We start from the raw sequence: 72,089 nt of genomic DNA on the forward strand, positions 1-72,089 counted from the left end.
TCTAGGTCCTTCTGTATCCTATCCCTCCCCTCCAGCGTATCTACCACTCCTCCCAGTTTAGTATCATCGGCAAATTTGCTGAGAGTGCAATCCACACCATCCTCCAGATCATTTATGAAGATATTGAACAAAACCGGCCCCAGGACCGACCCTTGGGGCACTCCACTTGATACCGGCTGCCAACTAGACATGGAGCCATTGATCACTACCCGTTGAGCCCGACAATCTAGCCAGCTTTCTACCCACCTTATAGTGCATTCATCCAGCCCATACTTCCTTAACTTGCTGACAAGAATACTGTGGGAGACCGTGTCAAAAGCTTTGCTAAAGTCAAGAAACAATACATCCATTGCTTTCCCTTCATCCACAGAACCAGTAATCTCATCATAAAAGGCGATTAGATTAGTCAGGCATGACCTTCCCTTGGTGAATCCATGCTGGCTGTTCCTGATCACTTTCCTCTCAGCAAAACCCACCCCAGGACCGACCCTTGGGGCATTCCACTTGATACCGGCTGCCAACTAGACATGGAGCCATTGATCACTACCCGTTGAGCCCGACAATCTAGCCAACTTTCTACCCACCTTATAGTGCACTGATGTACTAGCAGGGGCTGAGGGAGGGGAGGAGTCAGGACAGCAAAACAGGATGTGCTGCAGTCTGAACTAAGGGGCATGAGAGCAGGGTGAATAATTGATAATAAATCATTTATTCAGTTTATTTTGCCTGTTTTCTTGCTCACAGAATAGCAGGGAGCAAACTGCAATTTCCTTGAATTTATTCTTATCCCAATTTATTCAATGAATTTTTTTTCCAACTTTTGCTATGTTCACTTCTCTAAGTATTTGCTCTTCAAGGTGCACTGCGTGACTATGAATGGAAAGCACATGTTGCATTCACTTTCCATCAACACTGAATAGATCAATGTTACTTGCACAAATGTTCATTGAACATGAAACTCAAAGCCGGGTATTCATGGGGTTTGTAGAAACTGAATTTTGTCTTTAAATTAGTTAGTGGGAACAGCAACAATTCCATGTGACTCATCTGACCAATCACAACCAGGCAACCCAGCCTGACTCCCAGAGATGCATCCCCCTGTGAGTGTATGAGGGAGCTCTTGCTTGTCCCCAGCTGCCACCTTCTCTGCAGCTCCTGTCTGCATGTCTCTCTTTTCCTTTAAATTACTAATATCAGGGGAGAATACAAAGAAAATTATTTCCATTAACTTGTTGTCTGATAATCTGAGGTAAAGAAAACAAGCCACCCTGTCTCTGATCTTCACTCTCCTGCTATTGCAGGCAAAACATGCAGTCAAGTTCCAGTGAGGAGAACAAAGAAGGAATTGGCACTGATGCAGTAGCTTCTTAAATGAGTTTATCGTTAGCCAGAAGAGCTACAAATTGAAGCATAGATAAGCCCCTTAACATCTCCTTTCTTTAATCTGAGCCTCATAAAAGCTGAGATGTGTTCCTATTCAGTAGGCTTTATACATAGGCAGGTATTTCATTTACAAAAAACCTGGATCTGATAAATTATTAATGTTATTTATAAAGGCAATTCCTCCATTCAGCAACTTCTTTTGGATCCCTACACTTAATCTTACTGCTTAGCATAAAATACATTACAGTTAAAAGGAGAAATCACACGCCCCTTACAAGAACTGGGGAGTAACTGAGTGCTGGGGTGTTCTGTAGGAGTTTTGTAGTTTAAATTCCAGTTTAAAGACTAATACATTTATCAGCAGCAAACATAAGCTCTAACTCCAAAATTCCTGTATCCTCTCTGTGTGCTGGGGAGGAAGCATAGCCCTTGCTCACACATATCAAGAACCTGCCCAGCCAGCTAGCTGCCTTGAAGACTAGACAGTAAGAAAGGCTGATGAGTGGTGTGATATGCAAAGCAGCCTGGCTGCTACTCAGAACAGGCTGGGGAAGGCAAAGTTTGTGTGCTCTGTAAGAGAGGCAGTGGTGAGCTGGAGCCGGTTCGCACCGGTTCGCTAGAACTGGTTATTAAATTTAGAAGCCCTTTTAGAACCAGTTGTTCCGCGAGGGACAACCAGTTCTAAAAGGGCTTCTAAATTTAACCAGCCAAAAATGGTGCCTTAGGCACTGACTCCGTGGGTGCTCCAGCCCTGGAGCACCCATGGGGAAAATTTGGTGGGTGCAGAGCCCCCACCGGCAGCTCCCCGCCCCACCCCCGGCCCCAGCTCACCTCCTTTCCGCCTCTGCCTCCTGCCCTGAACGTGCCGCCCCGCCCTGCTTCTCGCCCCCCCCGCCCCCCAGGCTTCCTGAGAATCAGCGGGAAGCTGGGGCAGGCTGAGAAGCAAGCCGCGGCTTTCAGCTCAGGCCGAGGGAGGCGGAGGTGAGCTGGGGCGGGGGAGGCGCAAGGAGGGCCTCCCATGCCGCAGCAGGTAACCCGGGGGGCGCAGGGGAACCGCTCCCTGCCCCAGCTCACCTCCGTCACCCTCGGCCTGAGCAGGAAGCCGCAGCCTGCTTCTCTGCCCTCCCCGGCTTCCCGATGAACAGCTGATTCGTAGGAAGCTGGGGGGGGCGGGGCGGAGAAGCAGAGCGGGGCGGTGCCTTCAGGGGAGGAGGTAGAGGCGGAGTGGAGGTGAGCTGGGGCCGGGCATGGGGCAGGGATCTGCTGGTGGGGGCTCTGCACCCACCAAATTTTCCCCGTGGGTGCTCCAGCCCCAGAGCACCCAGGGAGTCGGCGCCTAAGGCACCACTTTTGATGTGATCAGTGTGGGGAGTGGCCGTTCCCCCTGCTCCCCCCCAGCTATGCTCCCCTGCCCCTAGGAGCCAGAGGGACCTGCCGGATGCTTCCTGGGAGCCGCCCCAGGTAAGCACCTCCGGGACTCCCCACCTCGCCCCCCAGCAGGTGCCTCTGGCTCTTAGGAGTGGGGTAGGCACGCACTACAGTGGCCCACGAGACCCTCCTGCCCAGTTCTGGGGACAGGGGAGGGGGCTGGATGGGGCAGGGGTCCTGGGGGGGGCACGTGGGGGGGGTGGATGCGGCAGGAATCCTGGGGGTCGGGGGTGGGCAATGACCCCCTCGTGGGGTGAGGAGGGAACCCGTTGTTAAGATTTTGGCAGCTCATCACTGAAGAGAGGCATGGTAAGATGGCAAGTATTGTACCACCTACAAAATTCATCAGTGCTTTAGGCCAATGCTATCACAATATCAGCTGTGAACTGAGCTGCTGAGGTCTCAGTTCTCAACTCCCATGAGGGTGTTTAATACCAATGGCAGTTACACTGCAAGAATGGTTATAAGATCATAACAATGGCCAGACTGGGTGAGACCAATGGTCCATCTATCCCAGTATCCTCTCTTCTGACAATGTCAGATGCTTCCGAGGGAATGAACAGAACAGTGTAATTATTGAGTGATCCATCCCCTATCATCCAGTCCCAGCGTCTGGTAGTCAGAGGCTTAGGGACAGCAAGGGCATGGGGCTGCATCTCTGATTTTCTTGGCTAACAGCCATTGATGGTCCTATCCTCCATTAATTCATTTAATTCCTTTTTTAACCCAGTTATATTTTTGGCCTTCACAACATCCCCTGGCAATGAGTTCTACAGATTGTGTGTTGAGGTACTTCCTCATGCTTGTTTTAAACCTGCCATGTATTAATTTCATTGGGTGACTCCTGGTTCTTGTGTTATGAGAAGGGGTAAATAACATTTCCTTATTCACTTTCTCCACACCATTTTATAGACCTCTGTCATATTTCCTGTAAGTAGAGAGAGAAAGCCTGAACCATGGGCCTGGTGCAAGGCTTGAGGCCTGAACCAAAGTCAGCAAAAGTTATGCTATGAGCAACAGCCAGGCCCTGTCAAAAGCAGATGCTTTTCTGCAAGTCAGTGACTGGTACAAAAACTCGGCACCAGTATTGCTAGCATTGCTAAAATACACTAAATATGTAAAGACATTCCAGAGAGACAGCACAAGAACACCCCAACCTAGCACACAATAAAATGGTTTGACAAAAGTGATGAATAAGGATAAGATTTTGTCCTGTCACAGACAGGTCATGGGCAATAAACAAAAATACAAGGAAGCCATGACCTGTCTGTGACTTTTGCTGCTGCAGTTTCATGGTTTCTCCTGCCACCATGGTTGCTGCGAGCTGCGGGGTTCTCTCCCCTCCCTCCATCCCTTCCCCGCCCACGCGAGACTGTCACCCATCCCTGGAATCCTGAGAAGGGCCCCTGAAGGAAGCTGTCACTTGTTGCTGGAACCCTGCAGGGGGACCTTGAGGAGGCTGTCACCTGTTGCTGGAACCCTGCCAGGGCCCAGCTGGCTGCCAGCTCCAGTCTCCCAGGGGCTGAAGCAGAAAATGTCATGGAGGTCTCTGGAAGTCATGGAATCTGTGACTTCCGTGATCTCCATGATATAAACATAGCCTTAGTGACTAATAGGGATATTTTGTCTGAAACATCAGGAGAGAAGTACAAGGGGAGGTAACAAACGTCATGAAACACATAAAGTGATATGTACATTGTTTCTCCCAGGTTGTTTCTCTCAGTTTATAAAGATTGGGCTACCTTGCCTTAACCCTTCGTCTGGCCAAGTGGGCAGTGGAAAGTCCCGCCACTGACTGAGTTGTCCATTGTCATGGGCATACGTTTGTTAGTGTACCTGTAACAACTAAGCTGGGGCATTAGCACCAGGCTTAGTTGGCAATAAAACTGGTCGGGTGCCTTTGCTACCTGTCTTGTGGTCTCACTGGGCAGTTTGATTGGACCACGCTGTACAGGCTAACTGGCCAGAGCCAGTGCGAGAAGTCCCCCAACCCTCCACTGGCTTCTGACCATTTGAGCTGTTTTATGGAAGGCAACCTCAAGGGATTTTAGACCTCATTCAAGAAATTTGGGAAGAACAACCATCTTGAGCCCGTAACGTAGTTCAATACATGTTGAACCTGTGGGAGAAGCTTGATGCTTGACACTCTATGCTCTTTTGCCAAGGAGAACCTCCTACGCTCCCAAAGCACCCAGGAAGCAGCCTATAACAAAAGGGCTTGCCTCCGCTAGTTCCAACCTGGTGATCAGTTTCTATTGTTATTACCCAGCTCTGAATCAAAGCTCCTAGCCCAATGAGTGGGACAGGTGAATTATGAAATCTGACAACCAGACAAGCAAAAGGTGCAACAAATCTACCATGTGAATCTTTTAAAACCATAGAAATCCCAAGAAAGTTTACTGATAGCTCCCTACCCACCAGAAGCCGAATTAGGCACTCAGGCTGCTGAGGCCTCAAAGCCAGGAAAGGTCAAGAGTGGAAACAACCTTACCCCAGAACAGGGAATCCAGGCTCAGCAACTGATCACTGCCTTCTCTTCAGTATCTTCTACCCAACTACCCTGGATGCACCCATTTAATAACCCATAATATTCAGACAGAACAAGGACTTAAATTCAGAAAAAACTCTTGACCCCTTCTCCAGAAGTTGAGGGAAACCATGAAGCAAGAACTTCAATTGAAGCTAGAGCTGGGAGTGATCATCAAAGAATCCTTTAGCAACTGGAAAAGCCTCATAATGCTGGTCTGTACACCCAATGGGACCATCCAGTTTTGTACTAATTTCCAAAAGGTCAACGCAGTGTCAAAATTTCATGTGTACCGAATGCCTTGCACTGATGAACAATTCGACCAGTTAAGGGAAGCAGAGTACATTACCACTCTGGATCTGACAAAGGGATATTACACCAGAATCCAGGAAAAAACAGCTTTTTCCACCCCCTTTGGGCTCTTCTAGTTCTGGACAATGTCCTTCAGATTGCATGGAGCCCTGGCCACATTCCAATGGCTAATGAACTGGGTCGTCCAACCCCCCGCATCCAATATGCTGCCACATACCTAGACAAGTTTGTGGTCTACAGGCAAGACTGGCAGGACCACCTAAGACATGTGATGGCTGTGTTACAAGGAAGCTGGCCTGACAGCAAACCCCACTAAATGTCACCTGGGCAATGATGAGACAACCTATCTCGGTTACACTTTAGGAAAAGGCACAGTGCAACCCTTTGTCAATAAAGTCCAGGCCCTCTAGACATACCCCACACCTTCCTTGAAGAAAACAGGTACGCTGTTTTTTAGAACAGTCCAAATAATACTGCTTATTTATTCTGGGGTTCTCAACCATCGTAGCCCCTCTTACTGATCTTCTCAAGAATGATAGCCCAAAAAAGATCCAGTGGATCAAAGCTTGTGAGGAGGCTTTTCAAACCCTGACAGCCCACCTCTACCAGAACCCATCTTGTACAGCCCTGACTTCACAAAGAAGTTTGTGCTACTGACTGATGCTTTGAATGTGGGCATAGGAGCTTTTTTTATCCCAGGTAGTGGAAGGTGACAAGCACCCCATCTTATACATTAGCCGGAAGCTGTTCCTAAGGAAAAGGGCCTAGTCTGTGATTCAAAAAGAGGATTTGGCAGTAAAATGGGCTACAGAATTGCTCTGCTACTACCTTCTGAGTGATCACTTCACATTAGAGTCACTGACCATGCCTCCTTATGATGGCTACATGCCATGAAGGATACTAAGGATATCACTTAATTAGCATTACAGAGACTTGGTGGCACAACTCCCATGATTGGGGGACCAGCACTGAGGGATATAGCTTGTTCCAAAAGAATAGGTATGGGAAAAAAGGCGGAGGAGTTATGCTGTACATCAAAAATGTATACACTTGCTCTGAGGTCTAAGAAGAAGAGAGTGACAGATCTACTGAGAGTCTGCGTGAGAATAAAAAAGGAAAAGAACAGTAGTGATGTTATGCTGAGGGTCTATTATAGACCATCAAATCAGGAGGAGAAAGTAGATGAGTCTACTAGCAGGTAACAAGATTAACTAACACACATGAGCTAGTATTAATGGGGGATTTTAACTTCCTGGTTGGAAGATTATTACAGCAAAACATAATATGTTCTGCAAGTTCTTCGTGTGTGTAGGGGACAAGTTTCTGCTGTCCATTTTGGATCTGGCTTTGACCAGCGGGAGTGAATTAGTTGTGAACGTGAAGGTGGTCAGGAACTTGGGAGGAACTGATCATGATCCAATAGAATTCAAGATCCTATGGAAAGGAAGACATAAAAACAACAAAACAAGAAAACTTATCTTCAGAAAGGTGGATTTCAACCCCAGCTCAGAGAAATAGTAGGCAAAGTCCCATTGAGAGATCAATTAGGGAGAAAAGGAATTGAAGGGGGCTGGCAGTTCCTTAAAGATGTAATACTGGAGGCTGAACATCAAGATATTCTGATGCAGAGGAAAGATAAGAAGAGCCACAGGAGGCCAATGTAGCTTCACAAGGAGCTTTTTAGCATCTAGAAATTAAAAGGCATACATAAAGGAAATGGAAGGAGGGGCATGTCACCAAGGAAGTATATATGGGAATAGCATGAGTGTGTTAGGACGAAATCAGGAAAGCCAAGGTAAATAATGAGTTACAGTTGGCAAGAAATGTTAAAGACAGTGTCATGGGGTAAGTACACCGCATCACAGAGTGTTGGGTCATTTGTGCTCAAAAGGAAGGGAAAAGGCTGTACCGCTGCTAGTTAGTTCTTATGCTGATGACCCTTACTATAAATGTGGCAGTATGGCCTAGTGGCCGGCATCAATAAGATCACCCTTCCACCCAGGGTTGCATGGCCCAATGGCCAGAGTTAATAAGGCGGCTCTTCCACTCAGAGTAGTGTAGCCTAGTGGCTAGAGTCAGTAGGGTGGCCCTTCCAGTCAGGGCAGCATGGCCTAATGGCCAGAGTCAATAAAGTCACCCCATTCTGTGGAATTGTGTGGTCTATTGGCCCATTGTGGAAGTAGGGTGTCACTCAGGGGTGTGTGGTGCCCAGGTTAGGGGGACTCTGGCCCTCCCTGCTCCTCCGAGTCCCAGCCCAGGGCCCTAGCACTGGCTGGGGTGTTCACCACTGAGTCAGCAGGGATCGTCCTGAAACACGCTGACTGGTTCCCTGGTTCACTCACTGGAGAAGAGTTCAAGTTCCCTGGGCTGCTTCCTACCTTTTCTCCCTCTGCAAAGCTCCACGGTTCCCCAGGGTCTCTGGGACCCTCAGGTGGCATAGCTCCTGACAGCATGGTCCCTTCTCTGGGCTCATCAGGCAGCCTGGAGTCCATCTGGAACTCTGCATGCTCTGGTTCTATAGTCAGAGCCAATAGCAGCTCCCTGGAAAGAGCCTGCAGGTCACTGAAGGAACTACAGTAGAACCTCAGAGTTATGCACACTAGAGTTCCGAACTGAACGGTCAACGACACACCTCATTTGGAACCAGAAGTAGGCAATCAGGCATCAGAGACCAAAAGAAAAGCAAACTCTGTACAGTTGTACTGTGTTAAATATAAACTGCCATCTTTTACTGTGTTAAATATAAACTGCCATCTTTTAAGATGGTTAAAAGTGCATAGTAAAGTTTCAAAGCTGTATTAAGTCAATGTTCAGTTGTAAACTTTTGAAAGAACCACAATGTTTTGTTCAGAGTTATGAATATTTCAGTTACAAACTCCATTCTGGAGGTGTTCGTAACTCTGAGGTTCTACTGCAGCTGAAGAAATCTCAGTGCCACTGGCAATAATATTTGCAAACTCATGGATAACAGGAGAGGTCCTAGAAGACTGGAGAAGGGCTAACATAGTGCCCATTTTTTACAAAGGGAGGAAAGGAGGAGACGGGGAACTATAGACCAGTCAGCCTTACTTCGATGCCTGGGAAGTTACTAGAGCAATTTATAAACATTCAATTTGCAAATACCTGCAGGATGAAGAGGTAATCACTAGCAGGCAGCATGGAGTTACTAAGAACAAATTTGGGTATATCTAAAACATCTTCCAGAAAGACAGCCAGTCTGGATCTGATGACATCAAGAGATGGAGAATCCACCACTTCCCTGGTATTTTGTTCCAACTTTCACTGTTGAAAATGTGTGCCTTATTTCCAATTTGAATGTCTAGCCTAGCCTGCATGAGAACGGGGAAAAACTTTATTGCTTAGAAAGAAAGCAATATAGTAAGCCCATTTGTAAGCCAGTAATAATCATTTTATGCTCAGTTGATGCATGGCCCCTGTTAAACCAAACTTGGAGGATTCACATAACAGGGTTGCAGTGATTTAACTGAACTGACCTGTTTAGAGGTCCTGTCATAAATATAAAGGAAAGGGTAACCACTTTAAAATCCCTCCTGGCCAGAGGCAAAATTCTTTCACCTGTAAAGGGTTAAGAAGCTAAGGTAACCCCACTGGCACCTGACCCAAAATGGCCAATGAGGGGACAAGATTCTTTCAAACCTGAAGGGGGGGGGGGAACAAAGGGTTTGGGCTGTCTGTGCGATGCTTTTGCCGGGAATTGATCAGGAATACAAGCCTTACAACTCCTATAAAGTTAGTAAGTAATCTAGCTAGAAAATGTGTTAGATTTTCTTTTGTTTAATGGCTTGTAAAATAAGCTGTGCTGGAGGGAATGTGTATTCCTGTTTTTGTGTCTTTTTGTAACTTAAGGTTTTGCCTAGAGGGATTCTCTATGTTTTGAATCTGATTACCCTGTAAAGTATTTACCATCCTGATTTTACAGAGGTGATTCTTTTACCTTTTCTTTAATTAAAATTCTTCTTTTAACAACCTGATTGATTTTTCATTGTTCTTAAGATCCAAGGGTTTGGGTCTGGGTTCATCTGTACCAGTTGGTGAGGATATTAATTATATAAGGGCACACTGTTAACTCATATCCAGTTTCTTGTCCACTGTAACCCCTAGGTCCTTTTCTGCAGAACTGCTGCCTAGCCATTCGGTCCCTAGTCTGCAGTGGTGCATTGGATTCTTCCGTCCTAAGTGCAGGACTCTGCACTTGTCCTTGTTGAACCTCATCAGATTTCTTTTGGCCCAATCCTCCAATTTGTCTAGGGCCCTCTGAATCCTATCCCTACCCTCCAGCATATCTACCACTCCTTCCAGTTTAGTGTCATCTGCAAACTTGCTGAGAGTGCAATCCACACCATTCTCCAGATCATTTATGAAGATATTGAACAAAACGGCCCCAGGACTGACCCTTGGGGCACTCCACTTGATACCAGCTGCCAACTAGACATGGAGCCATTGATCACTACCCGTTGAGCCCGACAATCTAGCCAGCTTTCTATCCACATTATAGTCCATTCATCCAGCCCATACTTCTTTAACTTGCTGGCTAGAATACTGTGGGAGACCGTGTCAAAAGCTTTGCTAAAGTCAAGGAACAACACGTCCACTGCTTTCCCTTCATCCACAGAACCAGTTATCTTGTCATAGAAAGCAATTAGATTAGTCAGGCATGACTTGCCCTTGGTGAATCCATGCTGACTGTTCCTGATCACTTTCCTCTTCTCTAAGTGCTTCTGAATTGATTCCTTGAGGACCTGCTCCATGATTTTTCCAGGGACTGAGGTGAGGCTGACTGGCCTGTAGTTCCCAGGATCCTCCTTCTTCCCTTTTTTAAAGATGGGCACTACATTAGCCTTTTTCCAGTCGTCTGGGACTTCCCCGGATCGCCATGAGTTTTCAAAGATAACGGCCAATGGCTCTGCAATCACATCCGCCAACTCCTTTAGCACTCTCGGATGCAACACATCCAGCCCCATGGACTTGTGCACGTCCAGCTTTTCTAAATAGTCCCGAACCACTTCTTTCTCCACAGAGGGCTGGTCACCTCCTCCCCATGCTGTGCTGCCCAGTGCAGCAGTCTGGGAGCTGACCTTGTTCGTGAAGACAGAGGCAAAAAAAGCATTGAGTACATTAGCTTTTTCCAATCCTCTGTCACTAGGTTGCCTCCCTCATTCAGTAAGGGGCCCACACTTTTCTTGACTTTCTTCTTGTTGCTAACATACCTGAAGAAACCCTTCTTGTTACTCTTAATATCTCTTGCTAGCTGCAACTCCAGGTGTGATTTGGCCTTCCTGATTTCACTGCTGCATCCCCGAGCAATATTTTTATACTCATCTCTGGTCATTTGTCCAATCTTCCACTTCTTGTAAGCTTCTTTTTGGTATTTAAGATCAGCAAGGATTTCACTGTTAAGCCAAGCTGGTCCTCTGCCATATTTACTATTCTTTCTACACATCGGGATGGTTTGTCCCTGTAACCTCAATAAGGATTCTTTAAAATACAGCCAGCTCTCCTGGACTCCTTTCCCCCTCATGTTATTCTCCCAGGGGATCTTGCCCATCAGTTCCAGGAGGGAGTCAACGTCTGCTTTTCTGAAGTCCAGGGTCCGTATTCTGCTGCTTTCCTTTCTTCCTTGTGTCAGGATCCTGAACTTGACCATCTCATGGTCACTGCCTCCCAGGTTCCCATCCACTTTTGCTTCCCCTACTAATTCTTCCTGGTTTGTGAGCAGCAGGTCAAGAAGAGCTCTGCCCCTAGTTGGTTCCTCCAGCACTTGCACCAGGAAATTGTCCCCTACCATCTTCATAGTCAATCTGCATGGTGCTTGATATGAAAGGAAGCAATGTCCTTTTGGGATATGCCATGACAATGATGATACAATGAACTGCTCTTGTCTCAGCATAGGCAAAAGATGGTTTCTTTCTAGCTAATAACTGCTATTTCATGAGAAGTGTCTTTAAAAAGGAAAAAACAGTAATGTTTTTTTCCCTTCCCAGATCAATGACCATTTTCAGCTTTGGTCCATTATCAGTCATGGGCTCTCTGACCTCCCATGTCACAAAGCAGATTGCTCTGTCCCTGAGTCAGTGTTATCATCCCCAATGCTCACACTCGCTTGCCCTCCTTATGTTAAGAATTTGAGTGTCCAATTTTTTTCATTATCTGCTTTCTTTCTACAACTCTAGCATAGTGCCCCACTTTCTTACAGTACAGACACTTCACAGCCTCTCCCCACATTCCCCAGTGAATGTTCAGAGAGTCCACAACGATAACAGATTCTTCTATCAGCTCGAGGTAGACTCTATGTTTTGTGCATATGTTGACACATCATATTTGTGACTGAAATCATTGTTAGCAATACGGTGAGACAGCATTCTGTTAGTGCTCCTGTCTGCAGGCACAGCAGAAAGAACACTAGATACAGGCTGTGCTGACTCATACAATGGTGCAATTGCAACTCCAATGACACTGGTTGAACATCAACTTCAAAGTAAGCAAGATCCCTGGCCTGCATCCTGAGGGTCCTGGTCCATGCCTGGCTTGCATCCTTATGGCCCCTGGCCCATGCCCAGCCTGTCTCTCGAAGGCCCCTGGGCCATGCCTGGCCTGTGTCCTGAGGGCCCTTGGTTCATGCCAAGCCTCCATCCTCAGTGCTGTCTGGCTTCATAGATTCATAGATTCCAAGGCCAGAAGGGACCCTTATGATCATCTAGTCTGATTTCCTGTACAGCACAGGCCAGAGACTTCCTCAAAACTTCACAGAACTCTGGGCCATTCTCTGTAATTGCTTTTAAAATGGAGACTCTGCTGCACCTTGAGACAGATAAATAACCGGTTTCCAGCATGTGGTGTACCAATGAACATCTCCTGGTGCTATTCTGTGAGAATGCCCAAGCACCTGCAACCTCAGGACAGGCAGTTCCATTGCCAATGTGCCTGCAATGTTGTATCCTCAGTAGGGGCAGATCATAAAGAATGCCATCCTCATTGAAATGTGTGGTCTTCTTTTTACATGGCTGGAACAGGATATAACATGTAGCACTGCCTGAGAATCCAGACACTGCTGGTAAAGTGAGTGAGGTTGCCTTTGGCTATCTGGATATGAGTCAGCAGTGTGCCCTTGTTGCCAAGAAGGCCAATGGCATTTTGGGATGTATAAGTAGGGGCATAGCGAGCAGATCGAGGGACGTGATCGTTCCCCTCTATTCGACATTGGTGAGGCCTCATCTGGAGTACTGTGTCCAGTTTTGGGCCCCACACTTCAAGAAGGATGTGGATAAATTGGAGAGAGTCCAGCGAAGGGCAACAAAAATGATTAGGGGACTGGAACACATGAGTTATGAGGAGAGGCTGAGGGAGCTGGGATTGTTTAGCCTGCAGAAGAGAAGAATGAGGGGGGATTTGATAGCTGCTTTCAACTACCTGAAAGGGGGTTCCAAAGAGGATGGCTCTAGACTGTTCTCAATGGTAGCAGATGACAGAATGAGGAGTAATGGTCTCAAGTTGCAGTGGGGGAGGTTTAGATTGGATATTAGGAAAAACTTTTTCACTAAGAGGGTGGTGAAACACTGGAATGCGTTACCTAGGGAGGTGGTAGAATCTCCTTCCTTAGAGGTTTTTAAGGTCAGGCTTGACAAAGCCCTGGCTGGGATGATTTAACTGGGAATTGGTCCTGCTTCGAGCAGGGGGTTGGACTAGATGACCTTCTGGGGTCCCTTCCAACCCTGATATTCTATGATTCTATGATTCTATCTGCCCCTGAGCTTTTCTCTACCCAATGAACAAAGAAGACATGATTCTAGCTGCTACAAGGGGGAATGCTAAATGTCCATGATTATTGCACTGATCATTAGAGAAATTGTATTTATAACCCCCAAATCATTCCGCGGTTGCAGCTGTGCTTTAATTCATAACTCACCCACTGGAATGCTGCCAGGGAGAGGGTAAGTGTGGTAATAAAAAGAATAGCATGAGAGGTAATTATGTCTCTTAAGATGTTAACAGGATTGGCCATTTGATAAATGAGGGGATTTGGGACTGTTTTGTCACTGACAAATTGTTGTAAGATCATAGTGGAAACTGAAGAGAGTTTATCTTCATTGTGCTACAGAGAGGAGAATTCTCAGTGGATTTTTACACCCTCTTCAATTTCATTTGATTTCTAAAGCTTAATGTGCAGATGGGAAATGAGCAGTGGGCTCAACCCAAAGGCATGTGAGCACAAGGGGGATCTCCTTAGGACTCGGGGAGGGAGGGAGCAGGAACCTTGCTTGCTATTACCAGGGCCAGATCTTAATAAGCCAAATAGCTTCTGTCTATACTCTACTGATCAATCTCAAAAAGACATTACAAATGGGGAGTCCTCATTTGGTGGAAGCATTTCTAATCAGGAACTGCAGGGCTCTGTGCTTGGCAAATGCTGTTCAGTGATGTGGAATCTTTAACAGTGTTTTAGAAGAAGACAAAACTATTGCTGGTATAGTGTGAAGATGACACAAAGGTTGGTGGAATGTTAAATAAGGGTATGTCAGTCATACAGAGAAGTCTGGATCACTTGGTAAGCAGGGCTTATTCAAACAACATGCATTTTAATACAGTCAATGCAATGTCCCCTATGAAGGAACAAAAAGCGTAGGTCACACTTACAGGATCCAGCCTTGTGACAATCAGGTCCAGACAACAGAGGGGCACAACAGAGTCTGAACCCCAAAGAATAAGAATAATTCAATCAACTGATTGTGTACAATATTATTATACTATGAAAGTGTATTGAGTAAGGTATCATATAAAAACTGGTGACACACTGCTTATGAATATTGGTACATGATGTATGTACAGGTGGTGTGTAAAGAGTTCTGTATGTGTGCTGGAAATATGTTCCTAAAGTACGTTTTTGGGGCAGACTTGATAAATCACCCTGTTTTTAGACAAACGAATGTGGATTTGTCTGTCTAGGTCAAGCATTGTAAGCCATAGACAATAAAACTACATTCACATGTATGGTAAACAAAGCAATCAAGCCAACAAGCAGTCGAGGAAACAACTTGGTGAGCACCTTGGAGGGAACACTAGAGTATGAACCCTCAAAGGATCTTCCTGGCTCTTGGGGCAAAGACAATGGATGTTGGGAAATGTAAGGGGAGCAAAAAGGCATTCTAGTTATCCATCATTTAGGGAACTAAAAGGACAGTAAATCTCTGAGTCTGAATATTGGATCGTTTTGCTGGAAGGACTGGAGATGCTGGTCACTTGATATAAGTGAGAAAGCTTTTTGGGCAAATTGTAGCTACTAAAGTTAGTTCTTGGACATTAAAAAGCATGTTTTATTTTGTTTCATTTGTAACCATATCTGTTTCTTTCTCTTGCTTAGTATCACTTAAATTGATGTTCCTTATTAATAAACTTATTCTTGGTTTTACTATAAACCATCTCAGTGCTGTTAGATTGAAGTAAAGAGTGACTTAACATGGAGACCTTAACATGGAGTCACAGACAGTTGCCTTGGGCATTCTAGGTCTATTTTGCCACCCAGGCAATACTGCCTTTGTGATAGATGGTCTCTTACATCAAAAATCACAAAAATATTCAGGTTACTTCCAGTCCCAAAGGGACAGTAACTTATCCTAGGTCAATTGTACCTTAGATATTTCACCAAAGACAGTGCTTGTAGCCAATCTTGTAATAAACTAACTAAAGATTTATTAACTAGGAACACGAAATAAATGAGATTTACAAGGTTAAAGCAGGTTAATGTACACATACAAATGAGTTACAGTCTTAGGTTTTAAAAGGTAGTAGATGCTGCTGTAATATGCAAGCTTTATATGTCCTTTGGGGAAAACCAAGCTCAGCAGTTTAGGGATCCCTTCCTTATGCTTAGAAATATTGCCTTAGAATCATAGAATATCAGGGTTGGAAGGGAGCTCAGGAGGTCATCCAGTCCAACCCCCTGCTCAAAGCATGACCAATCCCCAATTTTTGGCCCAGATCCCTAAATGGCCCCCTCAAGGATTGAGTTCACAACCCTTAGTTTAGCAGGCTAATGCTCAAACCATTGAGCTATTCCTCCTCCCCAATTCCTTCACCAGTTCCAAGCAGCATACTCATGATATCTTCTCCTCAACAGGAATTTTTATTCCCATTCCCAAGTTCAAACTGTGATGGATGAGGTCTTGTGCACATATCTTCTTCGTGTGTATGGGGAAGCAATCAACGAAGTATTTTATCCATTAATGTTCCACAGGGGCTTGTCTGTTGTGTATATAGGCCTTCTTTTGTTGGGGAGGAGATGGTGCCTCTTGTTGTAAATTAGTATTTCACACTTGGTAATGCTTCTCTCCTGACTGTACAGGCTTAAAGTCTTATCAAATATTTTATAGTTACAGAGCAAACACTTAAATATTACCCTATACCAGGGGTGGCCAACCTGAGCCTAAGAAGGAGCCAGAATTTACCAGTGTACATTGCCAAAGAGCCACAGTAATACGTCAGCAGCCCCCACATCAGCTTTCCGCACCCCTCGCCCTCCACTCCCAGCGCCTCCCACCCACCAGCAACCCTCGCGATCAGCTGTTTCGTGGCATGCAGGAGACTCTGGGGGAGAGGGGGAGGAGCGAGGGCATGGCAGGCTCAAGGGAGGGGGCGAGAAGGGGTGGAGTGGGGGCAGGGCCTGTAGCAGACCCAGGGGTTGAGCAGTGAGCACCCCCAGCCCATTGGAAAGTTTGTGCCTGTAGCTCCAGCCCCGGAGTCAGTGCTGTCAGGGGTCCTTCCCCACTCTGAACTCTGGGGTACAGATGTGGGGACCTGCATGAAAGACCCCCTGAGCTTATTCTTACCAGCTTAGGTTAAAACTTCCCCAAGGCACAGATTCCTTTCTTGCCTTGGGATTGCTGCCACCACCAAGTGATTTAACAAACAATCAGGGAAAGGACCACTTGGAGTCCTGTTCCCCCCAAATACTCCCCCAAGCCTACACCCCCTTTGCTGGAGAAGGCTTGAGGATATATCCTCACCAATTGGTTACAAAGGAACTACAGACCCAAACCCCTGTGTCTTAGAACAATGGAAAAATCAGTCAGGTTCTTAAAAAGAAGGATTTTATGTAAAGAGAAAAAGGTAAAAGAATCACTCTGTAAACTTAGGCTGGTAGTTAACCTTACAGAGTAGCAGAAAATTCAAAGAGCACAGAGGAAGCCCTCTAGCCTTAGTGTCAAAGTTACAACAAAACAGGGATAAACCTCCCTCTAGCAAAGGGAAAATTCACAAGTTGAGAAAACAAAGAAACTAATACGCCTTGCCTGGCTGTTACTTACAAGTTTGAAATATGAGAGACTTGTTTAGAAAGATTTGGATAACATGGATTGATGTCCGGTCCCTCTTAGTCCCAAGAGCGAACAGCCACAGAAACAAAGAACCCAAAACAAAACCTTTCTCCCCCACCAGATTTAAAAGTATCTTTTGTCCCCATTGCTTCCTTTGATCAAGTGTCATCCAGGTTACTTGAGCTTCTTAACCCCTTACAGGTAAGGGGAAATTTAGGCTACCCCTATGGTTATGACATGCCCCCCAAATCACAGACTGTGTCAGACAGCCTGTACCACACTGGCTGTGAATTCTTCCTGGAGCTCTAGGAGAAAACAGGGTTAATAAGACACGTGCACCTCCAGAGATACTACTAAAAACTAATGTGGAAGTATAACATTGTATAAGTATAGCGTTGTATAAGGGGACATGCTGGATACATTGTATATGAGAGGGCATGCCAAAACATGTTACAAAGTATCTGAGGGAGCACATGTAGGGACAGTTAGCTTTTGAATGGAGAAGCAATTAAGATAGAGCCAGCACGTCTAAGAAGCAGGCATCAGAATGGAAGGTGTGAAGGGCAATTAGTTAAGTTAACTGGAAGCTGTTAAAGGAGATTGTTAAGGGTGGCAGGTAATTGAAGATACGTGACTGGTCTCAGGGATCTCGAAGGGTGATGACTAAAATCTTTTTTCTTCTTTTGTCTGTAACTTCTCTGTAACTTGTTCTCCAAAAACTGTATAAATTAAGAGACACAAGCCCCACTTGGGGGGCTCACTTCTAAATGTATTAGCAGAGCAGCTTTGCTAATAAAACAGAGTGGTCTGGTAAATTGTGAGTTTGAGTCAAACTTTGACAATTGGAGGTTCTACCGAGATGGCAAGCGGCTTCACTGAGGCTGTGTGATCCCTGACTGCCTTGCAGGACGATCGTGGCAGCCAGCACCTGGACGCTTAGTTCAAGCGATCCTCCACAAGACAGAAAGGTATACAGCAGCAGCGCAGTCTACGCCATTGAACTTGTTGGTTCCCACTCTCTTCAGGTAGGGGTCCTTGGATCCAGCTTCTGGAATCAGACGTCTCAGGTAATTATTATTTTTGTGCTTTAACCGGTTTGAAGACTGTCTTGTCTTTGTGTCTATCCGTCTTCCCTGTGGTGTGTGTGTGAATCTGGGAGCCATCTCTGTCCGGAGACTGGCTGACCAAGGGATCCCCGTCCCTACGGTCTGAATAAGTGGAATCTGCACAGCTGCAGCTGCACCACGCCTTGGGTATAACCCCTGGTGTGAAAGCAAGGGCAGTTGAGGCAGTAGCCTGTGGGCTCCTTTCTGTGTGTTGCACCGGGTACCGCTCTGCTGAGCCCGAATTTCCTTCTTGTGTGAGTGCTGTGTGAAGTCCTCCTGGATGGGTAATCAGAAGTCTAAGGTAGAACAGTTCCCTAAGGGAACTCCAGCTTATTTTATGTATTTTAGGAGGGGTCCGGACTCTTGTAGGTTTCTTGAAAAATGGTCCAAATTAGCTCTAGAGAACCCCAAATTACAGTGCCACTGTTAGGTTCTTGGGACAAGGATCGAGTGGATGCTTTAAAAAGCAAACTCGTCCTCCCAAAACCCAAATTGGAGAGAGGAGAAGTAGACTGCTTCATGCAGTGGTGGGAAGAGGCAAATCGTAGATGGACTGAGTCAAAACTCACCTCTCTTAAAAATTCTATCAAAAAACTAACAGTTCAATTGGATGCAGTCTCTCCCACCACTAGTCCGAGCGCTCCCCTTTGCCCAGTCCTGTGCAATGATCCAGATCAAACCCGACCCCCACCATACTCCTGTGCAAATAAGAAATCAGAAAAGGAAAAATCTTCAGTGATTACAGATAATGAAAGTGAAGAAGATACCCTCATTGGCCTCACAGCTCTGCAAAATATTATGAAGAAGAAATCCAAAGCAGACTGCAAAGATTCTCTTGACATCTCTTCTTGGAAAAGAGAACCTGATGGGAGGTTAATGAGAGACTCTGATCAAACTGTTGTGGCACCCTTACGAGTCCTTAAGATGGGAGAAAGTGAGTCCATATGGGATTATAAACCCTGGACTCGTACGGAACTTTTATCTATAGTTAAAAGTTTTCCCAAACCACAGGAAAACTCTGTCAAATTTGCTGAGGAGTTTCTGTTAATCTGTGAAACCTATGAACCCTCTGAGACAGATCTCCTCCGACTGTGTAAATTGTTAGCTCCTGCCAGTTGTTATGAAAAATGGTTGGCTGCCGCAGACTGGCCAGCTGAGGCACGCCACTCAACCATAAAAAGTACTGGCCCAGATTCGGCATACAGAGACCGGTGTATGGCTCTTTGGAAGTGCCTGCATCAAGCCATTCCCAAAATGTGGTCTCCTAAAACAAACTGGACAGCAATACGTTGCTGTAAGCAAGGACAAGGAGAAAGCCCAGGCGACTATAGGTCCCGGCTAACTGATATTTTCCTACAACATTCAGGAATACAAGAGCCCAATGTAAATGGGCAGGGGGCCTTGGCACATGCATTTGTTGATGGTCTTCTCCCTGCCACAGGCAGCATGTTAAAACGAATAAGTGTGGGATGGGAGACTGAAACCATGGACAAATTGCTGGCAGTAGCAGAGCATTGCCACCGCACTTTAAAAAGAAAGGAGGAACAGTCCTCCCAAAAGTTAATGGCTCTGCAGATACAGCATTATTCAGGACTAAGCAGACCACACCGGGGACAGGGACAGGGTTGCGGAAGGGGGCCGGGGGCTGGATTAACTGGGGTTTGTAACTACTGTAAACAGCCTGGACACTGGAAAAAAGAGTGTCCAAGACGACCTAATAATTGTGTGGGAAATCAAGTGAACCCCCCGCTGGTTCCTCCACCTGATACCCAACCCTATTTTTCACCCCAACAATGACGGGATGCTGGGGAACCTCACAAAGTTTTAGCTCCCTTATTACCTCTGTCCCCTACCGGAGAATGTGTCCTGACTGTAAATGATCTCTCTCTCCCTTTCCTTGTTGATACTGGAGCTTCTCTTTCTACAATCCACACCACTGACTTGCCTGAGGTTCCCCGATCTGGAAAATCTGTGTCTGCTGTTGGCATTACAGGGATCCCTACCTCTTTTCCCCTCTCAAAACCTTTGTCTGTTCAGGTCGGTCCCCTCTCTGAGGAGCATGCATTCCTCCTCTCTGATTCCACCCCTGCAAACCTTCTGGGACGGGACTTGCTATGCAAACTTGGCTGTTCTATTTACTGCTCACCTCTCCTCTGCTCGCCTCACTAGGTATGAACTTTTGCTGCTTTCAGCCTCACATATCACTATTAAGCACTGCTCCCGGTTAAACCCTGCTACTCTCCTTCCTTTACCTAGTGATGGTGAACCCCATGACTGCCTTGCAATTGTCTCCGCTATCACTGTCCCGCGCCCCGACCTTTCAGATGTACCTCTCCCTAACTCTGACCTGGTATTATTCACTGATGGGTCCTGTTATAGAAATGACCAAGGCCACCTTCTTGCAGGGTACGCTGTGGTCTCTCTCTCTGAGACCATAGAAGCTGCTCCCTTACCCTCTGTGACCTCTGCCCAGGTGGCTGAACTGATTGCTCTAACCCGTGCCTGCTTTCTAGCTGAGGGGCTCTCTGCCACTATTTTTACTGATTCTCGGTATGCCTTTGGGGTTGTGCATGACTTTGGCACCCTCTGGCAGGCTCGAGGTTTTCTTACCTCTACTGGTACCCCTATCAAGAATGGCCCCTACATTGCCGCCCTCCTGTATGCAGTTTTACTACCGTCTGCCTTGGCAATTGTTAAGTGTACTGGCCACTCAGCGGCAGACACCGAGGTGGCAAAAGGTAATGCACTTGCTGATGCTGCTGCAAAACATGCCGCCACTATAAAACCTTCACCAGAAGCATTTCTTGGTCCCCTCTCTGTCTCTGTAACGCCACCATCCCTGTCTCATCTCGCTCAGCTCCAGGATTCTGCCCCAGAAACAGAGAAAGACTCCTGGAGTGCTTTGGGTTGCTCTTTGCATTCTGATTTCCTTTGGCGATCGCCCACCGGTACCTTTGTAGCCCCCCTCTCACTCTACCTGTCTCTAGCTGCCCTGCTACATGGTGTTTCGTATGTCGGCAAGGAGGGGATGGTCTCTGCTATGAGTAAGGCAGGGTGGTGGGCTCCCCATTTCAGCTCCTTTGCAACCCGCCACTGTGCCGCTTGTGTTACTTGTCAAAGCCACAATGTAGGCAAATCTGTAAAAGTAACACAAGGGTTCCGGGGTTTGCCTCAAGCACCTTTCCTACACTGGCAACTTGATTTTGTACAAATGCCAAAGTGTCAGAAATATGAATTCATTTTAGTTATAATATGTCTGTTTTCGGGTTGGATTGAAGCCTTTCCCTGTTGCAAAGCTGATTCATTGTCTGTTAAACCACATTATCCCTACCAAGGGAATTCCTGCCACTTTGTCTAGTGACTGGGGAACACATTTTACTGGAAAAATTGTTCAACATCTAAACCAGGTATTACATGTCACCCACTTGTTGCACTGCCCTTACCATCCACAGAGTGCAGGGGCAGTTGAAAGGCGAAATGGAGTGCTTAAAAATAAGCTGGCAAATATCTGTAGTTCCACAGGGTTAAACTGGCCAGCTGCTTTACCACTGGCCCTTATGGAAATTCGATCATCCCCATCCCAGAGACACAAATTGAGTCCATTAGAAATCATCATGGGACGCCCTATGCGAACAATGGCTACTATTACCCCAGCCCCAGACCTAAACCTAACTCACAGCATGCTCCTCCAGTACTGCAAAGGGTTAATGCAAGCTGTGAGCTCCTTCCATTCGCAGGTGCGAGCAGCTTGGCCGACGGAACCCACCTCTGCTGCCTGTCACACTCTTGAGCCTGGTGATTGGGTCTACCTGCGGCACCACCTTTGGAAGCACGCCTTGGAACCCTGGTGGAAGGGTCCATACCAGGTACTGCTCACCACCCAGGCAGCAGTGAAATTATCCGGCATCGCTGCATGGATCCACACCTCACAGTGTAAGCCAGCGCCACCTCAAGGGGACCAAGCACCTCTGCTTGACCACACAGAACCAGCTTCAACCCAGAAGACAAAGAGGAACAGCCTGCAATACCTTACAATCTGCGCTCTCATAAGGGTTGCCAGAAGCAGAGGGTAAGCAGACAGCAGGAACAAACAAGAAGCAGTAGTGAGCCTAGCGCCTGCTGCCTGGTGGACGTAAAACCGTGACTGCGGTTCCCTCAAAAGGGGTTGTCGGAACCAGAAAGGGTCCTGCTTCCAACATGTGTCCTTTGAGAAGCTTAATCCTCAGCTACTGTGTCCTGAGGGTCTGGGGAATCCAGAGTACTAATCTAATGTTGTTAAATGTCACCAGTGAAAGTAATGAAAAAGAACGATTGATGTATGGAATCCAGTAAGTCATTGGTCATGGGCGTAGCCTTGACCAAAAGGGGGGATTGTGGAAGTATAACATTGTATAAGTATAGTTGTATAAGGGGACATGCTGGATACATTGTATATGAGAGGGCATGCCAAAACATGTTACAAAGTATCTGAGGGAGCACATGTAGGGACAGTTAGCTTTTGAATGGAGAAGCAATTAAGATAGAGCCAGCACGTCTAAGAAGTAGGCATCAGAATGGAAGGTGTGAAGGGCAATTAGTTAAGTTAACTGGAAGCTGTTAAAGGAGATTGTTAAGGGTGGCAGGTAATTGAAGATACGTGACTGGTCTCAGGGATCTCGAAGGGTGGTGACTAAAATCTTTTTTCTTCTTTTGTCTGTAACTTCTCTGTAACTTGTTCTCCAAAAACTGTATAAATTAAGAGACACAAGCCCCACTTGGGGGGCTCACTTCTAAATGTATTAGCAGAGCAGCTTTGCTAATAAAACAGAGTGGTCTGATAAATTGTGAGTCTGAGTCAAACTTTGACACTAACAATATGTTCCACATTTCAAGAACCATTTTAACCAGTTGATTCTGGCAAACTTTCATGGGAGAGTGCATCAGCCACTTTGTTAGAAGCTCCCAAAATATGTTGTATTTCAAATTCAAACTCTTGGAGAGCTAAACTCCACAGAAGAATTTTTTTGTTATTGTCCTTGATGGTATGAAGCCACTTCAGTGCAGCATGATCGGGTTGCCTGTGGAAACGCCGTCCCCAAACATATGGGCGTAGCTTCTCCAGAGCATACACAATGGCGTATCATTCCTTTTCACTGATTGACCAGTGACTTTCCCTTTCAGACAGTTTCTTGCTGAGAAACACTACAGGATGGAATGCTTAATCTGGTCCTTCCTGCATTAAAACTGCTCCCACACCATGCTCAGATGCATCTGTGGTTACTAGGAACGGTTTGTCAAAGTCTGGGGCCCTTAGCCTACAAGGTCAAACATGAGTGTTGCTTTAAGCTGGTTAAAGGCCTTCTGACACTGAATGGCATTTGGCTGTTTCTTTTTGATTAGGTCTGTCAGTGGGGCGGCGATTTGGCTGTAGTGCTGTACAAATCACCTGTAATATCCAGCCAAGCCTAGAAAGGATTGGACCTGTTTCTTTGACTTTCAGACAGGCCACTTTTGGATAGCATTCACTTTGGGGGTTGATAGTTCCTTGATCCACCTGGTGTCCAAGGTAAGTCACTCGGTTCAGGTCTATTTGACACTTTTTAGCCTTAACAGTTAACCCTGCCTCCCTTATGTGCTCAAAGACTTTTTGCAGATGCTCCAGGTGTTCTGCCCATGAATCAGAAAAGATGGCCACATCATCAAGGTAGGCGACTGCAGAGTCTCCCAATACTGCTAGGAGACTATCTACATGTTTTTGAAAAAGTGACGGGTGCATTTTGCAGCCCAAAAGGGAGCACATTAAATTCATACAGCCTGATATGGGTGATGAAGGCTGATCTTTCCTTGGCAGATTTATCCAGCGGTACTTGCCAGTAGCTCTTGGTTTAGTCTAAGGTAGAGATGAACTGAGCACAACCCAGTTTCTCCAATACCTCGTCTGCGTGTGGCATTGGATAGTTGTCTGGGTGAGTTACAGCATTTAGCTTACAGCAGTCCACGCAAAAACGTATCTCCCCATCTGGTTTGGGAACTAGAACCACTGGAGGTGCCCACACACATCTGTAGCATGTAGGGGCGCATTATACCCATCTGTAGCATGTCCTTGATCTCCCGTTCTATAGCAGTTTTGGCTTGAGGAGACACCCGGTACGGTTGGGCTCTAATTGGGTGAGCATTACCTGTGTCAATGGAGCGGTATGCCTGTTCGGTCCATCCTGGGGTGGCTGAGAACATCGGCACAAAACTAGTGCACAGCTCCTTGATCTGCTGGCGCTGCATACATCCGAGGGTCATGGAGAGGTTCACCTCTTCCACGCCACCATCACTTTTTCCTTCATAGCAGACACCTTCAGGCCACTCAGCGTCATCTCCTCCCTGGGCTGTAAACTGACAAATAAAATATTCTCTGGAATAAAAGGGCTTTAGAGAATTAACATGGTACACTTTCGGCTTTAGGTTTGAGGTAGGGGATGCTATGAGGTAGTTAACAGCTCCCAGGTGCTCTTGGACCGTAAATGGCCCCTCCCATGATGCTTCCATCTTATGGGCTTGGAGCACCTTTAAGACCATGACCTGGTCCCTTACTTTGAAAGAAGGTTCTCTGGCATGTTTATCATACCAGGCTTTCTGCTCTTCCTGAGCATCTTTTAGGTTTTCTCTAGCAAGGGCTAATGAGGGTGTTTTGCAGGTTTTTTACAAAGTCCAGAATGTTAGTTCCTGGAGAAGGTGTAAACCCCTCCCATTGCTGCTTCACCAACTGTAATTGACCCTTAACCTCACGGCCATACACAAGTTCAAGTGGTGAAAATTCTAAACTGGGATGTGCTCTGTAGGCAAACAGCAACTGCTGCAACACTAGGTCCCAATCATTGGAGTACTCATTTATGAATCTATGTATCATGGCCCCCAAAGTTCCATTAAACTTCTCCACCAGGCCATTTGTTTGATGGTGGTAAGGGGTGGCAACCAAGTGGTTCACCCCAAGAGCTTCTCACAGGCTTTTCATGGTCCCTGCCAGGAAATTAGTTCCGGAATCTGTAAAGAAGTCGGAGGGCCAACCTACCCTGGCAAAAATGTCTGTTAGTGCCTGGCACACATTTTTAGCCCTGGTGTTGCTTAGTGCTACTGCTTCTGGCCATCAGGTAGCAAAATCCATGAAAGTCAGTATGCACTGCTTTCTTCTAGGTGTCTTCTTTGGGAAAGAACCCAGAATATCCACAGCTACTCACTGAAATGGGACCTCAATGATGGGGAGTGGCTGTAGAGGGGCTATGACCTGGTCTTGGGGTTTTCCCACTCTTTGGCACACCTCACAAGACTGGACATAAGTAGAAACAGCCTTGCCCAATCCCTCCCAGTGGAATGACCTCCCCAAATGGTCCTTGGTCCGGTTCACCCCAGCATGGCCACTAGGATGATCGTGGCCTAAGCTCAAGAGCTTTACCCAGTACTTAGTTGGAACTACCAACTGTCTCTAAGGATTCCAGTCTTCCTGGTGTCCATCAGAAAGAGTTTCCTTGTATAAAAGTCCTACTTCTACAACAAACCGGGATCAATTAGAAGAGCTGAGAGGCGGTGGGTTGTCCCATGCTGCTGTCCAAACTCCCTGGAGGCTGTCATTTGCTTCCTGTTCAGCCTGGAACTGTTCCCTTGATGCTGGAGACATCAGTTCCTCACTGGACTGTGGACCTGGGCTTGGTCTCTCTGGAAGCGATGCAGGTGATGGGGCTGTTTCCGTTGACTGTGAACCGCTCTCTGCTGGTGCACTATGTTGGGGTTCAGGCTCTGGCTGAGCCTCTTGTGTAGGGTTATGGGCTGCTGCTGCCAGTTCAGGCTCAGTGGTGCCCTCTGGTGATGAAGTTGTAGTGGTGGCAACGGTTCTGGTGCTGGTTGCTTTGTCATTTCAGGTTCAGGCTTTGGCTGGGTCTCTGGGACTGGATCCACTATGGCTGTTGCAGTCATTGGCAGGGGATCCGATTCCACCACCTCTGTTTGGGTCTCTGGTAACACAGACGGGTCCCTGCTGGAAGGCTCAGGAACAGGGATAGGTGTGAAAGCTTGCTTAGACTAGCTGCAGGTGACCATTCCCACCCTCTTGGCTTGCTTCACATGGTTGGCCAAATCTTCCCCCAGCAGCATGGGAATGGGATAATCATCATAGGTTGCAAAAGTCCACATTCCTGACCGGCCCTTGTACTGGACAGGCATCTCAGCTGTAGGTAAATTTAAAGATTTTGACATGAATGGTTGAATCGTCACTTGGGCCTCTGGGTTGATGAATTTGGGGTCCACTAAGGATTGGTGGATAGCTGACACCTGTGCTCCAGTGTCCCTCCACTCTGTAACCTTCTTCCTGCCCACATTCACAGTTTCCCTTTGCTCTGAGCGTACCTGGGAGGCATCTGGGCCTGAGGACCTTGCGTGCGACTCCGGTGTAATGAACTGCAGTCTGTTGGGGTTTCTGGGGCAGTTGGCCGTCACATGCCCCAGCTCATTACATTTAAAACATTGCCCAGCTGACTGGTCCCTGGGGTGAGGTGGGTTGCTGGAGACTGGTGTGGTGGGATGATAAGGTGTCTGGGTTTTTCCTTGGGATGTACGTGGGGCTTCGGGTTGCCCCCCAGTGAAAGGGTTTTGTTTCGGATTGCCCCTTCTGATATTCGCTCCAGCTGCTACCAGTTTTTCTTTTTTCTGCCACCTCCACCCATTTGGCTCCCATCTCCCCCGCCTTGATTACAGTTTTGGGCTTCCCATCTAGGATGTATCTTTCTATTTCCTCATGAACACCCTCTAAGAACTACTCCATTTGCATGAGGAAGGGTAAATCTTCTGGACATTCAATACTTGCTCCTGATAACCGGGCATTCGAATTTTTCACAATGTGGTAAGCATGTCAGGTAAATGACATGTCTGGTTTCCACCTTAGAGCTCGGAACTGCCAACAGGAATGCTTGGGTGTTAGCCCCATTCTGATTCTGGCCTTGGTTTTAAAAAGTTCATAACTGTTCATGTGTTCCTTAGGCATTTCAGCTGCCACCTCTGCTAAGGGTCCACTGAGCTGTGGCCTCAGCTCTACCATGTACTGGTCTGTAGAGATGCTGTACCAAGGCAGGCCCTTTCGAAGTTTTCTAAGAAGGCCTCGGTATCATTGCCTGCCTTGTAGGTGGGAAACTTTCTGGGATGGGAAGCAGTTCCTGAAGAAGGATTGCTAGGGTTGTCTGGTATATTCTGCTTAGCCCTTGCCATCTCTAATGCCAGTGCATGCTTCCTCTCTCTTTCCCTCTCCTCCATAGCATGCTTCCTCTCTTTTTCTTTCTCCTCCATAGCTCTCTTGTGGGCAGCCTCTTTGGCTTTCTCTTCTCTTTCAGAAGCTTCTTTCTCGAGTTGTTTTAATTCATCAGTCTCTTATGTTCCTTTTCTTTCTCTTGTACTTCCAGTCTGGCTAAATCCAGTTTTTTCTGGACGCCACTTTCTGTCACCCTAGCCTTTCTGTGTTTAACCTAGCTATACCCGAGAGTTAGAAAGAAAAAAAAAAAACAACCCAGCTTCTGAATTCCTTTGCTACTGTAACTCGACCCCTCTGCTTTCAGGCAGAGGGGAAAAAAACCTCTAACTGCTCTCAGCAAAAACCTGTTTCCAAGCAGCCAAAAGGAAAGAAAAATTTGTCCTTTTACAATCCCTCTGTGCTTTTGGTTCAAAAATGATCCCACTGCTCTGCAACCATGTCAGGGTTCCTTCCTCACTCTGAACTCTGGGGTACAGATGTGGGGACCCACATGAAAGACCCCCTAAGCTTATTCTTACCAGCTTAGGTTAAAACTTCCCCAAGGCACAGATTTCTTTCTTGCCTTGGGATCGCTGCCACCACCAAGTGATTTAACAAACAATCAGGGAAAGGACCACCTGGAGTCCTATTCCCCCCAAATACTCCCCCAAGCCTACACCCCCTTTCCTGGGGAAGGCTTGAGCATATATCTTCACCAATTGATTACAAAGGGATTACTGAATCACCTCTGTAGACTTAGGCTGGTAGTTAACCTTACAGAGTAGCAGAAAATTCAATGAGCACAGAGGAAGCCCCTCTAGCCTTAGTTTAAAAGTTACAACAAAACAGGGATAAACCTGCAAAGGGAAAACTCACAAGTTGAGAAAACAAAGATAAACTAATATTCCTTGCCTAGCTGTTACTTACAAGTCTGAAATATGAGAGACTTGTTTAGAAAGATTTGGAAAACATGGATTGATTCCCGGTCCCTTTTAGTCCCAAGAGCAAACGGCCACAGAAACAAAAAAACCAAAACAAAACTTCTCCCCCACACCAGATTTGAAAGTATCTTTTATCCCCATTGGTTCCTTTGGTCAGGTGCCAATCAGGTTACTAAAGCTTCTTAACCCCTTACAGGTAAGGAGGAATTTAGGCTACCCCTATAGTTATGACAGATGCCTATACAAGGAGCAGCATATTAACTTCTGAAGAGCTGCATGGCTCCAGAGCCACAGGTTGGCAACCCCTGCCTTATACCATTGGATACAGGTATTATAAGCAAGATTAATATACGCAGCATCCTACAACCATTCCATAAAATCCAAAAGCTAAACCCATTCTTAGAACTCTAATATCTGTTTCAACTACACTAACCTACAGGTAAGCCAGACTGGTGTTCAGATGTGCATTTGTCAGTGTTCAATGAGGGCCAGAGGCTTTGGCATGAGCTGGCACCTTATTTCTCAGCATCACACTGATGTTCACTGAATATTACCTGCCAGGCAAGGCTAAGACTGGCAGATTCTTGTGTAGTTTTCAGATGAGGCAGGCAGAGTGGTGTAGCGAGGAATTGTCACACAGTATAAGCTCCAGCAAATCTCTCCCTTGCTGAGGCAGAGAGACAGCGGCTTATAGTTTTGGATGCCCTGAGGAAAGCGTCACAGACCTATATCCTGGAGAACAGTGACTCTCAAAAGGACTGAAGAATCATGATGAAACCACCTGAACAGGAGCTATTATTGTGATGCTATAGAAAGAGGGCTATTGCTGTCCTTGGATGGATGAGCAGGGGAATATCAAGTAGCTGTAGGGAGGTTGTGTTATCGCTGTATACAGCACCAGTCAGATCATTACTAGACATTGTGTCCATTTAGTATCTGCAGTTCAGAAAGGATGTTGAAAACTGGAAAGGGTTCAGGCAAGAGCTACACGAATGATTTGAGGTCTGAAACAGTTGCCTTACAGAGAGAGAATGAAGAAGCTTGACTTTTTGTTTAGTTTATCCCAAAAAAATAGTTGAGAGGTGATTTGACCACAGTCTATAAGTAGTAACATAGGAGAAGATTTCTGAGAGCAGAGATTCAATGCAATGCATCTGAGGCTGCTGAGGGAGTTGGCTAATGTGATTGCAGAGCCATTGGCTATTATCTTTGAAAACTTGTGGCAATCAGGGGAGGTCCTGGATGATTGGAAAAAGGCAAATATAGTGCCTATCTTTAAAAAAAAGAAAGAAGGAGAATCCAGGGAACTACAGACCAGTCAGTTGCACCTCAGTCTCTGGAAAAGCAATGGAGCAGGTCCTCAAAGAATCCATTTTGAAGCACTTGGAGGAGAGGAAGGTGATCAGAAACAGTCAACATGGATTCACCATGGGCAAGTCCTGTCTGACCAACCCGATTGCCTTCTATGATGAGATAACTGGCTTTGTGGATATGGGGAAAGTGGTGGACGTGATAGACCTCAACTTTAGCAAAGCTTTTGATATGGACTCCCACAGCATTCTTGCCAGCAAGTTAAAGAAATATGGATTGGATGAACAGACTATAAGGTGGATAGAAAGCTGGCTAGATCATCAGGCTCAATGGGTAGTGATCAACGGCTTGATGTCTAGTTGGCAGCTGGTATCAAGCAGGGTGCCCCAGGAGCTGGTCCTGGGGCCAGTTTCGGTCAACATCTAAATTAATGATCTGGGTGACGGTATGGTTTGCACCCTCAAAAAGTTCGCAGATGACGGTAAGCTGTGGGGAGAGGTAGATAGAGTGAAGGGTAGGGATAGGGTCCAGGGTGACCTAGACAAATTGGAGGATTGGGCCAAAAGAAATCTGATGACGTTCAAAAAGGACAAGTGCAGAGTCCTGCACTTAAGATGGAAAAATCTCATGTCCTGGGGACCAACTGGCTAAGCGGCAGTTCTGCAAAAAGGGACCTGGGGATTACAGTGGATGAGAAGCTGGATATGAGTCAACAGTGTGCCTTTGTTGCCAAGAAGGCAAATAGCATATTGGGCTACATTAGCAGGAGCATTGCCAGCAGATCAAGGGAAGTGATTATTCCCCTCTATTCGGCACTGGTGAGGCCACATCTGGGGGTTGAGGGGGGATTTGATACGAGCCTTCAACTACCTGAAGGGGGGTTCCAAAGAGGATGGAGCTAGGCAGATGACAGAACAAGAAGCAATGGTCTCAAGTTGCAGTGCGGGTGGTCTAGGTTGGATATTAGGAAAAACTATTTCACTAGAAGGGTGGTGAAGCACTGGAATGGGTTACCCAGGAGGTGGTGGAATCTCCTTCCTTAGGGTTTTTTAAGGTCAGGCTTGACAAAGCCCTGGCTGGGATGATTTAGTTGGGAATTGGTCCTGCTTTGAGCAGGGGGTTGGACTAGATGACCTCCTGAGGTCTCTTCCAACCCTAATCCTCTATGATTCTATGGCTCTCTAGATGGCACTGTGTGGGTAACCGTCCACCCTCACTGCAGCAATAGGAGGGGGCAGAACTTCCCCATGGTCCCCCCACTGGGCCACGTGTAATCCACAGTCCTGTGTACTAGGTATGTGAACATGGAATGGTCAACTATGGACAGATTCTTTAGCATCTGCTGTCCCCAGAACCTCTGTATGCCTGTATTCTCTGTGTTCTCCAATGGCGTTCTTCTAATCACCAGTAAAACCTCTCCCTTCTCAGACAGACTTTCAAAGGTGAATTCCTTTGCAAAGTTTACTGAAAGAGCGGTTGGTCCTGCAATTGCCTGGCTCATCGAAGTTGGCCATCCTGCTGCCTTTTCTGATACTCTCATTCCAGTTCCCATGGAATACTGTTTCTCTTGCCCCAAAACTCCTTGTCCAGTAACAGCTCCTATAACCATGCTTTGTAACAAGCTGCATACATTGAAAAGACTGAAAATAGTTTATTATGCTGGATGAGGGCAGGTGAAATAGACCAACTTGAGTAGAGGAACTAAGGACCGGGACAGCAGCCAGGTGCCAGTGCAGAGCCTCAGCCACACAGAACCTGGGATTGACGTTGAATCAACTTTAGATTTATCACCCAAAACTATCAATCACCTGAGGAGCATGCAAAGTGGTTTTCCTATCAACATAATGGCTCAAGGCATCTTGATATCCAATTTATGTGCCTGCATTCTCCTGGCTTCAGGAGGGAAACAGGAAATTAATGGGCAGATTTAAATGCAATTGTGTGAGCAGAGGTAATCCCACCTTCCCCACCTAGAACAAAGCAGGGGAATGCTCAGCCATCAAGACCAGTCATTGGCTCCCATCCCAATTTATGTAATGGGCCAGCTGTCACCAAAGCCAGTGGTACAAAGAACAAAATGGCAACTCCCACAGTCTTGCTAACAGGAGATCTAAGTGCCATGCTCGGAGAGATTCTAGGACATTAATTAGCCATGTAAGAAATCTCTTCCACATAGGTAGATATGTTAACAACTGACAAACACTGTGACGTTTTAATGTGAAAATAGCCCCTGTAGATTTGAGTTTTGTTAAGATACTGTTCTGTTTGTTATTTTGGTTCTATTAGCATCTGTGGAAAATATAAGGAAGAAATAGGCCTGTTTAAGAAAGGCGAACTGAACTTGCTGTCAGAATGAAGGCTAACATGAGTTATAGGTGGTTTGTTTGCCCAGTATGTCTGAATGGGTGTTTGGAGACAATGATAATATCAGTTCACTGTTTTTGGCCCAAATTAATAGACTTTCTAAATGGAAATTTTGCACTTAAACTAAGTAAAGGTTTATTAGCTAAGAAAAATGAATGAGAGTTATTGAGAGGTTACAGCAGGTAAAACTATAAGCATAGTCTATAACTTCAAAAGGTTACAGAGATGTAGTAATCTGTCAGTTTCCCAAAAGTCTTTTAGGGCTACCCAGAGTAACTCTGGGGATCTCTGTCTTCTCCTTCAGTTTTTCGGCCCTGTTAGAATCTGAACAGTCCAGAGATGAAGAATTTTTCCTTGTGTCCATACATATAGCTTCTTGTCACAAAAAACACAAGCTGACAGGGTCAGTATCCAGGTGGGATCTTTCTTTGCTGGTGGAAAGAAAGAATGCATTTAGAGTCTCCCTCCCTAAGGAGCTATTCACAGTGTAAGGCCTATGAATCTGACCCATACCTTTCTGGGTTGGTGAAAAAGACCAGACCAGGACCAGGAATATGGGACTTTACAAACAGGAACAGTCCACTGTTTCAGTTAACACAGCAGCAAGAAAGCTTGCTGTGAACTTCCCCAAACTCCTGGAGCCAGCCCTGCAAATCAGAGACTCTTCCTGAGATATTGTTACCCTGTGTCCAGTGAGCACTGTGTGTGCATGCACAGGTGCACACAGACACGCATGTGCACACAAGGATGATATGTCTAGGTCAGTGCTACTTGAAGAGAGGTATCAGAATATGACCAGTCAGTTAATTCAATGTACAAGTAGTACATTATATGCTAAGACTTTGATGTTTGCAAACCAGGGTGCCTTAAGGGAGGCACCTAATGCCATAGCTAGGCATCTCAGCACAGTTACTTGGTTTTCAGAGGTGATCAGCACTTTCAGCCACTACTGATATTAATGGAGTCGGCATACACATTCAGCCTCTCTAAAGAGAAACTGTGCTTTAATTGTCCAATTAGGGAGCAGAAAGAAAACCCATGTGATTTAGTTGACCAATCACACAACCAGCATAACAATTATTTATATTAGACACTGTCAAAAATAATCTATAGATAGACATGATTTATTCACTGATTTTGTCAAAAAGGAATAATATATGCTTTATTCATTGACAGAATCAGGGCTCCATTAGCAAACAATTTGGTACATTAGACAGATGATACATTCATACCAAATATTATCATTCCATATAATTTGACCATTTCTACACATAAGTAATGCAGCCATCTCATTCTCCTGCCAATAAGATCTATCATCATGCATTCTTTGCTTTTCTACACTGCAGAAAGGATCTAGGAATCTATGACCTCCTGTGTTATTTTCTAATACACTGAAACAGCTAAGTATGACTGTGTGCCCTAAATCCATTTGTAATATTGTTTCTAATTTTAGTGATGAATAAGAAGTCAGCTTGTTTCAATATCTTGTAATTAAGAAGAATATGAGGTATGCAAACAAAGAAATAGAATTTACTGCAGAAAGATCTCTTTCACATCACTCCCCCCACCCGCAATCACACACAGAGTTGAACACAATGAAGTCTTCCTTATACAGCTGCTAGAATTAAAGATATGTGTTTTGTACAGAGTCTTAAGAAACAGAAGGTCCTGCAGCTTTTTATTAAAACTGAATTATAATTAATCTGGGGACTCCTGGGAATTTATTCTTTGCTCAGTCGCACCATCTCTCAATCTGTTTGATTTCAGCATCTGAAAGCCTCTATTTTTGAGCCTATGCAGCAAAAAGAAATCTTCATCACTAACCGCCATAAAATATTAATTTGTTGACATTTTCTAAAATGTCACATATTTCTAGAAGTCAGATGATATCTGAATGTCCATAAATTAATGGAGAAGGCATAATCTGATACATGATAATGACAAAGGAAATACTACTTTGCTTTTATCTTGCTTGGGACCTCAAACAGTGACAATGAGGATGATTTATTTATTTATTAAGTACTAAAAAAGAGAGCCACAATAGAAGGCAGAACGAGGAGTAATGCTCTCAAGTTGCAGTGTGGGAGGTTTAGGTTGGATATTAGGAAAAACTTTTTCACCAGGAGGGTGGTGAAGCACTGGAATGCGTTACCTGGGGAGGTGGTGAAATCTTCTTCCTTTGAAGTTTTTAAGATCAGGCTTGACAAAGCCCTGGCATTGATGATTTAGTTGGGGTTGGTCCTGCTTTGAACTAGATGACTTCCTGAGGTCTCTTCCAACCCTGATATTCTATGATTCTAAGGCAAGAATTCTGCCTGAGGAGTTTAAAATTTCTCTATATAAATGAAGGTCTCAATTCCAAAATGAGCTCCATGTATATCAGAGTTTTTCACACGTGAGACCTGGTCATCTGTCACTTTTATTGATTTCAGAGTAACAGCCGTGTTAGTCTGTATTCGCAAAAAGAAAAGGAGTACTTGTGGCACCTTAGAGACTGAACCAATTTATTTGAGCATGAGCTTTCGTGAGCTACAGCTCACTTCATCGGATGCATACCGTGGAAACTGCAGCAGACTTTATATACACACAGAGAATATGAAACAATACACACAGAGAATATGAAACAATACCAGTATTGTTTCATATTCTCTGTGTGTATATAAAGTCTGCTGCAGTTTCCACGGTATGCATCCGATGAAGTGAGCTGTAGCTCACGAAAGCTCATGCTCAAATAAATTGGTTAGTCTCTAAGGTGCCACAAGTACTCCTTTTCTTTTTGTCACTTTTATTGTTTATCAGAAATGTGATATGACCAACTAGCACCAGATGAATGGCAATGTATATGCTTCTGTGATGACACCAAAGCTCCTCTCCTACTAATGCAGTAAAGTCGGAGGTCTGCTTTACATTCATATATTTTAAGGCCAGGATGGACCATTATGATAATCTAGTCTGACTTCCTCTATAACAGGAACCTTTCTCAGTAATTCCTGCATCAAGCTCATAACTTCTGGTTAAGCTACAGCTTCTCTTTTGGATTTAAAGACTTAAGTAATGAGAATTCACCAAGTCCCTAGGCAAGTTGTTCCCCTTTCTATTAGCAATGTGCACCTTATTTGTAGTCTGAATTTGTCAAGCTTCAGTTTCCAGCCATTGGATCTTGTTTGGACTATTTCTACTAGATTTTATAGCTCTCTACTATCATAATTCTCTTCCCCATGTAGGTATGTATAAACCATGAAACCACTTCTTAACCTTTTCTTGGATAAACTAAATAGACAGAGCTTTTTCTGTCTTTCTCTATAAGGCAGGTTTCCAGATCTTGAATCACTCGTGACTGCTTTCTGAACTCTTTCCAATTCCAATTTTTCAGCATAGTTTCTGAGGTGTGGACACCAAAACTGGACACAGTATTCCAGCAATGGCCTCACTAATGCCATATACAGAGATAAAACCATTTCCTTACTCCTTGTCACCTTGCCTCCATGGGTTACAACTGAGAATACCAAATTCATGACAAACTGCTGAGAAATAGGGCAGATACATTTGAAAACTGGTGGTTATTCTCCCTTAAGATATAGCAAACCAGCAACAAAAATAAACTTCTATTTCACCACATTGGCTAACAAGAAGTCAGGAAAGCAGTTTCCTTAGGCATTCCAGTCCTTAAATCCAAAAACACTGGATTCAAAGATGAGCGGTTCTTTACAACCAATTTCATCACATGAAAGGTTCTTCTGATCCCAAAGGATCAGCCACACACCCAGGTCAATATATAACTCAGATCTTACCCAAAAATCATGCTGTTGCCGATCCTTTAGTATCTAAAATGTAAAAGTTTATTTATAAAAAGAAAGAAAGATGAGAGTTAAAATTGGTTAAAGGAATCAAATACATACAGTAATTGCAGAGTTCTTGGTTCAGGCCTGTAGCAGTGATGGAATAAACTGCTGGCTTAAGTCAAGTTTCTGGTTGCTTCCAAATCATTGGAAGGTCCTCAGTCCCTTGGTTAGAGTGCTCCTATTAGTATAAGTCCATAGTCCAGAGATTCAAGCAGGAAAGAGGCAAAATGGAGATGTTTCCAGTGCCTTTCATAGCTTCTGCCATGTGGAGGGAAATCCATTGTTTCAAACAAAGCCCTCAGCACAGCTAGTGGAGTTTGGAGTCACATTGGGTAAGTCACATGTCCCTGCATGATTCTGCTTAGTCACATAAGAAGCCATTACCTATACCCCAGACAGAAAGTTCACAGGATAGTCCATTCAGTGTAGATGGACATCTTCCATTGTGAGTTAAGTGTCCTTTTGATGAGACACTTAACTTGAATAGTCCTTTCAAGATGTGCAGGCTAAATACCTTGTGGGCGTTACCCCAGAAGCAAACATTTGAAATCCAGGTATAGAGTCAATACTCATAACTTCAAATATAAAAATGATACATGGATACAAATAGCATAATCGTGTTCAGCGAATAAAAACCTTTCCATAGACATCTTACATGCCACATTTTGTGCAAGATTTGTTGCAATTATATAACAGTGGTAGCAGCAATGATCGACATGGTCATATTTTGATCAGATAACATCACACACCTACTCAACATTCCTCTGCTTATACTTCTAAGAAAGGAAAGTTCAGCAGTATTAATTAACAGGTGCTTTTATATGTGCTTAGATGCTTGTTGATAATTATCGTATAAATGTATTGAATGCATAAATATAGCTTAGAAATAAATTCTGTAAGATCTGAATTAACCAGAGTGAACATCAGCTGCCCGAGGATGCTTTCTCAAATGACTTCTTTGTTTGAGAGTACTGACTGAAAATATACAAACCTCTCATCAGAAGTGGGTTAAAAGAAAGATTTGTGAAATATTGAACGTGTTTCCAAGTCAGAAGAGTTCCCCTAGCATTCCCAGTGCATCAGAATGGAGAGACAGCCTGAAAGTATAGCCAGACAGCTCTGTCCAGGCCAGCATCTCCCACATCTGGGGACCAGTGCTTGGCAGCATCCCCAACCTCATTCTCCACCCAAAGCATTGCTCATGGTGTCATGGGTAGAGAGAAACACATTAACTCCAAGGTTTGCAGGGCCACATCATGTACGTCGGACACAGAGATGTTAATGTTACATTGGTCCTGAAACCATGGCCAGAGGCTTTCCTAAATAGATAGGGAAGTAAATAAAAGCTAGGAAACCTGATGCAGCAGCACAGGTCTTGCTCACTGTCTGAATCAGTTCTTACCATGACAGCCCCTCTGGTGACTTTGTAAAGACTAGTTCGCTACAGTGTGATTTCCAAAGCTAACTTCAGGCTGACAACCCCTTTTATTCATAAAGGTGGGGATTGTAAGACCAGAAGGGACATTATGGTCCTCTAGTATGAGTTCCTGCCTAAAACAGGCCAAAGAATGTCACCCAGGGATTCCTGCATCTATTTTATTCTATTCTACTGAGGTTCTTATGCCACTCCCATCCTTATTGATTATTATTTAATTTAATTTATTTATTTATTGCCATAGTGCCTAATAGTTGGGCACCATTCACCTGTTGCCTGTATAATCATAGAATAAAGCATTACAAACCCTGCACCAAAGGACATACTGTCAAAATAACAAGCCATAGCATATGGATGAGACAAATGAGCAGGCTGGGGTGGGAGAGCAAGACAGAGAAACAAATCCATCAGGATGTCCAGACTCTGGGCCAGGCAGAGCAAAGATCATACTCTCCTCCTGCCCAGACATTATCAGATTGAAGTTTCCTGCATGCATTACAGCACATGTGAGTTTTGGAGGATGGCCTTGAAGAAGGACACAGTAATAGCTTTATGGATTTTGACTGGGAGCTTTTGCCACTTTTAAGGGGCAGCCTGGGGGAAAGTGGTGTGAGAGAAGCAGAGAACTGGGCAATCAGGCAGGAATCAATAGGACAGTAAAGGTGGGAATCAAGCTTGTACTAAAATAATAGGGAGATGCTAAGATGTGGAGGACTCTGGATTTAAGGACAATAAGTTTGTTGTTTAACGTGGTGGAAGTGGGGAGCCACTGGATGGACTCAAAATGGGTGACATAGGCACAGCAACAAGCCAAGGAGATGGAGTTAGCATCAGCATTGTGAATGGGTTTGGAGAGGAGAGGTTTCAGGTACAGAAGCCAGAGACATTAGTCAAGGTGCAAGATAATCAGGGCTTGGAACAGAGCCTTGGTAGCACTGGCAGAGAGCAAAGTATGGGTCCAGGTGATGTTGTGGAGGAGTAAGCGGCAAGCAACATGTATGGCTCAGAGAAGAGGACTAAGTCAGGTGAAGCCCAGATGACAAGTTTGAGTGATAGGGAGGATGGTAGTACTCGCCATGACAGAAAATGGGGTAGAGTGAAGGGCTATGGGGAAAGATCAGACGTTCAGTTCTGGCACTGCTAAGTTTCATCTTAAAGCAGGACATTCACAAGGAGTCAGGCTGGAGAAGGGCACCTTGCATTTAGAGCAAAAGGAGGTGAAGTGGAAATTTTAGAAAATTGAAAATAGAAAAGTGGGTTTTCAACAGAAGGAATTTTTTTGCAGACATCGTCTGCTTTCTGAAGAAAAATTCATATTCATCTAAAAATCAAACAAAAGAAACATTCAGTTATGCCACTGTGGTGTGGGAGTTGTAATACCGATGCTTCATGCTCTCATTCGCCTCTTTAAGCTGAGTTCTCCAGCCAGACTACGTCTCCAATGATGAACCATGGGATGAACTCCTATGATGTACATGATGGCTCAGCAAGAGGGATTCTTGTGGTGGATCCTGGGAGGTGTAGTTTGGCCAGTGGGATTATTTAGTCTGCAGAAGAGAAGAATGAGGGGAGATTTGACAGCTGCTTTCAACTGCCTGAAAGGGGGTTCCAAAGAGGATGGATCTAGACTGTTCTCAGTGGTAGCAGATGACAGAACAAGGAGTAATGGTCTCAAGTTGCAGTGGGGGAGGTTTAAGTTGGATATTGGGAAAAACCTTTTCACTGGGAGGGTGGTGAAGCACTGGAATGGGTTACCTAGGGAGGTGGTGGAATCTCCTTCCTTAGAGGTTTTTAAGGTCAGGCTTGACAAAGCCCTGGCTGGAATGATTTAGTTGGGGATTGGTCCTGCTTTGAGCATGGGGTTGGACTAGATGATCTCCTGAGGTCCCTTCCAACCCTGAAATTCTGTGATTCTATTCTATGATTCTATAATTCCGCGACCCCAGGCCATAGAAAAGAATGGGGCACCCAAACTATGATGCCCATGTTAGGAAATATTAATCTCTATATTAAACTCATGATTTCTTGCCAAATATCCCAGAATCTTTTCTATATTAGTCAAAAGTGCTGACTAAACTGTCACATTAACTGTTTTGCTTTGGACTAATAAATATCTGTAATCATTTAAGTAATCAATAATCAATTAAGTAATCTGTAATCAATTAAGTCTCTACTCAATTAGCCACACTGTTTTTACTTTAGCTGACCCTAGTGTGTTAGCGGTAAGCTGAATTTTAGCTAGACTAGACCAATCACTCTCACAGATCTTGGGAGACAGGCCAGTCCTTGCTTACAGACAGCCCCCCAACCTGAAGCAAATACTCACCAACAACCACACACCACACAACAGAACCACTAACCCAGGAACCTATCCTTGCAACAAAGCCCGTTGCCAACTGTGTCCACATATCTATTCAGGGGACACCATCATAGGGCCTAATAACATCAGCCACACTATCAGAGGCTCATTCACCTACACATATACCAATGTGATATATGCCATCATGTGCCAGCAATGCCCCTCTGCCATGTACATTGGTCAAACTGGACAGTCTCTATGTAAAAGAATAAATGGATACAAATCAGTCATCAAGAATGATAATATTCAAAAACCAGTTGGAGAACACTTCAATCTCTTTGGTCACTTGATTACAGACCTAAAAGTGGCAATTCTTCAACAAAAAAACTTCAGAAACAGGCTCCAGCGAGAGACTGATGAATTGGAATTAATTTGCAAACCAGATACAATTAACTTAGGCTTGAATAGAGACTGGGAGTGGATGTGTCATTACACAAAGAAAAACTATTTCCCCATGTTTATTCCCCCTTCCACCCCCCACTGTTCCTCAGACATTCTTGTCAACTGCTGGAAATGGTCCACCTTGATTATCACTACAAAATGTCCCACCCCCACCCCCACCAGCTCTCCTGCTGGTAATAGCTCACCTTAAGTGATCATTCTCTTATTACAGTGTGTATGGTAACACCCACTGTTTCATGTTCTCTATGTATATAAATCTCCCCACTGTATTTTCCACGGTATGCATCCGATGAAGTGAGCTGTAGCTCACGAAAGCTTATGCTCAAATAAATTGGTTAGTCTCTAAGGTGCCACAAGTACTCCTTTTCTTTTTGCGAATACAGACTAACACGGCTGCTACTCTGAAAGCTAGACTTTAGCTTGTTGTTAAATAATGTATTCTGTGTCATTTTACTCTAAACCCTGACCCTTTGGGAAATGTGTCCAGGTGGCCAAAAAGGGACCACTTGTAATTGATGAAGGCAGGTGATTAATAACATCATGATCTATTGCATTGTTTTCAATCTGGGGTCCGCGGACTCCTGGGGATCCACAGACTATGTGTACACTCTCCAAAGGGGTCCACTCTTCCATTTGAAATTTTTTAGGGGTCTGCAAATAAAAAAAGGTTGAAAACTACTGATTTATCAAAAGATGCTTTTAGCTTATGAAAACTACTCTAACAGATGCTTGTCATAAAACCAGTGTAATTGATCAAATATTAGTAGTTAACAAAATGAATAGGGAACATTTGTTATAGCAGATATGTTCCTTAATCAATATAACAGCAAACCATGTATTCATTAATGTCTAAGCATCAAGCTCTAATTGTGGTCACAGATGGTCTCAGTAGTGATAAAATAGTTATAGATGTCACCTGATATCTGATTTGATTAGGTAAATTGAGAATTTTCAAAATAAAATCAAAGCATGGCAAGAAAAGATTTTAAAGGACTTTCCTATACCAATATTTAAAGAGTTGTAATTCTGGGAGCTTGTTGGAACAGCCTAACACTGCTAAGCTGCTCCCCAGACTGGTCTGTTTGCTTTTCTTTTCTGTACTATGCTGTGGTAATCTTTGACTAATAATCTGTAATTAAACAAGTCAATGCACCCAATTATCTGACATCTCACATTGTAAATAAATTCAGACACACAGCACCCTTGAGGCATGACAGTAGCATTACCAAACTGAAAATTTCAAGTTTAAACCAAATGTTTTCAAACAAACATTTTTGCTTTCAATTTTTTGCTGAAAATTAAAGATCTTCTATGGAAAATTTCCATGAAAACAAAATTTTCCATGAGGAAAAACCCTACCAGCTCTAGTGGTAATGTTTGTAATGATCCTTACCTCCAGGGCGAGTTCATTCCAGTGCCTGGGACTGGACCCTGAGAAAGCTCTGTCCCCTGCACAGATGAGCTTTTCCATTGTCTCACTGTTTCTGAGGAGCAGAGTTGTGAACCACAGTCCTCATTCCTGAGCATTAGGCAATCATTTAGATGTGCTGAACCCAGTCCATGGAGCACTTTGAAGACAAGCACTGATACTTTGAACTAAACTCACTATTCTATGGGAAGGCAATATAGAGAGCAGAGGACAGGTGTGATGTACTCACAATAGCCTGTGTTGCTGCAGCATCCGGCACTTGCTGCAATCTCCTAAGCACAGACGGTTTTGTACCCAGCTATATCACACTGTCCAGACAGGAGGTGACAAAGGCATGAATAACTGAGGTCAGGTCGTCATCTGCCAGCCAATGTATAAACCAAAACATGCCAGAAACTGCTCCATGTCAACTATGGAAATGGACCACTAAACCCTGCCAAAGAATGCCCAGGAAAAGCAAATGGACTTTTCTTGTTGCTAAGACTTATTGCGGGGGCATACAATGAACATGCCTGCTGCTTGGGTTACAGAGGCAGTGCAGAATATGTCAGCACATATGGTTTGCCTGAAGAAATCATTTCAGGTAACAGTTCTCACATTATTTCCATAGAATTTCAAATTCCTTGGGAGATGTTCCGTGAAACACTCTAGATCAGCTGTGTTTCGCCCAATGTCACACAGTCTATCAGGGTGCTGACTGCAGACAATCAAAAGGTGCTGACTGTAGACAATCAAAAAGGTGTTAGAGAAAAATAAAGGAAGCTTCAAACTTAAGACAATGGTTTGCAAATTTTCTGTTATCATGTATGTCTGCACCACCAGCTTATTAACCAGGAAGTTCCCAACACAGCTGTTCATAAAAAAGTCAGTTACACTCTAATTTGATGTATTGAAATCAGATTTAGCAAAATAACGGGGCGAAAAACAGCATACTGGGTGAAAATAACGGCGACTCCACTAAATATAGCCTCAGAGACCAGAGGGCTGTGGTACAAAAAGGCACAGAACCATGTGGGGAAGGAGGGAACAGGAAAGGGGGGAGGAATAGCTCAGTGGTTTGAGCATTGGCCTGCTAAACCCAGGGTTGTGAGTTCAATCCTTGAGGGGGCCATTTAGGGATCTGGGGCAAAAATTGGGGATTGGTCCTGCTTTGAGCAGGGGGTTGGACTAGATGACCTCCTGAGGTTCCTTCCAACCCTGATAGTCTATGATTCTATGAAAGGGTGAAGACCAATGTCCTACCAGGTAGGGGGGAAAGTGGCTAGTGAAAAAACATACTGGCCAGCTGTTACAAGACAATCTCAGAATGGGAAAAGGCCTTGAAATTGAAACTACTGCGACTGAAGTTATGAGGTTCGACTTTTATTGGCTTGCAGAAGATACAGGTGAGATATTACTGTAGAAGGTAAATCAGAAGATACACAGAAGGAAGTGATGTAAGGGAAAGTGCAAAATATCCATCTTCCTGTACCTTCAGCCACAATGTACGTACTGATTGCCCCAAGCCTAAACCTATCTTACAGAGAAACATTTCTCCAGCTTATTCATTAGAATGTCATGCGAGACTGTGGCAAAAGCCATGCTGAAAATCAGGTCTGTTTTGTCCACTGCATTCGCCCTATCCACCAAAGCAGTTGCCCCATCAAAGAAGGAAATCAAGCTAGTTTGGCATAAGAACTGGTATACTGGGTCAGACCAAACATCCATGTAGCCCAGTATCCTGCCTTCCAACAGTGGCCAATTGCAGGTGCTCCAGAGGGAATGAACAGAACAGGTAGTCATCTAGTGATCCATCACCTGCTGCCCATTCCCAGCTTCTAGATTGGCATGATTTGTTCTTAGTAAATCCATGATTACTCCTTCATCCTCCAGGTATTTGCAAATTGAATGTTTTGTACATTGCTCTAGAAGCTTGCCAGGTGTCAAAGTCAGGCTGACTGGTCTATAGTTCCCTGGATCCTCCCTGTGATGCTGTATGGAATATGTGGAACACTTTGTGATGGTATTGATACCAGTATTATAAAATTGCAAGGAATCTGACCAGATGGGCCATGTAAGGTATTTGCAAAAATGTTATAATTTGCCAGATGTGATAATCTTGTTTATATGTTTTGTGACGGGGCAAAACCAGATGGCTATAGGAAAGTGAAACAGGTATGTTAGCCCCATTCTAAACAAATCCCTCTTACCATGGTAACCAAATGGCAGTTGCTCCAGGTTAATCAAGACACCTGGGGCCAATTAAGATCCTTCCAGAAAGCAGTGGAGACAGCTAGGTTGATTGGGACACCTGAAGCCAATTAAAAGTCTCCCACTTAGTCAGGTGGGGGGAGGGGGGGTCAGGAGCTGTAGAAGGGAGCCACGGTGCTGGAGAAATGGAGCAGTACAACCCTTATCAGGCACAAGAAAGGAGGGCCTGAGGTAAGGGTGATGTAGATATTGAGGAAGTGGGGGCTGCTGTGGGGGAAGTGGCCCAGGAAATTGTACTTGTCCTATTTCCAAAAAGTCAGCTACCAAGAGCTGCTACTATCAGGGTCCCTGGGTTGGAGCCAGGAGTAGAGGGCAGGCCCAGGCTCTCCCCCCCCCCATCCCCAACTAATCACTGAGACTGGGTGACAACATGGCAAAAGAATATAAAATGCAGCTGCATCTTCTCCATTTTGTCTTCGTTCCTGCTTCTTACCTCTGGAGTAATTTTTCTACAAATGAAGCTCCGAACAAAGGACTAAATGACCCATCCAATCTTTGGATGTGTTCCAGAGGGCCTTTCAAGCCAGCAAGCTCACCAATACTCCTAAGAACCTGATATATGGAATTTGAAGTCTCTGTATGTATCTGGAGTACTTGTGGCACCTTAGACTAACCAATTTATATGCATCTGATGAAGTGAGCTGTAGCTCACGAAAGCTTATGCTCTAATAAATTGGTTAGTCTCTAAGGTGCCACAAGTACTCCTTTTCTTTTTGCGAATACAGACTAAGACGGCTGTTACTCTGAAACCTGTATGTATCTGATTGCTTTACAATTTAACAACTATCTTCTTTTTCCTTTTTTATAATAAGACTTTAGACAGTAGCAGATTGGTTAGCAGTGTGGTATTTTGGATAAGATCCAAACTAATATTGACTTGATAATGTGGCTGACCCTTTGGGGTCAGAGGAACATTTTGTATATGTGAGCAGAGTTTTTAAATAACTTCTCACAGTACAGGATGCAGGTGCTGATTGGGACCAGAGAACTGGAATGCAATAAAGGCACCTGCGTGATTCTTTTTCTTTTTTCAACTTCTCAATAACCAGTGTGGGGGATCAGAAGCACAGTTTGACTGGTTGGTGAGCTTAACTTCAGTGTTAAACCACCTGTTTTGGGAGTATCTGCTCTCCCTTTTCAGTGAGGACTGCCCCAAGCACACTCTCTTCAGTTTTCCAGGACATTCTCCTGTCATCCGTGACCTCTCCTGTCATCCATGTGTTTGAAAATATAATGGACAGTGGTGCCACGATATCTTCAGGAAATTCCTTCAGTACCCTCAAATGAATAGCATCAGGCTTTGCTGACTTGAATTCATTCAAATTGGGCAGAAGATCTGATGTTTTGTATACAGGAAGGATGGGCTCCACCTAAACCAAACTGGAACCAGATTGCTGGCATATAAAATTAAAAAGATGAGAGAAATTCTTAAATTAGGCACTGGCTCCCCAAACTTTTGATGGTTGCACCCGCCCTTACCCGTCTCTGCCCCCCCCCCCCCGGGGCCTGGACTAGGGCCGTGGCTCGGGGGAAACACAGCCAGGATTAAGGGGGCTGAGGCTACAGCCACAGATGTGGAGGTAGGGGCCACTGGGAGCAGAGCCCTGGTCACAGGGACAACAGCCAGAGCCCCAGGCGCAGGGACAGCAGTGCAGCTGGGTGGTGCAACCTCCCCCATGGGGGATGGCTTGGGTCCCAGCCACACACCCCAAACATTCCACCACATCCCTTAAAGGTGGGGTGCCTCACAATTAGGAAGAAAGTCAAGGAAAGTGTGGTCCCCTTACTGAATGAGGGAGGCACCCTAGTGACAAGTCTACCATTTCCACATAGTAATGGACCAATACCATTGTCAGGATTCTTTTTGTTCCTAATATATTTTTAAAAACTCCTTCCTACTGTCCTTAACTCTGCTGGCCATAAATTTCTCCTTCTAACCCTGGGTTTCCCTTATCAATTTTCTACAATTCCTAACTTATGATTTATACAAATCACTATCAAGTTACCTTTTCTTCCAGTTGTTTTATATATAAGTATAATTTTTTACAGCTGTCTTAATTTCTCCTCTAAACCAGATTGTTGTTTTTTAATCAGCCCAGTCTTATTCCTGCATCTGAGAGTGCTAAAGGAGTTGGCGGATGTGATTGCAGAGCCATTGGCCATTATCTTTGAAAACTCATGGCGATCCGGGGAAATCCCGGATGACTGTAAAAAGGCTAAAGTAGTGCCCATCTTTAAAAAAGGGAAGAAGGAGGATCCTGGGAACTACAGGCCAGTCAGCCTCACCTCAGTCCCTGGAAAAATCATGGAGCAGGTCCTCAAGGAATCAATGCTGAAGCACTTAGAGGAGAGGAAAGTGATCAGGAACAGTCAGCATGGATTCACCAAGGGCAAGTCCTGCCTGACTAATCTAATTGCCTTTTATGACTAGATAACTGGCTCTGTGGATGAGGGAAAGCAGTGGACGTGTTGTTCCTCGACTTTAGCAAAGCTTTTGACATGGTCTCCCACAGTATTCTTGTTAGCAAGTTAAAAAATTATGGGCTGGATGGATGCACTACAAGGTGGGTAGAAAGTTGGCTAGATTGTCGGGCTCAATGGGTAGTGATCAATGGCTCCATGTCTAGTTGGCAGCCGGTATCAAGTGGAGTGCCCGAAGGGTCGGTCCTGGGGCCGGTTTTGTTCAATATCTTCATAAATGATCTGTAGGATGGTGTGGATTGCACTCTCAGCAAGTTTGCAGATGACACTAAACTGGGAGGAGTAGTAGATACATTGGAGGGTAGGGATAGGATACAGAGGGCCCTAGACAAATTAGAGGATTGGGCCAAAAGAAATCTGATGAGGTTCAGCAAGGACAAGTGCAGAGTCCGGCACTTAGGATGGAAGAATCCCATGCACTGCTGCCGAGCCATTCGTTCCCTACTCTGTAGCTACACTGCTACAGAGTAGGGACCGAATGGCTCGGCAGCAGTTCTGCAGAAAAGGACCATGGGGTTACAGTGGACGAGAAGCTGGATATGAGTCAACAGTGTGCCCTTGTTGCCAAGAAGGCCAATGGGATTTTGGGATGTATAAGTAGGGGCATTGCCAGCAGATCGAGGGATGTGATCGTTCCCCTTTATTCGACATTGGTGAGGCCACATAGAATATCAGGGTTGGAGGGGACCTCAGGAGGTCATCTAGTCCTACCCCCTGCTCAAAGCAGGACAAATTCTTAACTTTTGCCCCACATCTCTAAATGGCCCCCTCAAGGATTGAACTCACAACCCTGGGTTTAGCAGGCCAATGCTCAAACTACGGAGCTAACCCTCCCCCGTGTCCAGTTTTGGGCCCCAGACTACAAGAAGGATGTGGAAAAATGGAAAAATATCCAGCAGAGGGCAACAAAAATTATTAGGGGACTGGAACACGTGACTTATGAGGAGACGCTGAGGGAACTGGGATTGTTTAGTCTGCAGAATAGAAGAATGAGGGGGATTTGATAGCTGCTTTCAACTACCTGAAAGGGGGTTCCAAAGAGGATGGATCTAGACTGTTCAGTGGTAGCAGATGACAGAACAAGGAGTAATGGTCTCAAGTTGCAGTGGGGGAGGTTTAAGTTGGATATTAGGAAAAACTTTTTCACTTGAACAGTGGTGAAACACTGGAATGCGTTACCTAGGGAGGTGGTGGAATCTCCTTCCTTAGAAGGTTTTAAGGTCAGGCTTGACAAAGCCCTGGCTGGGATGATTTAATTGGGAATTGGTCCTGCTTTGAGCAGGGGGTTGGACTAGATGACCTCCTGAGATCCCTTCCAACCCTGATGTTCTATCACCTCTCAACTAAGGGATTGAAGCCTGAGAGTGGATGTGCTTGTTGGACCACTGAAGGGAAATTCAGGTGCAGTTGCCCTGAATTCTGACAGCTGTGTCCCTCAGCAATCTGTCCTTGAACACTTCCATATTTTCCTGCTTATTGTGGTACTTCTTGTGGGTCTTCAAATACAGGAGAATTGTGCACCCTGTATGTGACGGGTTGGATCACAGAAAACCCCTTGAACTGCCAGCTGATGTGCCGAGACTGCTTCTGAACCAGTTTTCCCTGTCAGCTTGGGAATTCAGAACCCTGCCTAGCTTGAGCCAGGCATGCTTGCCTGTTACAAACCCAGACTCAGCTTTGAACAATGTCCCACAGAAGCTGCAGGCTTAACTGAAAAGAGCTTAAGAAGTGTTCCTGTCTCCAACACTCAGATGCCCAGCTCTCAATGGGGTCCAAACCCCAAATAAATCCATTTTACCCTGTATAAAGCTTATGCAGAGTAAACTGTTGGGGGAAAAGAATCTTTTCCCAAGAATCAGGCAGGCACAGACAATACTGAAGGGGGTTTATTCACGGTACTGGGAAGACTGACAAGTGTTAGGATATAGATATTCAGGCCTGTCTGTAAAGACCTAAACTCTAAGAATTTAGGTATATTCTTATCACTTAGCTAGTTATAGAGGTATAAAAGAATCAAAATCACTGTCTGTTGGTGTAAGGGTCTTCCCTTACTGTGACCGTCTGAGGCCCTGTTCTTAGGCTAAGGCCTTTGTCTTAGCAGCAGAGGCAGCCATAAACTGGGAAGCGAACGGTCACATCCTCACATTTCAGCCTAGTCACATTGAAATAAGGCGCTATTGGGCTGTTAGGAATACAATCCTGTCCTATTGCCTCCAGAGAAAGGGAAGTGCCTAGAAGATGTAAAAGGAAACTTAGTTTGATAGCATCCTGTCTGGCAAGAACTCACTTATCAATAGCTGGGATGTGAAATACTCATTTGTTTGTTCTATCAGTGTAGTCCCCATTTCCCTATTGTTTGTCTGTATAATCTCTGTCTGGTTCTGTGATTGTTTGTCTGCTGTATAATTAATTTTGCTGGGTGTAAACTAATTAAGGTGGTGGGATATAATTGGTTAAATAATCGTGTTACAATATGTTAGGATTGGTTAGTTAAATTTCAGGAAAATGATTGGTTAAGGTATAGCTAAGCAGAACTCAAGTTTTACTATATAGTCTGCAGTCAATCAGAAAGTGGCTGGGGTGGGTTGGGGGAAATGGGAACAGGAAATGGGGTTGGGGAAATTGGAATCATGTTTTGCTAAGGAGGGGAATGGGAACAGGGACACAGGTAAGGTTCTGGTGTCAGAGCTGGGAAGGGGTACACTAAAGGAAGGAAACTGGAATCATGCTTGCTGGAAGTTCACCCCAATAAACATCAAATTGTTTGCACCTTTGGACTTTGGGTATTGTTGCTCTCTGTTCATGCGAGAAGGACCAGAGAAGTAAGCGGGTGAAGGAATAAGCCCCCTAACAAGCAGCTTTGAAAATATGGTGCCATAGTGGCCAGTTATATACGTTTTCTTATCAATTCACTTCCATTTTATCTGTACATACAGAGAGACATTGTTACAAGTCAAGAGAACCCTAAACAAAGATAAAAATAACAGTACATATGTATAGAGATCAGCTTATTGCATTAAGCACCTATGATTACCTTGTGGGGGAAGGAGGTGGGGTGTAGGGATGTGGATGAATGCTTACAGATGTCTGGTGGGCTGTGAAGGGAGGGTTTCTCCTGTTCTAAGCACAGAGTTACTGGGCTGGCATTGACTGTATAATTATCAATTGTTTACAGCTGTCAGTGTCCTTGCTACTGAACGCTTATTGAAACGTTCCTGCTTGTTCTGTGGTTTGTCTTAGCTGTTAGCTAAATTTTAACTCTTTCCTGACACTGAAATGATTTGCCCTCTCTAGTACTGTTAGAAATATGAACAGCTGTTTGCCCCCCCACCTCCCCTCCCCCAGGTATTAATACATACTCTGGGTTAATTAAGTAAAAAGTGATTTTATTAAATACAAAATGTAGGATTTAAGTGATTCCAAGTCATGACAGAACAAAGTGAATTACCGAGCAAAATAAAATACAACACAAGTCTATGCCTAATACAGTAAGAAAGTGATTACAGATGAAATCTCACCCTCAGATGTTCCAGCATGCTGCTTTTACAGACTAGGCTCCTTCTAGTTTGGGTCCAGCAATCACTCACACCCCGTGGTTACTGTCCTTTGTTCCGGGTTCTTTCAGGTATCCTTTGTGAGTGGGAAGGCTCTCTTGAGCCAGCTGAAGACAAAATGGAGGGGTTTCCAGGGGCTTAAATAGACTCTTGTGGTGGTCCCCCTTCTCTCTCCTATCTAGAATTCAGCTCCAAGATGGAGTTTTTGGAGTCACATGGGCAAGTTACATGTCCATGCATGACTGAGTTCCTTACCAGTCAGGCCACATTCCTGGGAAAGCTCAGATGTGGATTAGCATCTCCAAGTTCATTGTTGTCTTAAGTGTTTCTTGGCTGGGCACTTACTGAGAAGAGTCTTTTCTCAGGAAGCTGACCAACTGCTTCACTGAGGCTACTTAAACTAAAGTACATAGCCACTATTCATATCTTCAAATACAAAAATGATACATGCATACCAACAGTTTGAATGTATTTAGTAGATCATAATTTTAGAGATATATTACATGGCATATGTAGCATAAAATATATTCCAGTTCTCATATACATAGATAAGCATATTCCCATAAAGCATTATGTATTTGCAACATACATGAGAATAGTGCAGAACTCTGTTGGCTCCATGCTTCTGCCAGAGATAGAAGACACTGAAAAATGTCACAGGTTTGTAGGAATTATATAGAGGACATTATGGGATGGAGAAAGTTGCATTCTAGGAACTTGACCCCTTGCTCCCATAGATCTTGATCACGTCTACCCCCACACCACCTTGATAAATTCCCAAAAGGAATTGTGCCAGATGGGGGTGCATAGCATACTGGGATACCTACTGTGACAAAGTTTCTCCTCTGCCTTGGTGGGTCCTGTGTTTATTGGCAGATTTGCTCACCTCAGAGATTCACAGCAGCCCTCACAGTCTGGTCACGTTTGCCAATGGCTCAAACCTGCTGTTCACTCAGCTAACCTCATCACTGGCCAGCATGGGGAAAAGGAGGAGAACAATCCATGCAATCTCTGCTGACCCACCTAGTGGGTCGGGGGACAGGCCAGAGACCTTCCCCTCTGGTGAGGCCTACAGTCCAGGTCAACTCCTCTTGCATCAAATAGGCAGTTGGGGGAACCCAGGCCCGCCCTCTACACCTGGTTTCAGCCCAGGACCCTGTGCATTACAGCTGTCTACAGTGTCTCCTGTAGCAGCTGTGTGACAGCAACAACCGCCGGGCTACTTCTCCATGGCCTCCTCCCCAACATCTTCTTTATCCTCACCACAGGACCTTTCTCCTGTTGTCTGATATTGCTTGTATTACTCAGTCCTAGAATCATAGAATATCAGAGTTGGAAGGGACCTCTGGAGGTCATCTAGTCCAACCCCCTGCCCAGACCAGGACCAATCCCAACTAAATCATCCCAGCCAGGGCTTTGTCAAGCCTGACCTTAAAAACTTATAAGGAAGGGGATTCCACCACCTCCCTAGGTAACACATTCCAGTGTTTCACCACCCTACTAGTGAAAAAGTTTTTCCTAATATCCAACCTAATCTCCCCCACTGCAACTTGAGACCATTACTCCTTGTCCTGTCATCTGCTATCACTGAGAATAATCTAGATCCATCCTCTTTGGATCCACATTTCAGGTAGTTAAAAGCAGCTATCAAATCCCACCTCATTCTTCTCTTCCGTAGACTAGACAATCCCAATTCCCTCAGCCTCTCCTCATAAGTCATGTGTTCCAATCCCCTAATCATTTTTGTTGCCCTCTGCTGGACATTTTCCAATATCTCCACATCCTCCTTCTAGTGTGGGGCCCAAAACTGGACACAGTACTCCAGATGAGGCCTCACCAATGTCGAATAGAGGGGAACGATCACGTCCCTCGATCTGCTGGCTCTGCCCCTACTTATACACCCCAAAATGCCATTGGCCTTCTCGGCAACAGGACACACTGTTGACTCATATCCAGCTTCTCATCCACTGTCACCCCTAGGTCCTTCTCTGCAGAACTGCTGCCGAGCCATTCGGTCCCTAGTCTGTAGCGGTGCATGGGATTCTTCCGTCCTAAGTGCAGGACTCTGCACTTGTCCTTGTTGAACCTCACAAGATTTCTTTTGGCCCAATCCTCCAATTTGTCTAGGTCCCTCTGTATCCTATCCCTACCCTCCAGCATATCTACCACTCCTTCCAGTTTAGTGTCATCTGCAAACTTGCTGAGGGTGCAATCCACACCATCCTCCTGATCATTAATGAAGATATTGAACAAAACCGTCCCCAGGACCAACCCTTGGGGCACTCCGCTAGATACCGGCTCCCAACTAGACATGGAGCCATTGATCACTACCCGTTGAGCCCGACAATCTAGGCAACTTTCTACCCACCTTGTAGTGCATCCATCCAGCCCATACTTCTTTAACTTGCTGACAAGAATACTGTGGGAGACAGTGTCAAAAGCTTTGCTAAAGTCGAGGAATAACACGTCCACTGCTTTCCCTTCATCCACAGAAGGAGTTCTCGTCATAGAAGGCAATTAGATTAGTCACGCATGACTTGCCCTTGGTGAATCCATGCTGACTGTTCCTGAACACTTTCCTCTTCTCTAAGTGCTCCAGAATTTATTCCTTGAGGACATGGTCCATGATTTTTCCAGGGACGGAGGTGAGGTTGAGGTTCCCAGGATCCTCCTTCTTCCCTTTTTTAAGGACCACTACATTAACCTTTTTCCAGTCTTCCGGGACTTCCCCCAATTGTCATGAGTTTTCAAAGATAACGGCCAATGGCTCTGCAATCACATCCGCCAATTCCTTTAGCACTCTCGGATGCAGCGCATCCAGCCCCATGGACTTGTGAACGTTCAGTTTTTCTAAATAGTCCTGAACCACTTCTTCCTTCACAGAGGGCTGGCCACCTCCTCCCCATGCTGTGCTGCCCAGTGCAGTAGTCTGGGAGCTGACCTTGTTAGTGAAGACAGAGGCTAAAAAAGCATTGAGTCCATTAGCTTTTTCCACATCCTCTGTCACTAGGTTGCCTCCCTCATTCAGTAAGGGGCCCACACTTTCCTTGGCTTTCTTCTTGTTGCCAACATACCTGAAGAAACCCTTCTTGTTACTCTTAACATCCCTCTCTAGCTGCAACTCTAGGTGTTATTTAGCCTTCCTGATTTCATTCCTACATGCCCGAGCAATATTTGTATACTCATCCCTGGTCATTTGTCCAATCTTCCACTTCTTGTAAGCCTCTTTTTTGTGTTTAAGATCAGCAAGGATTTCACTGTTAAGCCAAGCTGGTCACCTGCCATATTTACTATTCTTTCTACACATCGGGATGGTTTGTTCCTGTAACCACAATAAGGATTCTTTAAAATACAGCCAGCTCTCCTGGACTCCTTTCCCCCTCATGTTATTCTCCCAGAGGATCCTGCCCATCAGGGAGGGAGTCAAAGTCTGCTTTTCTGAAGTCTAGGGTCCGTATTCTGCTGCTTTCCTTTCGTCCTTGTGTCAGGATCCTGAACTCTACTATCTTATGGTCACTGCCTCCCAGGTTCCCATCCACTTTTGCTTCCCCTACTAATTCTTCCCAGTTTGTGAGCAGCAGGTCAAGAAGAGCTCCGCCCCTAGTTGGTTCCTCCAGCACTTGCACCAGGAAATTGTCCCCTACAGTTTCCCAAAAACTTCCTGGATTGTCTGTGCATCGCTGTATTGCTCTCCCAGCAGATATCAGGATGATTGAAGTCACCCATGAGAACCAGGGCGTGCGATCTAGTAGCTTCTGCGAGTTGCCGGAAGAAAGCCTCGTCCACCTCATCCCCCTGGTCCGGTGGTCTATAGCAGACTCCCACCATGACATCACCCTTGTTGCTCATGCTTCTAAACTTAATCCAGAGACTCAATTTTTTCTGCAGTTTCATACTTGAGCTCCGAGCAGTCATACTGCTCCCTTACATACAGTGCAACTCCCCCACCTTTTCTGGCCTCGCTGTCCTTCCTGAACAGTTTATATCCATCCATGACAGTACTCCAGTCATGCGAGCTATCCCACCAAGTCTTTGTTATTCCAATCACATCATAATTCCCCGACTTTGCCAGGACCTCCAGTTCTCCCTGCTTGTTTCCAAGGCTTTGTGCAATTGTATATAGGCACTTGAGATAACCCACTGATCGCCCCTCGTTCTCACTATGAGGCAGGAGCCCTCCCCTCCCACACGCTCCTGCTCGTGCTTCTTCCCGGTATCCCGCTTCCCCACTTACCTCAGGGCTTTGGTCTCCTTCCCCCGGTGAACCTAGTTTAAAGCCCTCCTCACTAGGTTAGCCAGCCTGCTTGCGAAGATGCTCTTCCCTCTCTTTGTTAGGTGGAGCCCATCTCTGCCTAGCACTCCTTCTTGGAACACCATCCCATGGTCGAAGAATCCAAAGCCTTCTCTCTGACACCACCTGCGTAGCCATTCATTGACTTCCACGATTCGATGATCCCTACCCCGGCCTTTTCATTCCACGGGGAGGATGGACGAGAACACCATTTGCCCCTCATACTCCTTCCCAGAGCCATGTAGTCTGCCGTGATCCGCTCAAGGTCATTCTTGGCAGTATCATTGGTGCCCACGTGGAAAAGCAGGAAGGGGTAGTGGTCTGAGGGCTTGATGAGTCTCAGCAGTTTCTCCTTCACATCGCCAGTCTTAGCCCCTGGCAAGCAGCAGACTTCTCTGTTTTCCCGGTCAGAGCGGCAGATAGATGACTCAGTCCCCCTGAGGAGAGAGTCCCTGACCACCACCACCCGCCTCCTTCTCTTGGGAGCGGTGGTCATGAAACCCCCAACCTTAGGACAGTGCATCTCATGTCTTCCAATCGGCGGAGTCTCCTTCTGTTCCCTTCCCTCAGATGTATTATCTCGTCCACCCTCCGGATTAGTACCTGTGGAGAGAAATTGAAAATGGTTACTTACCTGTATCTGCTTTGCTGGTACATGGGCGCTCCCCTTTCTTCTTCTGGAGGTCACATGCTGCCAAATTTCTTCACCATCCTCCTGTCCCCACAGTGCAGCTTGCTCTGAATCTTCAGAACCTTGTGCCCGTAGAAGCATATCCTGATGTCTGCCCAGGAAATCTTCCGTTTCTCTTATGCAATGCAGGGTCGATACCTGTTGCTCCAGACCTTGAACCTTTTCTTCCAATATGGAGACCAGCTTGCACTTTGTACACACAAAGTCGCTTCTGTCCTGTGGCAGAAAGACAAACATGGCACATCCAGTGCAGGTCACAACAGCTGAACACTCCTCATCCATATTACCTTCCTACTACGAGCTTCCTCAGGAGATGCAGTAATTACTCAGAGAAGCCATTAGGGTGTAAGCCTCAGTGGGCTCACCCCAGGCGAACTCCCAGGCAAACTCCTGCTGTTTGCTGCTCAGCTGATTCCCCGCTGCTCAGCTGATTCGCGGAGCAGAACGCCTATTCTCTGAGCTTCTTGTGCACTGCTGGCTCCTAGCTCTTCGCATGCACCTTACTAGTGAAGTGAGGGCCTTTTTAAAGCAGGTGCCCTGATTAGCCTGCCTGTCCTAATTGATTCTAGTAGTTCCTTAATTAGCTCCAGGTGTCCTAATTAGCCTGCCTGCATTGGTACCAGCAACTTCCTGATTGTTCTGGAACAGCCCATTATCTTACTCAGGAAAAGGGACCTGCTTAATCTGGGGGTAATGTATCTACCTTCTAGCACTCTCCTGTAGCCATCTGCTTGACCCTGTCACACTACCCATGGTGCACTACATTTTACATTGACACAAGCACTCCTGATGACTACACACAGAGCAGATGCAAGCAGCCATGTATGCATGCACCCAAACAATATATAAACTTGGGTGGGTGTATGCTAAATTAATTTGTGTCGTCCACAGTTTTGTAGTATAGCCATGGCCTCAAACAAATATTTAATGCATACATATCTCTCCATCATGCATCGAACAGACCACTGAGTCCACTGGCTGTCTTTAACACCTATATTTATAAATCTTTCCCACGCTTATGCTCAGATTAACTCAGTTCTCAGCGAGTGAGTGGATGTGACCTGCCAGGCTGCTTGCCCACAATGAAAGCTTTAGAAACAGCTAGTGAACATATCTAGTAACTGATACATCCTAGTTCTATATGTTTCTGGGCCTGTCTAGCTGAGATGCCCTATCCTGTACTCCACACATGTGCAAAGACACAGAATATTCCAGTAAAACTCCATGTCTTCTCCCCACTGTTTCTCTCCCTTTCTTTGGGCCAAACGTTGCACAACAAAGCATGTGGGTTACATAGACAGGGGCATGCCCTCCCCAGGACACAAAGTGGCATGCCTTCCCACAGGGGTAGCCTCTCAGGTTTGCTCCTTTCTGGATCTAATGACAGGCAGTTTTCTGGGTCTGCCTGTAGTTGCCTCTGCTTTTCCCTGGCAAGGAATATTGAATCATTATCAGATATTCATTGAGTCAACTACCAAGGAACCTATCTCCAGAGGAATGGACCAGAAAAATACAAGGGACATACCTGACTGCATCTTTGTGGTATGAAGCCAGTAGCTACCGAGAGAGGCTTTTGAACAATCTTAAGATGACAACTAGCCATCAGCAGTTCCATACTAAGAAGAGTGGAAGAGAATTCATTAAGGGACACAACAGCAGGATTGGATACGGTCATAAATATATAGGAAAGGGTAACCAACTTTTTGTATACAGTGCTACAAAAATACCTCCTGGCCAGAGGCAAAATCCTTTCACCTGTAAAAAGTGAAAAGGTAAAAAGCTAAAGGTAACCTCGCTGGCACCTGACCAAAAATGACCAACGAGGGGACAAAATACTTTCAAATCTGGAGGTGGGGGGGAAGAAGGTTTGTCTGTCTGTATAATACCTTTGCCAGAAACAGATCAAGGATGCAAACTTTCCAACTCCTGTAAAGTTGGTAAGTAATCTAGCTAGAAAATGCATTAGGTTTTCTTTGTTTTTCGGCTTGTAAATTAGCTGTGCTAGAGGAAATGTGTATTCCTGTTTGTGTCTTTTTGTAACTTAAGGTTTTGCCTAGAGGGATTCTCCATATTTTGAATCTGACTGCCTGTAAGGTTATCTTCCATTCTGATCTTAGAGTTGTTTTTTTTTGTTCTTCTAATAAAATTCTGATTTTTAAGAATCTGATTGCATTTTTTGGGTCTTAAAAATCCAAGGGGTTTGTGCTCATCTTGTTTATTCTCAAACCTCCCCAGGAAAGGGGGTGAAAGGGCTTCGGGGGATATTTTGGGGAAATAGGAACTCCAAGTGGTCCTTTCCCTGTTCTTTGTCTAAAGCGCTTGGTCGTGGCAGTGTTTTACCTAATCCAAGGGCAAATACTTTGTGTCTTGGGGAAGTTTTAACCTTAGCTGGTAGAAATAAGCTTCAGGGGTCTTTTATGAAAGTCACCACATCTGTACTCTAAAGTTCAAAATGGGGAAGGAACCTTAACAGATACTGTCTCCCCTGAGCAAAAATATGAGATGTAACTGCAGGACTGGATAGGATTATGAATTATAGAATATCAGGGTTGGAAGGGCCCTCAGAAGGTCATCTAGTCCAACCCCCTGTCCAAAACAGGACCAATCCCTGAAGTCCAGGGCTGATGAGAAGCAGGGAAAGGGATACAATTTCATCAGGTCCTGTACTGGGGTGCACTCATTGAAAGCATCCCCTCTCTGTGTGCATGCCTGCTCTCTGTGTGTGGTGGTTCTTTGGTGACTCAGCCTTCCAGGAGATAAAAATCAACCCCCTTCAGCATATAAATCCTATCACAGCACCCTCTGTAGGGTCCCTCAATCTGCAGCCTTATCTCTGGGCTCACTCTTCAATCAGCATGGCCTATTACAGTACCCTGCTTCAAATTTTCTCTCAGCCCCTTCTGGGCTCTTTCAAATTGTCTCTGCTCTTCAAGCAGTCCCAGCCCTGGTGTGGGGCCACATCCTCCAGGGCTCCCTTGAGGCTCAGAGAAGTGAAGAGTCTTTGTGGCCCAAGCTCTTTAGCTGGGCCACTAAAAAAAAAAAAAAAAAAAAAGTCAAGTTCTCCTTCTGGGGTGTTTCAAAGTCCAGGCCACTTTCCCAGTGGCTGGTGGGGCAGGGGGGACCCAGGTCCGCCCTCTACTCTGGGTCCCAGCCCAGGGACCCAATAGATAGCAGCCATCCACCATGTCCCTTTAAATAAACTGTGTTGCTGCTACAATTCCCTGGGCCACTTTCCCACAGTCCCAGTTCATTCTTCGCCTTTACCTCAGGGCCTTTTCCAGGTTGAATCCCAGCAGTCAACCTGGATCTCCTTTGCATTCTCCTCAGCCTTTGCCAGCACCACTTTATCCAGGCTCCACTCACTCACTCACTAGGCCCCTGCAGCTCTTCTTATACTAAGCTGCGGGTCCCTGATTAGGTGCTTCCCACATAGCCACTCTAGATAGCTTGGAGGACCTCTCTACAGCCCTTTTCTGGGGCAGGGTGTGGCAGGGGCACAAGGCCTCCAGAAGGGGGCCTCCAGATCTAGCCCACCCCCTCACAGGGCTGCAAGCCAGGTGACCCCCCAAGGTGTCTGTAATGAGGTAAAATGAGATGATGTGAACTTGATGTACTGGGGCCCCAAATTTCTCTCAAAAGGTCTCCAAAGACCTGATGATGTCATCTGGCAAACCTCCACTGGTGATGATACACACTGAACCAATGACTCAGCATCATGTTTAACCACACAGATTATAGAAGACTTCAGGAAACTTGGAACAGAACTGAAGAAGAAGAAAGTCCAAGTGATATTCTCAGATATCCTTCAGGTCCCACAAGCAAGAGACGGGAGAAGACAGAAAATACTGGTGGTGAACCATGGGCTACAAGACTGTTGTGAAACTGAAGGTTTTGGTTTTATGAAGCATTGGGCTACAGTTCAGGGGAAAAGGGGGATTGCAAATGAGACGGCCTGCATCTCATAGGTAAGAGGGCTAACCTCCTCAATTGGGACTAACTGGAACAGCCAGAAGGGTATTTAACAATATGAGGGTACTAAGAAGTAGAGCTGGTCAAAACATTTTTAACAAAATGTTATTTTGTCAAAATATGCTGTTTCATTGAGCTGAAGCAATTTCACCAACATTTTCAATGAGGGGGTTTCTGGAGTATGGGGTGGACTAGCCAGTTACTTCCACAAAGAGAGAGACACAGAGAACTTTTCAGATGAAAGACAGGCATTTCAACTCAATTCTGTTTCACAAAAAGGTTTGAAAGGTTTTGTTTTCATTCAAATGTAGAACAAAAACAAATTTGGGAACCTCAAAAGCTGTCACAAAATGGAATTGTCACTCTAACTAGCTCTACTAAGAAGGCAAATGCAGTACTAACGCAAACTTAACATATGATGAAAAAGTTTAACCAATGTAGAAAAGTGTGAAGAGAAGAAAATTTTCACTTGCTTATATATGAGTGCTGGGACTCTGAGTAACAGGCAAGAATTTAAAATTCTCACTGATGAGAAGAAAGTTAATATAATTGACATTACTGAAACCTGGTGGAATAATCTGCATAATTCAAAAGTTAAAACCACTGGTTATAACCTGTTGAAGGATAGAATGTGTAAAAAGGGGGGGCAGGTAGAAAGGTGGCACTTTACACAGAAAACACCTATTTTAGAGTTACTCCTAACTCAGACCCAGCGGATCTTGAATACATATGGATCAATGTATTATAAAGCCAAGGAGTGGGTACTGGCATGGGTCTGCTACAGACCATTGAATCAAACTAGAGAACCCTTTAGTTTGTAATGTATAGAAAAAATCCTGTTATGGGAACTTCAATTTGGGAAACATATACTGGGGGTGGGGGTCACATGCAGCCAGTGGTAAAACATCATTTGTGTGTGACAAGATGTCCAATGTTCATATGGTGGGTCCTACACTATTCTTGGGGGGAGCACTAAGACCAGCGCTGGCTCTACCATTTTTGCTGCCCCCAGCAAATTGCCACCACCACAAGTGGTGAAGAGATAGAAGCTGCCACCAAAGCAGCTGAAGAGATGGGAGCTGCCGCCTAATTGCTGCCACCACAGGAGGCTAAAGATAGAGGTTGCCGCAGAATTGCCACAGAAACGCCCTCCCGGCACACAGACTGCCGCCCCTTGCAGATTGCCACCCCAAGCACCTGCTTGGAATGCTGGTGCCTGGAGCTGGCCCTGACAAAGACACCACCCCTTGCCCCTGTTCTTGGGTGCCAAGGGCCACGCTAGTGGCCTGGGAAGGTAGTAGAGGAGGGAAGCAGGGGAGGAGGTCAGGGTTTGCTCCTCACTCTGAGCCCCAGTCCCTCTCAATCCCTGTGGGTTTCTTACCTTCTTCCCCCTTGGGTGGGATTACCCTTAGACACTGGGGGAGGGAGTCTCCCTTACTTCAGTTTGCTCGTAAGGTAACATAACTCAACTCCCCTACTCTGAATGCCTGAAGCAAGGGGATTTATTACATTCCTCACAGGGCTTTAATTGACTACAGGTGCTCCAATTAACCTGTAGCAACCCTCCCTAGTCTACAGGGAACTACACCTTAAATACCCTAGGACTTATATATTTCCCCTCTACCGCTAGTCCCTGGCCCCCTGCTGCACAGCCCTCAGCTCCGTATGAAGGTGGCGGTGTCCCGCTCCGTGCGCCAGAGTTTGGTCCTGGCAGAAGTCATGAGAGTCGGAGACCTCCTGGACTACGACCAGGGAGACTGGCTGGATCCCCTGACGGTCGTTCGGCGCATGGGGCTTTCCAGACCTCGTACCCCCCGGCGCTTACTTCAGGAGGTGAAGGCCACTTTGACGCCTGCTGCTCGGGCTTATCTCAGCCGAGCCCTGCGCGAGGGCGCACCCCGCCCACCCTCTACCCCAGGACCCCCGGACCTTTCAATTGGGCCCCTACCCTGTAGATCCCAACAAATCCCTCACCCTGACACTGCGAGCCAACTGCATGAACTGCAGCCGGTCAGGTTCCAAACCGCGCCAAGGAAACATCTATACACACTCGCGCTTCACACCCTTCATGCCCTCACCGTGGTGTCCCGCCCTGATACAAAGTGGTGGGACCTCCTGCCACCTTTGGAGGGTGAGCAGCCCCGGTGGGCCAGCCTGTACTCCACCTTGGTCCTGAGGCCCGTCGGGGACATTAGTTGGCAGCTCCTTCACGGAGCTGTGAGCACGGGCATGTTTTTGACGTGGTTCACCCCTATCCTGGATACTTGCTCTTTCTGTAACGTGAGGGAAACCCTGGCACACATATATTTAGAGTGTGCCAGGCTGCAGCCACTTTTCTGGCTCCTCACAAATATTTTATTACGCTTTTGGCTGCACTTTTCCCCTCACCTTTTTATCTACACACTCTCCAACCGTGGCCCCACAAAGTCGCGGGATCTCCTGGTTGACCTCCTCCTAGCCCTAGCTAAAACAGCCATCTATAAAACCAGAGAGAGGAGGTTGGCCAATGAAGCATCCTGCAACTGTAGGGCAGTTTTCCGATCCCCAGTACTTTCATGTATCAGGGCGGAGTTCCTCTGGGCAGCGTCCACCGACTCCCTTGACGCCTTCGAGGAGCGATGGGCGCTGTCCGAGGTTCTCTGCTCAGTAACCCCGTCTGGTTCCTTCCGTCTGACCCGTTGATTGAGGGGAAGAGTGAGAGACTCCAGCCCCAGCCATCCCGCTGTGGATACCATCATCACCGTCACCTAGGAAGGGTCCTATCACACGTGGGTGTACATCCCTCCCCCCCCAAACTGCCCACCCCGCAGCCGTGCCTATCTTGTCTGGCACTCTCAGGAGAGGAATGATCGGTGACACTGGGCATGGCACTAGGTAACTCAGGAGGGTGGAAGACCATGAGTGTCAAGGAAGCCCCCCCGCTCTGGGCCCAGGCTAGCCAGAACACTTCTCCCTCCTGAAGTCTGCTGTGTTATACCTTGCGTTTGCTTTTGTTTTGTTTTTGTTTCTTCCTTTTTGGTGATTCTTTGTAAGTGTTATGCAAATAAAATTCTTTTCTGCTTCAAAAAAAAAACAAAAAACACCACTAGTCCCTGGCCCTCCTGTCTTCCACTGCAGAATTGTTGTCCTAGCAGTGCTGGCTCCTGGTTGCTCAAACTGCTTTTGTTACTGAAGTTGTGGGGAGAGGACTCTGCTGGTGTGGGGCCCCTCTTCCATCTCTTTTGGGGCCTCCCTTGGTTGGGTTGCTGTTGCCTTGCTGCTGCTGCTGGAGATGAGGAGGGAGTGGAGGAGGCCTTGTTCTGTCGAAGGGGTTTGTACCATCTTTGCTTTTGTGGTGGTAGGTGCCTTTGCTGTGGGGAGCTGGAGGAGTGGCGTGGAGCCCTCCCCCAGGTCCATCCGCTCCCCTACTGCCACCAGCACTGCCCCCTCCAACTTTCCACCTACCATCTGGCTCTGTTCTCTGCTCCCCAGCCCAGCAGTTTGCTTTGTCCTCACTTCCACCTTGGGACAGTAGTGACAGCGAGCGGGCACTTGTTTTTCAGGCGCCCATGGGTGCGCATTTCTTTTCACCTCCCTTGGCTTTGTCCTCCCTCCCCTGTTGGACTTGGCTGGTGGGTCCCCTTCCCCTCTGCCTCGCCCACTGTCCTGGTCTTGCAGCTGCTTGCCTCTTTTCCCTTTGCTGCCTACCCCGCCTGCCCCCTTTCTAGCTGCCCTGTTTATTCTGGTTTGCCCTGCATTGTTTTTTTGGTCCCTGGTTAGTTTGTGTGCCCCGTCCTTGTCCCATGGTGCAGGCATGGTTGCCAGCCCCATTTCCCCTCTTTTGATTAGGTTGCTTTTGAACCCACCCTGTTTTTTGTTCCACGCCTGTAACATACTTGATCTGCCCCCCCCTTCATTCGGACCCCTTGTTTCTTGCCTCCCCCCAGTCTGCCCTCATTGCCTGCATGCCCAAATCCTGCTGTTGGTGCTTGAGATTCTCCCCCCACTCTTTTCTGTTGATCCCTTCACTGACATACACACCTTCATGATGTCTTAGTTTTCCCTTCCTTTCCTTAATGCAGCCGGGGGAGCCAGTTTTTTTCATTCTGTGCGGGGAGTTGTGATCCTTGTTTTCCTCTGTCCCTTTCTGTTGGCACCCTCCGCTCTGCTTTCAGCCTAGCAGGGGGGTGTGGTAGCTGTCTCCCCCCCTCCCTTCTCTTCCCTCCCACCCCTCCCTTCCCTTCGTCCCCCTTTCCCTGTCCTAGTGGCTGTCCCTATCCCTCCCTTCCTGTGGTGGGTGATTCAGAGGGTGGAACTTCCCTGGACACCCCTGCAGCTCCCTTTCAGTCTCCCTCCCCACACCCTCCCCTACGATGGCTGCCTCGACTGCCACCGCCAGGTTCCCTGCCATCGCTGCCACTGAGGAACTCATGGCGGCGGGCATGGATAGGGACTCCCGAGACTCCGGTGCTGCTAGTACGACCTCTGCCACCTCCCCTTCTGAGACCACTCCCTTGGCCAGTGGGAAGGACCAGGGGACAAAGAAGGGCAAGGGCCCTGCCCAGAAGGCCAACCCCCCCATGGCAGTGGCTCCTTCTCCCTCTGCGGCCCCGTCAATGGCCGCAGCCCCCGTTTTTCCCCAACCCATTGCTCCCTCCACCAGCCCTGGAGGTGCCGCTCCCTTGGCCCCCAGGGCGATGGCAGATAGCTGCGACCCCTCCTCTTGCTGCCTCGCCGTCTGCTCCAGCCGCCTCCGGGAATACCATTCCTGGCAGCCGGGGCCCCTTTCCCACCCTCACCAGGAAGCATGCAGTGTGTTGCCTCCTGGTGTCAGCCTCACCCCATGTAGAAACCTATGTGCGGGTGTTGGCATGGGTGGTGGGGCCTACGGCCGTGGTGGCACCCTCGAAGAAGTTTGGGAAGGTGATGTTCTTCCTGGCTTTGGAGGCTGCTTCCCAGAAGGTGGTGGAGAGGGGCTTGGTGGGGGGGGGGGGCGTTCATGTCCCCCTTGAGCCTTTGGAGGACCTGGGTGTACAAGTGGTGGTCTCCTGTGTTCCCCCCTTCCTCCTTAATGCTGCCCTTTGGTTGTTCCTTTCCATCCTGGGGAAGCCCCTGTCTGTCCTCACTCCCCTTCCATTGGGCCCCTTACAGGACCCCACCCTCTGCCACGTTTTGTCGTTCCGCCAGCAGGTGCAGCTTCAAGTGCTTCCGTGATGCCCTGATGGCTTTTGGGGTTGGTCACAGTTTGCTGCGGGGTCCAATGGGTGCTGCTAGCATCCCTGCCCACAAGGATCATCCCCAGCCCTCCTTATGTCGCTGTCCACTTTGCCACTTTGAACACCCGGGGCTGTAGGGTGGGTCTCCACAGGTTCCAAGTGCTCTCCTTCCTTCAGGACCGGAGGTACTCAGTTATTTTCCTGCAGGAGACCCACACGGACCCAGCTGCTGAAGCGAGCTGGCAGCTGGAGTGGGGGGACAGGATCTACTTTAGCCACCTTTCGGCCCATCACTCTAGGGTGACTACCCTGTTCTCCCCATATCTACAGCCCGAGGTGCTGGGGATTACCGAGGTCATGCCGGGTCACCTGCTGCACCGGGTTTGGGTGGAGGGGCTGACGCTGTATCTCATCAACGTCTATGCCCCGGCATCTGGCCCGGAGTAAGTGTGTTTCTTTCGGCAGGCATCTGCATTCCTTGGTTCCTTAGATCCTCATGAGTGCCTAGTCCTGGGCGGAGACTTCAACTGCACCCTGAAGGAGTGGGACTGCACAGGGATTGAGCCGAGCCCAGCCACCAGAGAAGTCCTCAGGGAGATTGTAGCCCATCACTCCCTGGTGGAAGTCTGACGCGACCACCACGCGGACGATGACTCTACGTTCACTTTTGTCTGGGTGGAGGAACAATGGTCAAGCCACTCCCGGTTGAATCGCATTTACTTCTCGCGATGTCATCTTTCGCAGGCCCACTCCTCCAGTGTCCGGCTGGCCCTGTTCTTGGACCACCACTTGGGGGCAATGATGGCCTCTCTTTCTTTGGAGAGGCCGGGGCTGGCCTATCGGCATTTCAATAACAGCCTGCTGGAGGATGTGGAATTTGTGGCATCCTTCCGGGAGTTTTGGCTGGCCTGGTGGGACCAGAGGCATGCCTTTCCCTCAGCACGGCAGTGGTGGGCTGTGGGGAAGGTGTGTGCCTGGCCCTTCTGCCATGGCCACACCCAGGGTGCCAGCCAGCAGAGGTATGTGGTGATAGAGCAGCTGGAGCGGGAGGTATTGGAGCTGGGGAGGCATCTGACCACCAGCCCCGGTCATCCACCCCTCTGTGGAGCATACCAGGAGAAGCGGGAGGAGCTCCATACCCTTGACAATCTTCGGGCCCGGGGTGCCTTCGTTCGATCCCGCATCCATTTCCTGTGGGAGATGGATCGCGGTTCCCCTTTCTTCTATGCCCTGGAGAAGAAGAGGAGTGGTGAAAAAGCACATCCTCTGCCTCTTGGTGGAGGATGGCGCCCCCCCCCCAGATCTGGTGGAGATGCACGAGAGGGCCAGAGCCTTCTCCGCTGGCCTTTTCTCCGCGGATGCCGATGCCTGCGGAGTGCTTTGGGATGAACTCTCGACAGTCAGCACGGGCGACCGGGACCGGCTGGAGCTGCCGCTCACTCTGGCTGAATTCTCAGAAGTCCTCCATCTCATGCCCACTAATAAATCTCCAGGCATGAACGGGCTGTCCGTGGAGTTCTACTGCATGTTCTGGGACGTCCTTGGCCAGGACCTTGCCACTTTCTGGGCCAAGTCTTTGTAGAGCAGGGTCCTTCCTCTGTCGTGCAGGCGAGCGTGCTCATCTTGCTGCCGAAGAAGGGGGACCTCCGCGATCTCAGGAATTGGCATCCCTTTTTGCTCCTCAGCATGGACTATAAGGTTGTGGCGAAGGTCATCTTGCTGCAGTCCGTGCAGGTAGACGTGGTCCACCCAGACCAGACCTACACTGTCCCAGGCCATACCAGCTTCGATAATCTTTATTTGGTCTGAGATCTCTTGGAGCTAGGGTGTAGGGATGGTCTGTCATTCACCCTCCTGTCGCTGGATCAGGAGAAGGTGTTCAACCGGATGGACCATGGGTATCTCCTGGGCACTCTGCAGGCATTTGGCTTCAGGCATTTGGGGTTTCTCACTGTACGTTTCCGCAGAGTGGTCAGGCTCAACTGGAACCTGACCGGACCTGTCAGCTTCGGGCGAAGAGTGCATCAAGGCTGTCCGCTGTCAGGTCAGCTGTATACTCTGGCCATTGAGCCCTTCCTTCATTTCCTTTGTAAGAGGTTGACAGAATTGATGTTGCATGAGCCGGAGGTGCGGCTGGTCCTGGTGGTGTGTGCCGATGACGCTCCTTGTGGTCCAGGACCCGGATGACCTGGTGCTGATGGAGGCTTGTCAAGCTGTTTCTTCTGCGGCCTCCTCTGCCTGGGTCAAGAGCTCTGGCCTGGTGGTCGGTGCCGGGTGGTGGGCGAGTTCCCTCCCACCTGTGCTTCAGGCCATCGAGTGGAGAGTGGATCTGCTGCTCTATCTTGGCATTTACTTTTTTGCCACATATCTGTCTCTGCCGGAGAACTGGCACAGTTTAGAGGGTAGGGTGACTGGGCAGTTGCAGGGCTGGACAGGATTGCTCCAGTGCCTCTCCCTTCGGGGGAGAGTGCTGGTGCTTAACCAACTGGTCCTGTCCATGCTCCGGCACCAGCTCAACACCCGATGCACTTTTCAGCTTGGAGAAAAGATGCTAAAGGGGAGATATGCTAGAGGTCTATACAATCATCAGTGACATGGAGAAAGGGAATAAGAAAGTGTAAACTACTCCTTCACATAATACAAGAACCAGGGGTCACCCAAAGGAATTAATAAGCAGCAGGTTAAAATAAAGGAAGTATTTCTTCACACCAGGCACAGTCAATCTGAGGAACTCATTGCCAGGGGATGTTGTGAAGGCCACATGTATAACAGGGTTAAAACAAGAATGAGATAAATTCATGGAGGATGGGTCCATCAATGGACGTATTAGCCAAGATGATCAGGGATGCAACCTCATGCTCTGGATGTCTGTAGCCTCTGACTGCCAGAAGATGGGAGTGGCTGAAGCTGGGAGTGGCTGAAAGGGGATGAAACAACTCTTCCTTAACAGTAGAAAACCATCCACCAGGATGGCCTATTCAGTGAAATAGAATCAATTTTTGGTGTGGTCATTCGGTGTGGTCAATTTTTGGTGTGGCCATGGAATCCAACCAATGCTGGCCTTTAACCAGGATATTTTGGAGAACATGCTGTACCTCAGTCATTGGGGCTTGCAGTTATTTCATTAAAAGTGCATCTGACAGCAATAACAGCATTGCACTCCTTTGTGCCCCCCCCCCCACCTTCGGGGAAGAGCAGTCTTCTCCAATGCCATGATAGCAAGATTTTTTACAAGGCTTCTTTGTTTGATCCTCCAGTCTGAGGCCGTTCCTCAATGGGACCTTAATATGTTCCTAGTGGCCTTAATTGGACCTCCATTTAAGCCCATGGTATCTTGTCCCTTTCCACTTTTGTGTCAGAAAAGCTGCATTCCTGGTAGCGATAACATCTGCAAGAAGAGTGTAAGATTTGCAGGCTCTGATGGAAGAGCCTCCTTACATTCAATTCTCCAAAGACAAACTGACTTTGCAACTACTTCCAAAATTTTTGTCTAAAGTGATTTCTCAATTTTATTTGAACCAGGTGGTATACAGTAATTCCTCACTTAATGTTCCTGAAAAATGGGACTTTAAGCGAAACAATGTTAAGTGAATCCAATTTCTCCATAATAATTAAAGTAAATGGGGAGGGAATAGGTTCCAGGGAAATCTTTTTTTTTTGCCAAACAAAAGGCATTATATACATTTTAAACAAGCAATATAATACAGATACAAGTTTTAAACAATTTTAAAGAAACAATTTAACACTACAACCATTATTGCTGAGTCTGAAGCAATGGGAACATAATTGTTGAGTATGAAGCAATGGGAGGTGCCCCCGGAGGCAAGGAGGCTGAAAGTGCCATAGGCTAGGAGAAGCATGTTGTGCAGAAGCAACTGTAGCTTCCCCTACTGTGCAAGCACCGGGGTGGGGCTCAAGCCTCGCCCCCTCCCCCTCCACCCCTTCCCCCAAGCCCCCACCATTAACCCTGCTCTTCTCCCCCCCACCTTCTCCCCCTTTACTCCACATGCCGCATTCTCGCTCCTCCCGCCTCCTTCCCTTGCCTCCTGCCCACAGCAATCAGCTGGTTTGCAGAGTTCAGGAGGCAGGAGAGAGAAGCAAGGACTCAGCGCGCAGTCTTCCCCTCCTTCCCCTGCCTCCTGAAAGCAGAATTGGTTTTAGCTCCAAGGGCCTGCGACCACCTTTGGAGAAAGCACTACATCAGTAACAGTTCCAAGGAGGAGGAGGGACTGGCCGAGGGGAACCCTTTGGCCCAGCCCTTGATAGGTGTGCTGTAACCTAACCCCGAAACTGAAGCACTCATGAGGAAGACCTATGAGCATGATGGCTTCTTGTTGTCCACCCCTGTGGAGGAAGGCGACTGAGGCTCATGGGAGTCTATGGTGGACAAGGTAAACGGAAAAGACATTGCACAGGAAAAGGAACGATTAAGAAGTGACATTCAAGGATGGGATGTAATGGGGTTAGAAACTGACCCAGACTCGAGTAAATCTAAAAACAAGCAGTGGGAGCATACAGTTGTTTCTTTTCTGAAAATCTCTCAACAGTTCAACAATGCCTTTCTTAGAGGCCTTTGAGAACTTGAACTTACTGTTGTAACAACAAACTTCAACAGGCCTTTATTCTTAAAGTGGAAACCTCTTTACCAAGCTGCTGCTGCACCCTCAGTAGCTGTCACTCAGCCTCCTCAACTCCCCCCATTTCCTGTTTCCTGCCCTTTCAGAAGGGGGTTGGATTACATGCCCCCCCCCCCGAGGTCCCTTCCAACCCTGATATTCTATGATTTTATGACGCCCAACAGCTAGTGCTCCCAGTTCTAATAATTACAAGCAGCATCTAAACACCACATTCCCTCCTCTCTTAAGAAACTCTCCCATTTAAAATAAACATTGTTGTTCTAAACACAGGAACAAATATGAAACAAAACACTATACTGTTGGCAGAAATATTACACTGAAAACACTGTAGATACTACATAACATAGTGAATTTTGGGTTCAGTAAAAGGCACTTCTTTAAAGTAATGCAACTAGATGGAATCAGGTAGTATAGATACTGCTGAGCCAGTGTCAAACATTAGCTGAATAGAGTGTAATTTGCCTGAGGGCATGGCAGAAATGTTTACAGTGCACTTTATTTGTTCTGGAATATATGCAGTAGTGATTTAGTCCATGCTGAGAACAGTAACGTCCGGTATTGTAACTGCATGCACCTGTTGATTGGACTGGCTGCTGCAACATACTTTAGCAAAATGTCCAATCCTTTTACAATGATTGGACTGAGCTACTTTTGCCGCATATCCTGTGTAGTTTGCAAGGAATTCTGGGGATCCACAGCGAAAGCATGCTTTTATTGTATTTTTAATTTGCTGTTTCAGTGGTTTTTCCTTTACTTTTCCTCTTGTAATTGTTTGTCTGCAGCGATAGTGAACTTTTCTGCAAAGTAGTCACAGCCTGGACTGTGCCTAATGTATTCATGCTCATTATTTTGGCTTCAGCTGTAGCTGACTCAATCTGAGTAGCAATGGTTATTGCTTTTTCCAGTGTATGTTGTGGTTCTAGAAGTAAGCATTCTCTTACAGGAAGCATGACTGTTTTCTAAGTTAGCTGGTCTCTAATAATCTCATCTGCCGTATTCCCAAAGTCACAAATTACAATCAGACTCCTCAGGGAACCAATATACTGCATTATAGTTTCCCCTGGTTTCTGCTCACGCTGTTGAAATCTGTAGCGATTAGCTACTACATTCACTTTTGGCACAAAAAAATTCTTTATTGCAGTGAGTGCACTCTCATATTTATAATCTTCATGGGGAAAAGTGTAAACATATACGCAGGTGGGTTCAGAGGCAGAAGATCCATCCCTGTGGCCAAAATGTTGTAACAACCAGGCAAGGTACTAACAAACTCCAAAAGACCTTTATTCTTAAAGCGGCAACCTCTTTACCAAGCTGCTGCTGCACCCTCGGTAGCACTCACTCAGCTGCCTCAACTCGCCCCTTCCTCTTTCCTGTCCTTTCAGACTCCCAACAGCCAGTGCTCCCAGTTCTCATAATTACAAGCAGCATGTAAACACCACACTTCCACGTCGGTACACCTGGAGGAGTAAATCTATCATGCATCAGGCTTTTGCTTGTGTCTGAGACACAGATCTTCAGAGGAAAATCTGAAAAAGATCAAAATGGAAGAATGAACCAGCTCAGACTCCCTAATGATAGTGGTCATTTCATCAATTTTCGCAGGTGGCTGTAAAAGGGTGTGTTAAACCAGGTGATTGATAAAACTTTGTAAAATTTGTCAATGTGAATGTGTCCCCTTTGTACTCATGTTAGTAAAAGATGGTACAAGTAGCAGTCATTTCTATGCAGATGGCTGTGTTAAGAAACTATATTACACCCCCAAGGGTAACTGGGAGCTTCTGCGGGGTGAACCGTCTTTTTCAAGTGGCCAAAAAACATAGTAAAACTTTGAATAGCAAACAGGTAGCAGCTTGGCTTTCAGACGAGGACACTAACACTTCACACAAACCAGCTCAAATACATTTTAAAAGAAACAAAACCATTGTTTTAGATGCGGATGCGCAGTGGCAGGCAGATTTGGTGGATATGCAACAGTTCTCCAAAACCAACAGCGGTTTTAGGTACATCTTAACAGCGATAGTCTTTCTATTCAAATCTGCCTGGGCCTTAAGCTTAAAAGACAAGATGCGTGGTGTGGTATCCTAGGCCTTTAAAGCTATTTTCAGCAAAGGTCGAGTGTCTCAAAAATTACAAACTGATCAGGGAAATGACTTTTTAAACAAACCTTTAAGCAGATTGTTAAAGTGGCATCGCGTTCACCATTTTGTTTTTAATGTAGAGAAGGTATGACTCACCAGTGCGGCCCGTCCTGTTGGTCGTCTCGGGAATTAGCTCTTTCCAGCCTTCAGAGCACCCTCTGCAGGCTGGTGTCTTACCTGCCGCTGGCCCCTTGTCCCTCCCAGATGCTGGTTCCCCTTACCTCAGGGTTCTGCCCCAGCAGTACCCCCACACTCTGGGTCTCCCCTCCCTGGGGAATCCCCAACCCACTAAACCCACCTTGCCTAAGTGGCTACTGCCAGTCATTTAACCCTGCTCATTGGGGCAGACTGCAGTGTAATGGGCACTCATCATTGGCAATGGGTTAGGACCTGCTGCGTTTTCCTGTCCCTGGGCCACCCCTCTGTAGACCCAGTATCTTTTCATAGGCCTTCATCAACCTTGGGTGTCAAGGTTCCTCCCCCACTCTGAACTCTAGGGTACAGATGTGGGGACCTGCATGAAAAACCTCCGAAGCTTATCTTTACCAGCTTAGGTCAAAACTTCCCCAAGGTACAAAATATTCCACCCGTTGTCCTTGGACTGGCCGCTACCACCACCAAACTAATACTGGTTACTGGGGAAGAGCTGTTTGGACGTGTCTTTCCCCCCAAAATACTTCCCAAAACCTTGCACCCCACTTCCTGGACAAGGTTTGGTAAAAGCCTCACCAATTTGCCTAGGTGACTACAGACCCTTGGATCTTAAGAACAATGAACAATCCTCCCAACACTTGCACCCCCCTTTTCCTGGGAAATGTTGGATAAAAAGCCTCACCAATTTGCATAGGTGACCACAGACCCAAACCCTTGGATCTGAGAACAATGAAAAAGCATTCAGTTTCTTACAAGAAGACTTTTAATAAAAATAGAAGTAAATAGAAATGAAGAAATCCCCCCTGTAAAATCAGGATGGTAGATATCTTACAGGGTAATTAGATTCAAAAACATAGAGAACCCCTCTAGGCAAAACCTTAAGTTACAAAAAAGATACACAGACAGAAATAGTTATTCTATTCAGCACAATTCTTTTCTCAGCCATTTAAATAAATCATAATCTAACACATACCTAGCTAGATTACTTACTAAAAGTTCTAAGACTCCATTCCTGGTCTATCCCAGACAAAGACAGACACACAGACCAACACAGACCCTTTGTTTCTCTCCCTCCTCCCAGCTTTTGAAAGTATCTTGTCTCCTCATTGGTCATTTTGGTCAGGTGCCAGCGAGGTTACCTTTAGCTTCTTAACCCTTTACAGGTGAGAGGAGCTTTCCCCTGGCCAGGAGGGATTTCAATGGGGTTTACCCTTCCCTTTATATTTATGACATTGGGTTTTACCAGGCTGGAGCTCCCTACCACTGCTCCAGCTCAGGTACCTTGCTCCCAGGTAGCTAGCCCTTCCCACTCCAGGGCTA

This window comes from Lepidochelys olivacea (assembly GCF_965140295.1).
Source record: "Lepidochelys olivacea isolate rLepOli2 genome assembly, chromosome: 8".
NCBI classification, from domain to species: domain Eukaryota; kingdom Metazoa; phylum Chordata; order Testudines; family Cheloniidae; genus Lepidochelys; species Lepidochelys olivacea.